The sequence below is a fragment of the Podarcis liolepis genome (assembly GCF_965112155.1).
Source record: "Podarcis liolepis genome assembly, chromosome: 2".
NCBI classification, from domain to species: Eukaryota; Metazoa; Chordata; class Lepidosauria; order Squamata; family Lacertidae; genus Podarcis; species Podarcis liolepis.
In genome coordinates, this window is record NC_139555.1 from 40,463,837 (window position 1) to 40,534,506 (window position 70,670).

General features: G+C 43.5%; 3 protein-coding genes and 3 long non-coding RNA genes across 12 annotated transcripts in view; 3 read left to right on the forward strand and 3 right to left on the reverse strand.

Annotated features, from left to right (window-relative positions):
• Positions 1–12,306: 12,306 nt before the first annotated feature.
• Positions 12,307–22,529, reverse strand: LOC310699577 (Golgi apparatus membrane protein TVP23 homolog B). Of its 6 annotated transcripts, none has more exons than XR_014522128.1 (7): positions 22,440–22,528; positions 20,912–20,994; positions 18,857–19,001; positions 18,114–18,203; positions 16,750–16,881; positions 15,888–16,652; positions 12,307–15,704 (listed from the first exon to the last, which is right to left on the reverse strand). XR_014522128.1 is itself a non-coding variant. In XM_083487704.1 (7 exons), exons 1-7 carry the CDS (start codon positions 22,449–22,451, stop codon positions 14,914–14,916), a joined length of 624 nt encoding a protein of 207 aa, XP_083343830.1. In that variant the 5' UTR covers positions 22,452–22,529; the 3' UTR covers positions 12,307–14,913. The 6 variants fall into 6 exon arrangements, 5 of the variants coding, with proteins under 5 accessions (XP_083343830.1, XP_083343831.1, XP_083343829.1 ...); XM_083487704.1 differs by having other exon boundaries at positions 12,307–14,946; positions 16,524–16,652; positions 22,440–22,529; XM_083487705.1 differs by having other exon boundaries at positions 12,307–14,946; positions 16,524–16,652; positions 22,418–22,488.
• A 2,235-nt stretch (positions 22,530–24,764) lies between these two features.
• Positions 24,765–42,561, reverse strand: FBXW10B (F-box and WD repeat domain containing 10B). The gene is made up of 14 exons (XM_083487479.1): positions 41,837–42,561; positions 41,171–41,314; positions 39,440–39,646; positions 38,780–38,907; positions 38,381–38,500; positions 37,815–37,924; positions 37,016–37,219; positions 35,710–35,831; positions 34,262–34,410; positions 33,287–33,429; positions 31,607–31,765; positions 30,717–30,982; positions 28,502–28,636; positions 24,765–26,911 (listed from the first exon to the last, which is right to left on the reverse strand). The coding sequence occupies exons 1-14, from the start codon at positions 42,378–42,380 to the stop codon at positions 26,037–26,039; spliced, it is 3,306 nt and encodes a 1,101-aa protein (XP_083343605.1). The 5' UTR covers positions 42,381–42,561; the 3' UTR covers positions 24,765–26,036.
• On the forward strand, positions 26,870–37,206 carry LOC310699602. 2 transcript variants are annotated; one of them, XR_014522143.1, is made up of 3 exons: positions 26,870–26,985; positions 29,090–29,187; positions 37,069–37,206. It is a non-coding gene; the product is annotated as an uncharacterized lncRNA (long non-coding RNA). The 2 variants fall into 2 exon arrangements; XR_014522144.1 differs by lacking the exon at positions 26,870–26,985 and adding an exon at positions 27,568–27,618.
• LOC310699634 lies at positions 29,546–31,902 on the forward strand. Its single transcript, XR_014522177.1, has 2 exons — positions 29,546–29,585; positions 31,625–31,902. It is a non-coding gene; the product is annotated as an uncharacterized lncRNA (long non-coding RNA).
• A 3,140-nt stretch (positions 42,562–45,701) lies between the features above and the next one.
• On the reverse strand, positions 45,702–59,344 carry LOC310699542 (cytochrome P450 2B4-like). Its single transcript, XM_083487594.1, has 9 exons — positions 58,974–59,344; positions 57,661–57,823; positions 57,283–57,432; positions 55,289–55,449; positions 53,947–54,123; positions 52,087–52,225; positions 49,722–49,909; positions 48,695–48,836; positions 45,702–46,305 (listed from the first exon to the last, which is right to left on the reverse strand). The coding sequence occupies exons 1-9, from the start codon at positions 59,142–59,144 to the stop codon at positions 46,112–46,114; spliced, it is 1,485 nt and encodes a 494-aa protein (XP_083343720.1). The 5' UTR covers positions 59,145–59,344; the 3' UTR covers positions 45,702–46,111.
• A 10,410-nt stretch (positions 59,345–69,754) lies between these two features.
• LOC310699600 overlaps positions 69,755–70,670 on the forward strand; it is a 2,726-nt gene continuing 1,810 nt past the window's right edge. Inside the window, exon 1 of the long non-coding RNA XR_014522141.1 lies at positions 69,755–70,425. This is a non-coding gene — a long non-coding RNA (uncharacterized lncRNA). The remainder of the gene's footprint in view (positions 70,426–70,670) is intronic.

Sequence of the window (70,670 nt, forward strand, 5' to 3'; positions counted from 1 at the left end):
CGTCTTGTGAAGCAAGCCCATAGGAGATTCATTTTGTGAAGCACCTCCAAAACCGAAAACTCTTTCGTCTAGCGAGTTTTCCATCTTGGGAGGCATTCGTCTTGCGGGGCACCACTGTACAGAACAATACAACACCAGCTGAGTAGCAGAGCAAAAGGAAAGCGTAATAGCTCAGATGGAATGGGGTGGAAGATGGAGAAACCTACTAAATTTTGGGCATGCTGTTTGATGTGCAAACACAGTGAGCAGTTTAACCCAGATTATTCAGTTAATAGTTTGTCTCTCAAAGGGAGCTGGATCAAGCAACACACAGATCGCTACAAGTTATAAAGGAGAATCATATGATGAATTTAGCAGCAAGAGGTCTAGCTGCATGGAGAGTTGGGCTGTTTCCATGCTAGAGTCCTTCTTCTTACCTGGATGAAGCAAAATTAGAAGAGGTAACACACAGATTCGCCTATGAAAGAAGACTCAGAAATATGTCCTATTGAATTCAATGGTGTTTCCTCTCAGGAAAACAGGAGCAGAATATGCAGCCTTAACCTATAGCCATATTATCCAGCAATGACCCTTTCCCATAGTAAAATATCCTCATATAATGCTTACTCAGTAAACTCCATTCAGCAAAGTTCCCCAGCAATGTTAGTTAACAGTTTCTTCTTTGCAGGCTCAACCCACTTTATTGCTTCCCTCAGCTGAGGGCTAAACTAGATCTGTGTAATAAGCATTTTTCTTCTTCAAATGAATAGTTGAGTTCTTCAAGATGAACTGGTTTTGGAGCATTCATCCTGATTTGTTTTCAAAGAGGTTAGATGACATTGCTTCAGAACCAACGTTATCCCACACTTTCCAGCACATTTTCCCATCAATTTCCTTATCATAAAAGGTCTGATCCTCTTGAGAAGTTGGTCAACCCTAATTGCACAGCCTGGATTTGCCAGGAAGTGATTGAAACAGCAGTCTGGAATCAGCCCTGCTCACAAGGTAGGCCCAATGTCAGCTAGTAGAGTTCTGAAGTGGTTCTAGTCATAACTCCAGGGATGGTTCCAGAATGTAGCACTGGTTGGCTAGGATCATGTGGGCATCAGGATGAATTCTTTTTCAAGAAATACCCCCAAAGCATATGTTATCTGTGGAAGTAAAAAGGGCGCAAGCTGGCAGCAAAATAAAAGGAAATGTCTTTTGCTCTCCAAGTCCCCTTTTTGCACCAAAACTGTTCACCTGCAAAACAGTTTGGCATGGCATGAATTGAAATAACCACTCACAACTTGGGCAGATTACATAGCTTTGGAAACCATCTAGTCAAGAACCAAAGAATAGAGAGAGAATCCTTTCCTTTTGGTGCTGGGTGCCCTTTCGGCTAGACATTGGCACTGGAGCTTGGGAGACAATGTGCGCAGAGTCAGACAAAGGGGATTTAGAGAGCAGGCAGCAGAGCTGTTAAGCTTTGGGATCATTCTCCCTGTGTCATCTCTGGGATCCATGTTGGTCCAGTTTAAGCACTAGCATGATGATCGCATGATTTCATTCCTGAAGCTTTTCCAATTTCTGTTTGTTTATGAAAAGAATTCTCTTGACAACACTGTTTCCAAATGAGTGTTCAAGGCTGGGAGTTCCATCACATATGATGACAGCAGCTAGGTGTGTCCCCGTGTGTGCGCCTAGGATTTGTGTGAGGAAGTCTGAGAATCAGGAAACTCAGTGAGGAAACTAGAAGGAATGGTATGTGCTCTCTGGGAAAGGCAAAGTTCGCACTTTGCAAGGCCTCCAGGATTTTTGTTCCTGGACAGGACGAGATAAGCTCATCTCCAGGAAGCATGATTCACCTCTGCGGTGGAAATGTATTTAAAGAGTTTATCTTGATAAATAATGGCTGGTATAAAAATACCTTCCTCCTTAGCCATCTCCAAGCACCACCATGGCTAGCCAAGGAGCAGCAGTCAAGCATCTCTTTCGCTTGTCCAGATCTTTTGCTGAGCAGTTTCCAAATTGCAATTCTCTGCTCTTCAGGGCCTCAAGGCAACTGCTGGGTGGTAGATGTTCTTGAATTGAATGTATTGACACAGAGACGGTGTCACTGGTTTCATTAGGGCACTGAAACAAGACAGAAGCCCCAGGAATCTAATATTCAGCCCTCAAAGTTTCCATGCATGGACTTGAAAATAGCCATCAAACTTCTCTCACACACTCCTTACGTGGGGTTGTGCTGTCAGACTGGAAGACACTGGTCACTCAGATGAACATTCTGGCCAGTGTAGATTTGACATTCATCTTCAGAGAGATGTAGGCAAAAAGGAATCTGCTGGAGGGTTCGCATGTGTAAAAAGCACCACTAGAGTCATGTGGCTCTTGAAACCCGACTGTCCTCGTAAGTGCGCCATTCATAGGAAATGGCTGCAAAACACATGTGGAAGGTCAGAGATAGCCGAACAGCTCTGTTTACATCTGGAATGCCAGAGAGTTCACATGGCTAGAAGGGCTTTTGTGTGGCTTGTCTGTGGTTTCCCAAACAGAAAGAGAGGAGGGCTGGCTGCTGGCAAAGAACCACCACCTTGCTCTTTTACAAAAAAAATGTACACAATCCCTTTTGCTGGGTTGCTGCCTGCAGAGGAGATGCTGGATTTCTTCAGCCAAAGGATGTGTCATTGATGAGAAATGCTGCTAGCAACTTTGAAACCTAATGCCAAACAGAAAGCAATGACCACACCAATCCAGCATAATCCAGAAGTTGTGCAGCCTAAGAAAGCTGCTTTATCCTATGCCACACTATAAGCCCATTGAGCTCAAGATTGTCTACATTGTGTGTGTGTGTGTGTGTGTGTGTGTGTGTGTGTGTAAACTGTGGCCCTCCAGAGGTTGTTAAACTACAACTCCTATCACTCCTGAGCACTGGCCATGCTTGCTTGAGGCTGAGAGGAGTTGCCAGGCATGGACCCTGGGACCTCCTGAAAACAAGGCAGGTGTTCTACCACTAACTTACAGCCCCTTCCTAAAAGGCAAGGGCTAATTACTTAGGCAGCTGGGCAAATGGTTTTTATAATGAATATATCAGGGATGTGGTGTTTTTGCAGTGCAGCTCCCATCATCCCTGAACACTAGCCCTGGTAGCTGGGATTGGTGGAAGCTGGAGCCCAAGAACATTTCACAGAAGCACAGAACTGCAAAGTTGGAAGGGACCACAAGGGTCATCTAATCCAACCCCCTGCAATGCAGGAATCTTTTGTCCAACAAGGGACTCAAACCCTGAAATTAAGAATCTCATGCTCTACTGGCTGAGCTATCTCCTACTATATTGACGAAGCTCAGGTTCCCCATCCTTTAAACATGTATATTATAGCTCTTCCCAGAAAATAGCATAAGATTCAAAATAACTCAAGTGAAATGTTCCACCACTGTTTCCTCCTCCTCCTCCTCCTCCTCCTGCTGCTTCTTCAATTGGCCTTGCTTGAGTAAGAGGCTCCATCCTGAGGCTGCCTTTGATCCTTGCAGCTGTTTCAACTCACTGGGGATATACTGACAGACCACATTCTAAAGCTTGTCTGCTGTTCAAGAATATACCATGATTCGATCCCTCCAGTGATTGGAGGAGGGAAATTATTGCAGAGAACATCTGGGCATGCATATGTAGACAGGATTACCATCACACTCCCCAAAAAGGCCACCAGGGATTGTAAAGGGGTAAAAATGGTCGGAGAGGGAAGCAACAGGGACCATACTGTGGGTGTCTGTTATAGACCTCAAAGCCAGACCAAAGACCTGAATGATGCCTTCCTAGAGCAATTACCAAACATTCAAAAAGGAGAGATATAGTAGTCATGGGAGACTTCAACTATCTGGATGTGTGTTGGAACTGAAACTCTGCCAATAATGCAAGGTCCAAGAAATTCCTCCATTGCCTCGCTGAGGATTTCATTTCCCAGAAGGTGGAAGAAGTGACAAGGGGATGAACTATCTTGGACCTGGTTCTCACCAACAGGGAGGAACTGATCAACAAACTGGAAGTACTGGGAAACCTGGGAGGAAGTGATCATGTCCTCTTGGGTTTCATCACACAGAGGCAAGGAAAAGCTGAGTGTAGTCTGACATGCACACTGGACATTCAGGAGGCTGATTTCAAAAAGCTTAAGGAACTACTGGGTGAGATCCCATGGTCTGGGATACTCAAAGAGAAGGGAGTCCAAGATGGATGCAAATTTCTTAAGGGTGGAATGTAGAGGGCACAAAGGCAGACACACCTGACAAGAAATTAAAGTGGGAGGCATCTAAAGAAACCAGAGTGGCCACATAAGCAGCTTACAGATCATAGAATCATAGAATCATAGAGTTGGAAGAGACCACAAGGGCCATCGAGTCCAACCCCCAGATGAGCTGAGATGTAAGAAATGAATGTACAGTGGTACCTCAGGTTAAGAACTTTTTATTCCTTCTGGAGGTCTGTTCTTAACCTGAAACTGTTCTTAACCTGAAGCACCACTTTAGCTAATGGGGCCTCCTGCTGCCGCTGCACTGCCACTGCACAATTTCTGTTCTCATCCTGAAGCAAAGTTCTTAACCTGAGGTAATATTTCTGGGTTAGCGGAGTCTGTAACCTGAAGCGTATGTAACCTGAAGTGTTTGTAACCTGAGGTACCACTGTATAAGAAATGGAAGAAAGGAGAAATCAGAAAGGAGCACACCCACAACCCAACTTAATGGGCATTGCCATTCAAGTGGGGGGGGTGTGCCATGTCATGTGAGCGATTACGTGGAGCAGGGCTTACCTCCAACCCCCCCCCCAATATTTTATTCAAGTTAGCACGTCTGGCTATACGTAGGAATGCCATGCAAGGCACTTATATTTTCTTGACAGCAGGTTTCCATCTGTTTCTGCTGAGCTAAGTTGGATTTTATGGAACAGCCACTGGAAGGAAACCAAGCATCACTTGGAAATACAGCGGAGTTCAGGTGGGGGTTCGATTTGCAACTTGATCTGTGATGATGAAGGAGGGCTGTGAAATCAGGGCAAACAGGACTGCAGCCTGAAATGCTTAATAAGAGGCGTTCAGTGGGAAGCGAGCCCCGTTTCCCGAAACTGGAGCCTACGAGTCTAAATGGAGTTCAAAACGCCTCCTAAGTGGAGCCAGGCTGTGGGTCTCGGTCCTGCACACTCCTCCTTCACACAACTGCCTGGTTCCAATTTGCTTCTTCCCACTTGGCTCCTTGCTCCAAGAAAGCTCAGCGAAATCATCTTCCTCCCCCCATCCCCCATCACTGCACCGATGACCCAAAGGGAGCAGTGAGCGGGATACGAGAAAGGGTGGAAACAGCGACTCTTGCTCTGTTTTGTCATGAATTTCCTGTCAAGAACCTCTGCTGCAGCAGCCAAGGAATGTAGGCACAGGCCAAGAGTGACCCCGTATTGTGACTCCACCCGGCTCCGAATCTACTTGTACTCTCGTCTCCCCGCTCTGTTCCCTCCTCTTTCCGGGCAAGTGAAGCTCTGGCGGGGAAGGGCTGCCTTATTCTTTTCCACTTCTCGCACTTAAATTGATTCCTGGAGCCATTTCAAAGGAGTTCTTCCAAAAAGGACTCTGTGCCAAAAGTAGCCATTTTCTAGCCTGCTCCTCCTGCCTTTGCAAAGGAAAGAAGGGTTGTGGCTCCCTCTGCTGGTAAGACGAGAACTGGCTGTTTGCAGCATAAGATTCTGTAAACGAAAGTCTATAGAGTACCACTGATAGGAAAAGAGGAGCAAAAAGTCCCCTTGATCTGGCCGGCTTGGACCACTAAATACACATTCTCTCTCCCCTTTTCTCATTACAACCCATTCTCCTCTTCTACTGTCTGTTCATTAAAAAAACAAAACCAGAAGTAGCTAAATACAGAAAAAAAATTATAGAAAAGCTCTGTATGAAATTTGTATTGACGCAAGTATGCATTTACCTGCATACATCCTCATTTTCTAGGCTTTCCTTACTCTTTCTCCTGCTGTGTCTCAACTTGGATACTGCGCAATCTGTGACAACTGGAACATTTTACTTCTTACTATCTATCCGCTTTATGTGATCCCCAAGCTAAGGAGATAAACAACCTTTAGAAGACCTCTGAAGATTTTTTATGTTTAATGTTTTATTATGTTTTTATATATGTTGAAATCTACCCAGAGTGGCTGGGGCAGAGAGAGAAAGAGAGGGAGAAGGAATGGAAATGACTAAATGTTTATTTTCTGTACAAAAAGAGTTGATGGCCTGTGGCCCCCAGGAAAGATCCAGCCCACCAAGCTGCTAGAAATGGCCGGCCATCCCTGACAGCTTTGTCTTTTAAAACCATCTTCCCACTACATAAGGTAGCATTTCTCTTTATCCCAGTATTGGACAGTATACCTGCACAGACTGTATTTCTGAAGTGCCTATATAAATTTGGGAGTGCAGTTGCCTTAAATTGTTTTTCAATGTTAAATGTTAATCTGGATGTTTGTATTTGTATCTGTGGGCTGTTTAGGGGCTTTTGTTGGGGAGTGTATTTTTAATTAGTTTGTATGTATTAGTATCGTTAATTGTTTTAATTACTTTTATTATGTATTTTGTGCTTTTATATTGTGTTGTGAACCACCCTGATACCTTCGGGTATAGGGTGGCATACAGATTATTATTATTATTATTATTATTATTATTATTATTATTATTATTATTATTTCAATCCCACCCATCTGACTGGGTTTCCCCAGCCACTCTGGCGGCTTCCAACAAAATATTAAAATACAACCATTCATCAAATATTAAAAGCATCCCTAAACAAATATTAAAAGCATCCCTAAAATAATGATGATGATGATGATGTAGATACCGCTGCCAAAATCAAAGATTGTTTGTTGGATGTAAGAAAAGCAGAACTAGGAATAAGACTTGCACCCACTGGAAGTGTGTCAAAGTTTCCCTTCTATTTTTGACCCTTGAGCCACTTTGCGAACCCTGCCCCACCCTATTGTTCCTCTAAGAAGTGTAGTGTGAAGGACATGAGGCGAGGCTCCCTCATCACCTTCCTGTCAAACCATGACAGCTTCTATTTCTATTATTACACAGGAAAGCCCGTCTAAGCTTTATTTATTTTTTATTTTTAAGTTCCCACAGCAGCCCAAGTGGAAGTGAGATAAAGGCTATTTAGTTCCGACCCCCTCATAGCATCACAATGGGAAAGTGTGGCTTCCCAACAGCAGGGAGTCTAGATACACAGCAAGGGTATAAAAAGCTGCAGAGGGTGCTATATTTATCTGAGCTTATTAATAGACTTTTTCTGGTCTTGAGGAAATTAATTGCATTTCCAAGAAACAGTAAATGACTTTCAGGAAATAATTCAAACCAGCAAGCAAGCGGAAGAAGAATTCTCCACACCCAATAGGCCTTTGGTCGGCCAAAACTGGGTGGCTTTAAAAGAAAGAAAGAAAAAAGCACTGTACAGTGGTACCTCAGGTTAAGTACTTATTTGTTCCGGAGGGCTGTACTTAACCTGAAACTGTTCTTAACCTGAAGCACCACTTTAGCTAATGGAGCCTCCCACTGCCGTCGCGCCACCGGAGCCTGATGTCTGTTCTCATCCTGAAGCAAAGTTCTTAACCTGAAGCACTATTTCTGGGTTAGCGGAGTCTGTAACTTGAAGCGTATGTAACCTGAAGTGTATGTAACCTGAGGTACCACTGTATTTAGGGGTACTATGTGGTAAAGACAACTCTCTCCAACAGCACACTACACATTGTAATGAAGGCAGGCATTTTGCCCCTCAATATTTGTTGAAAGGGGGCTGGGCCCTCTCAATGTTGAGGGAGCAGAGGAGGCCAAATATGGATCTGAGCGCAGCTCAGCTTCAATGGCTGGCTTCTCCTGAGCGTTCAGCCTCCTCCAGACATCATCACATCATGCACTGGGCCCCCTCAATCTTGGGGCAATTTTGTGCCTCTGCTCCTTGATGCATGGTTGGTAATCAAAATATCCTAGATGGTACTATGCCAGCCACGTGATGCCCAGTTCCTTTAACTGTGCTTGTGAAGCCATCACAATTAAATGGCTATGAAACTAAAACAAGTACAGTGGTACCTTGTTTCTCAAATTTAATCCGTTCCGGAAGTCTGTTCCAAAACCAAAGCGTTCCAAACCAAGGCACGCTTTCCCATAGAAAGTAACGCAAAATGGATTAATCCGTTCCAGATTTTTTACCACTAAAACAGAAATTTAACATGGATTTTACTATCTAACAAGACCATTGATCCATAAAATGAAAGCAATAAACAATGTACTGCAGTCACACAATCAATCAATCAATCAATCAATCAATGGCTGAACTAAAACAAACAAAAAGAGCAGCAAAAATGCAAAATAAATAGCAAAAACAGACAGACCTCAGCGTATCACTCAAAACGGAAGTGTGGCATTCAAATTAGAAGCATAACACTCAAACTTCGGCTTCTGAAGAAAGTTCGCAAAACGGGACACTTACTTCCGGGTTTGCAGTGTTTAGGTTCCAAGTTGTTTGAGTACCAAGGCGTTGGTACAGTGGTACCTTGGTTTTCGAATGTCTCCATTGCTGAACATTTTGGTTTCCGAACGCTGTAAACCCAGAAGTAAATGCTTTGGTTTTCGAACACACCTTGGAAACTGAACATGCAACGAGACTTCTGCACTGAGTTTTCCGTATTGAAGCTTCCGTATTGGGTTTTTGAACATTTAGGAACTTGAACAGTCTTCTGGAATGGATTACATTCGAAAACTGAGGTGCCACTGTATATAGATAGGTAAAAGGGAAAGAGAATGAAAGGGGGAAGATTCCATCATTTTTGAAGCAAGTTGGGAGGCAGCATGAGCCCATGAAGCAGAGAAAGCTACCCACAATTAGTGAAAGGTGTGAGAAACCGCAGGGAGGAAGGAAACAAGGCGGTGGGTGGGAAGCGAGTGCGAGTAAATTGCTCATCCTGCAAAGAACAAGCTGTGCAGTGAGGCAACAATTGCAACCGAAAGGAAAGGAACCCTGGAACGCAACCTCTGCTTCCTGACAGGAAACGAGGAAGCCCACAATATGCAGGGAGTGCTCTGTTACAACATGTACTCACATCACACCACCAAATGGAAGGTGCTTATAACCACACCAAGTCAACTGCAGTGGAAATTTATAGGATATTCTGCTAGGCAGCTTGCATGTGAAGAGATGTAGAAACTGTAAAAGAGAGTGTGAAAGGATGTTAGGAGAATTTGCTTACTCAGGCTGTATTACGAATGGGTCAATAATATTTGTGCAGGAAGAACTCAGCCTTGAGCTAGCCTGATAGAAAGTAGGCACCCTGTCCTTTTCTCTGAATGAGGCATCCAGCTCTGTTAACGCAGGCATGCTTTTCCTCCAAGAATGTGACTGAATTTCTACGCATGTGCCAAGCTAAGGCAAGGGAATGCCTCTATATAAGCCTGTGTAACTTCTAGGCTTGGGGATTCCATTTTTGTGAGTTCCACAGTGGCTGCTGCTATGACCAAGTTTCCTTAAACACCACAGCGGGATGCTTATTGAAGAAATCCACTAAGCAACAAAGGCTTTTTTAATTTGAGGGAGGTTTTATTAGGCCTCTCACTGATCCTACCCACAAGCACCTATACTTACGTGGAAACGTACATCAGCAATAGGACAAGGCTTCACAACAGCAAAGCTGTTTACTGTTGTTGTTGTTGTTGTTTACAACACAACTGTAGAGACGTGGGGGGAGCTGGGTCCCAGGCTGGTCTCAAATCAGACCTAATTGTCTGCCGCCTTGCCTTCAAAATTACTACTGCTTTGTAAGAGTTTTATTTTTTAAAAGTTTACCCTAAGCTGAGATTTCAGGTTTTGTTACAGTTTAAAAATTAAAAGCATCACAACATACACTATAAAGCATCAATACTTCACAACCCCCCCTCCCCAAGTCTAACAAGATTAAATCTCCCAAACATCCTTGCAACCGACTTGGCATTGGAGCCCACCCTCAACAACCAGTAAGTGTTGGATGACACAACACTGTGGGCAATTTTCTCAGAGTACCCCCACCCTGAGGCTAGGCTTCTCATCCACCCCATTTTTCACTGAGATTACCAAATATCCATTGAAGCGCTATCTCATTTCTCTTAAGACACTTTCTAAGTGATCCAATATATTTTTAAATTGTATTTTGGTATTTCGTTCACTGACTAAAAGGGCCCCAGAACTCTATATGAATAAATGAATAAAAGATGCCTAGCTCAGAACAGGATGAGCAAAACCAAATTTCAAAGTGTTTAGAAAGTCAAATGTGTTTCAGTGTGGTGCACTTGTAACAACACACTGCCACCTAGTGGGCTTTCTGATAACTCTACAGTGGTACCTCGGGTTACATACGCTTCAGGTTACAGACTCCGCTAACCCAAAAACATTACCTCAGGTTAAGAACTTTGCTTCAGGATGAGAACAGAAATCGTGCTCCGGCGGCACGGCAGCAGCAGGAGGCCCCATTAGCTAAAGTGGTGCTTCAGGTTAAGAACAGTTTCAGGTTAAGAACGGACCTCCGGAACGAATTAAGTACTCAACCTGAGGTACCACTGTATTCATAACACATTTTTTTACAATTCACTCCTGCTTGCCAAAGAATCCAATACAGTACTTGGGGAAGAGGTGCGTATGCATACAAAGAGAGAGTATATTTGCTTACAGTCTGCTCAGAAATAAGTCAAACCAAGAGTTTCTAATGAAGATATTAATCTGCTCTTCAACAGAGTATTTGCTTATGACTCAGCTACCTAGTACAGTGTTTTAGGTTCCACAATAACATGAAGATATTACAAAGTGTGCTTCAAGATTAGGGCTTCATATCGCAATTGGGTTGCTCCAGTCCGACTTTCCTGTGTGTGCAACTGACATGGTCACAACCACATATTCTGGCCCCGACCCACCTCGCCCCCAGTCATGGCTATTTGTTGCTCTTCCTCAGCTTGTGGAACTCTACCAAATGGCCCCCTTAAAATAGCTTCACTGGTTGCCAATATGTTTCTAGGTCTAATTCAAGGTGCTCACATTACTGTTCAAAGCCCTAAATAACTTGGGGACCCAAACAACTGAAAGACCACCTCCTTTCCTATTGACTCTCTAAGGTGTTAAGATCAGCAAAGGGATCTTAACTGAGTTCCCTCGCTCTATTATGTAGTGAATAGAATGTCCCTATTTTCATGTGGAAGGTTGCAGAGCTATAGCTATGGGGGTGCCAGCAAGGTTTTTTTGCCCTGGGTGAAGCCTCCAGAGGGGTGCCATTGAGGCTCCCAGCCTGTGTGTGCCTGCAAATGCACGTGTGCCAAACTGGGTCTTTGACCCGGATGAAATAAAGCCTAGTTTTGCCCCTGAATGCTTGAGGGTATGTGATCATATGCATTGAATTTGAAATAATATAAAAGATCTATTGGTTGCATGCACTCTGCAATGGCGATTACTATATCTGTAAGTCACTACCTGATGTGGCAACCATTTCGCCAGCGACTCTGGGTCTTAGGATTGTTTTTTGTTGTCCTGCTGTTTCATCATTTTATTCTGCTGGAATTTTAAACAGTATTTTATTTGTTTTAAATGGCACAATGCTTCGTTTCAAATGGTGTTGGAAACAGCTCTATGACATGAAGAGTGGTCTAGAAGCTTGACAAATAAATAAAATGAGCCAGACCTAGCCATAGCCAGCCATGGCCTCATTAATAGCAAACTCAGAGCACTAAATCACACCAGTGCTGTTGCGTCCCAAGCTTAACTCCTCTAGGGCCACTTATACCTTCCCTTGGGAATTCCAGCAACCAATTAGCAGGCTCCTCTTCCTAGACTTCCATTGACCAGCCAATGAGGACAGAACCCTTTCTGATTGGTCATCAAGATTAACAATTAGCAATGGCATTCATATGAACAAAAAGGACTAAGTGATCCTGTGGAACAAGGAGATTGTCAATAACTGTGCCAATATCTCTTGCATGCATGCATGTGTATGTTTATATGTGTATGTGCACACACTCACACTTTGCATGTACAAAGGTAAAAGTCTCATTGGTTGCTCTGGTCACTTTTGCCTCTGGGCCATGCCCATCACTGGCCCACAGAGCAAGGTGATGGTTCTCTGCATAAGACATCAAATGCGGGTCTGTGAAAAATGGGTACTGGCAGCCACACATACTGGCAAGCACAACATAAAAAGAAAGGAGGGCTTTAGGAGGCCAAGTTAAAAATGTAAGCTTGTTAATCGGCCAGACAGACATTACACATCACTGCAGGCAAAGAAATCCAGGACACTAATCAAACCAGTTCAAAGGTACAGAACTTTTAAAAAAATATATTTCTTTTGAAAAACATGTTAATTCAAAAGGCTTCACAAGCGTGCACAAGAATTTTTAAATACATTGCTTTAGTATCCCTCAAAGAAACAATAACCCACAGCTTTACATTACCCAGATATCCAAACACAAACATTTAACTATCAGTATTCAGCACTCCGTTGAATATAATGTTGCCTGATAAATGGATTCTTCTTTTTAACCATTATCAGACAACATTGTATTCTCCTCTTTGTAACAAAGCTTCTTTACCAGTCATACCTCACTACATTTTCTTAACAGTAATTGAATAATACAGCTGCAACTTCCATTTAAACACCTTGACTTATGCAAATCCGTCATATTAAAAGTGTTGCATTTTGATTAGAAAACTGCATCCAGCCAGCGTTAGTAATGCTCGTATGATTTAGAACTGAGTCTGAAAGTAGCCCAGCCAGCCAGCTACATAATATGGTCAATCCAGGAGCCAATTCACATGACTCCAAAGGGAGTGTGGGGAAATGCAGTTTTTAAAGAGGGTTGTTTGATGTAAGGGACCACAATCCTAATCCTGGATGAAATGAGGCTGTGACTTTAACAAGCAGATGACTGGCTCAAGGTAGTTTTTCTAATTCCTCTGGCCATCACAGGTTGTGTGTATGAACGAACCCCCAAGTTTAACACACACACCCTTCTCAAATTGCACCAGTTAAATTACCCTTTTAAAAATGTAATGGTTTGGTGTTCCAGTATCTTAGGGTTCATTCTCATACTGCATTGAGATGCTCTACAAGTGATGCAGCAGAAGTCGTCTCAGGCTTGCATTCTATACCTGTAGAATGTTGTGCATGCACACAGTAACACCCGATACATAGATGGGAAGATTACATGGATGCAGAATACATATGACTGCATGAAAACAAGCTCCAGTTCATATAATACATTTTATGTGCACGGGAGTGTGCATGTATGTGAACACATGCATGCAAGCCCCAGATTCTTTCCTGTCCCACAATGTCTGTAGCATGGACACATTGGGGCAATATGTGCACTGGACTTTTAACTGGCATTGGCTGTGTTTGAACAGAGCGCTAGGTGAACGAGCCTCATTAGGTGAACGAGCCTCAGACTCATGCCCTCACCCATGAAGAAGAGATGGGAAGCCTTGGCTTCTCTTTCCAATTAATCAGAGTATACACATCCAAACTGTGGTTGCTCATACCATGGTTTGTTTATTGAAACAAGCCAATTTCTTAACACACAGTTTGAAATTGACACGCTTCTGTAAACCACAGTTAATACAAACCACACTCTTGTCAAGGTTCAGGCATAACACTGAACTGGGGTTGGTGAAAACAGAAGCAAAAGCTTCTGATCGCCCTATGGGTGCGCTAGAGGAACAGATGGGAGAGAAGCATGCAAGCTTGAGACACCACACTGGAACACAGCTATTACGTATCTGTAAAAGGAGGAAGGGTTCTGAAGTCAGGCTTGCAGATATTATATACGAAAATATGGACTACCACATTAGTTATTTATCTCCTGTGGCAAGAACAGAGATAAAACTCTATAGCAAAGGTCTGTCATAATCACATCAGCATGAATCTTCTCTACTTTCTACTGATTACCTACAGCATGTTTTACCTATATTAACTTATTATCAAGGAAAGGATGGCCAGATACATTAAATACTCTATATAACTTTATTAGGATGCAAATACATTCCTCTTTCTTTTTACCTCTGCTGGCTATTTAGGAAAAAAGCCGAAAACCAAAAAGGGTTGCTCCGATGAAATCCTAGCAGCCTACTTTATAGTTGAACCATGAGAATTTGGTCCTCCCAAGAAAGTAAATAAAATGTTTTATAAAGAAGAGGGAGGGGAAAGAGACCAATCCATGCTAGCCAGGTGCTCTGAAATCCACACTAAAAAGTCTCTGGTCCTACACAAAGGAAAACTTTTGAGCTGAAATCAGTTTTGAAAGTTGAGACATCAAAGTGCTTTTGTTCAACTTTCAAAATTGGTACTCTACCACAATTTTCCCAATTCCTGGTAGCAGAACTTATCAACCTGTTTTTCAAGTTGCCCCCTCCACATTTATGGTAGCAGAACTTATCAACCTGTTTTTCAAGTTGCCCCCTCCACATTTTAAAACTTCCTCGTTTTAAAAGAAAGCAAGAAACCTATAATATTGTAATTATGTAGATAATATCTCAGATTTCATATTAGAGGTCAGATTTTGTAGTTTCCGGGGGATGAGAGATTACTCAAGTCCCTGCTCAAAGGGCTTCTCAGCTTTTGGGACTGCCCCAAATTTCACAAAAATGCTGATGGCAATAAACTATGGTACTTATCATGAACTCTCTGCCATCAATATATTTTACTTATGTATAAGTGGAGCTATTGCACCTAGAGAGCCCAGAATCAAGTGTCAAGAAGGACTCTGCAAAATATAAGCTGTAAGGAATATGAGAGGTAACCTGCATTTCTAGAAGATGCATTTAATTACGAAAAATCCACACACAGATTATAAATCTTCTGTACAGGGGGTCAAGGAAATATTTCTCATTCTCCAGAAGGAATTGAAAACAAAACGGGACTCTTCCTGATCTTCAAGATACTGCTTGCTCCTCTTTGGACACAGTCTATAAAAGAAAAGAAAGCAGCATTAGATCAGGACTTTAAAAGACAGGGAACTGCTTGGGGGAGAAAGATCACCAAGAAGCTGAACTATTCCCAACTTTGAAAAAGTATTCCCTTTAATATCTTTTTAAATGACAGCGGGGGAGAAGGCTAAAGAGCAGCAGAGGGCCACTGGCCAGGATAGATTTCCAAAACAAGAATTAAATGATTAAGTGTGGATATGGGAGGAAGGTATCCTGCTCAGACCTGTGTTATCAGCAGACATGCTGAACTAATTGTTAATCATCTAGTATTGCTTAATGTGTAACTTCTCATTGAGAAACCCTGGATCTCAGGATTCTGAACGTCACTTATGGATAATTAGCTGGGCATCATTTTCACTCCACGAGACCTGGAAACCTATTTTTAAAATGATATAAGTGTGGACAGTAATGTACAGGTCTTATGTTGAAAACCCTGAAGCAGCCTCCTATTATTTTCTGGACCAATTAAAAACTGTCACAAACTTTGCATGGTCAAGGCTTTGAGAAATAAAGCCCTATAGAAAGATCCCAGAAGATGGAAGCCACACATCTTTTCAGAGAAAACAATGCTGTATTAGCATTTATCAACAGGCAAGGCAACATCAGGAATGAGGAGGAAGAAACAGAAGGGAATGACCCAAATTAGAGATGGCTGGATTGCTTTTGTTAATATTTGGACTTTTCTTCTAAGGAATTCAGGGGCTCCAAGGAACTACATGGGGCTTATCCCACTTTATCTTCACAACAACCATGTGAGAGGTAGATTAGACAGAGAGTGGAGAAGTGGCCCCAAGTTTACTCAGGGAACTTCATAGCTGAGCACTCTATGAACTATGCCATACTTTATTTTATATATAGCTACATATCTGAAAGTCTAAGGTTAAGAAGCAGGGAGGATATTCTAATATGAGAAAGGTTACTGTGCTCTGCACCTTGCATCAATCTGATGAGCATACTCTTCCCAGAGCCAATCAGCTGGGTGGCTCAATGGGATGTTGACATGCTGGCAGGAGGGGTTTAAAACTACTCATCCCTACATGCTAAGAGAAGAGAGGGTGAATGAGTGTGGAGAAGGCAGTGTGGCCCCAAACTCACAAGGTCCTAGGGCCCCAAAAGGATGTGCCCTCCTGCCTCACGGAATAGGAAAGGAGGTGTGGGAAAAGTCAAGGAGGAGCACTCGGAGATGTACAGAAAGGCTTGTTGTCTTTCTCAAGGTGGTCATTAAGCCACAGGCCTTGAGGAAACAATTCTCCTTTCTCCACATGGTTCCAGGTGTCCGGCAAACTACAGAACAGGGCACATTAAAGATCCTGTACTTTACTTTCTCAGAAGGATAAGGCAGAGGAACATTTGTGAAGTAATGTACCTTTGAAGCCCAGAACAAACTCTCTTTCCAGTTGTGGAAGAGCCAGATCATACTGTGATTTAGACTGAATTCAAAAAGCCTGCCAATATCTGGGCCACAATGAATTCAAGGAATGCAAAGTCAATTGATAAGCACCAAAATACACTCTGGGAAGCAGGAAAAATGGCCATGCAAACAAAATCTCAAGTACCTGACGCAGGAGCTGCCTGCCTAGGTAAGAGGTCGCCACACTGGTCAGGTTCTTCCTGCTGCCTACTTTGCACCGGATATAGCCATACAGATTGGCCCCTTGCAATGTCACACCCATTATCACTATTGCCTGTGGAGAGAGATGACAAAGACATGTAACGGAATTCAGGTCTCATTACACTCAAAGGAACAAGTTCAGTCAGATATTTGCCAAGCAGGCCACTCACCAGCCACTTAACTTTGAAAGAAAACAGGGCGCTGAAGGCAAAAATCACCCAGAGCAAAGGGCAGCTGATAAGCCCTAACCAGAAGATTCTGGACTCCGCTTCTGATGTTGTTTTCTTCGTCTGAGCAGATGCCTAATAATTTGGAGAGAAATACAGAAGTTTTGTTTTTTAACGTGGCTTACCAAGTGTAATGCTCTGCCCCTGAACCAGCAGGATCTAAAAATTGCAAGTCATGCAGTAAGAACACTTAACTGCATTTTTACAACCATGTTTCCTACTGAGAAAAATATATTTCAGCCTGTTATTTTAGAAGAAAAAAAAGAGCCACCTAATCAGAATACCAAGAAGTTCCACCACCTTAAGCCACAACCATCACCCCAACATTTCCAGGCATGGCACAATGCCGTGACACAATAGCCTCTTTATAAAGCTTCTAAAAATTGGGAGCACTGACCTTGGACATACAATAGCCTGGGGGGGGGGGGGAAGCATTCAGCAAACTGAACTAAAACATTCTAATGAAAAGCAGCTGAGGTATTTTTTAAGTAACAGGATGTGATATTTTAATTGCATACAGCAAAATAAAGGATCAAACCAAAGTAGTTTTTGAGCAGTGCTCCATATACTGAAAATGAGTGTTAGTCGAATAATGATGAGAGGTGTTCCACTACTAGCCAGCTAAAATCAATGAATTCTTCTATAAATAATGGGGAAGGAAAACATGCCACAACTGGAAATAGTATCTCAGAGTAGGCATAGTGAAGGTTATTTTATCTTGGGAATGCTCATTATTCCTATCATTTTAAAGGCCTGTAAAGATGTAAAAGGGCTGAATCCCACATGATTACTGGGTCAAGACCAAGCTGTAGGATGTATGCTTCCTGCCACAAGGCTTCTCCTTTCCCATATGGATTTCCATTGGAAGACTTCACAATAATTAAGAGTTACATTTCAATAATTAAAAGTTACATGTCAACGTTTTAATAGTAACCAGGGTATTCTGCTATCCAGGCTCTGAAACCACTTAATGAAATTTGGTTAGTATAAAACAGTTAACATCGCTGTTCATATAGCTTGTCTAAATATAGTTTGGTCTTTATATGCCTAACTGTAAATACTCTATTCCAAGTTCAGTAATATAATCTGTGTTCTTTCGCTGTGAAATTAATGACATGTCTTTGCAGCATTGTCTCTAAAGCAGAGGATAGGGAAAGCCAGATTTCACACCCACACTCCCACACTAACTGCTCAATCTGTCTTATGTCCCCCAAATGGCATCTTGAATGAAAGATGTCTACAGCCCTGGAAAACAACACCATATACCACCAACCGCAGACTTCCCTCAAGGACTGGGAGATCTTTACCTTCCTGGCTTCAAACACCCAGTGGCTTTTGCCGTCATCATCAACTTGGTTCCACCAGCGAAGGCCGACCATCAACCTCCCTGTGACATTCTAGGGAGAGAAATATGAGATTACTCCATGGGATAAGTGAAGGCAGGAATGAATTGATTCCTCCCATTACATAGCAGCCTGCCTGGTGGCCCTGGATGCTTCTGAATGTGCCTGGGATTTGCAGCACCGTGGGAAACCACAGACATCTCATGCCCTAGAGGGAACTGCAGTCTGAAAAATGGGGTTTATTTATTTTTTTTGTATTCCTCCCCACCAAATGGCTTTACATGGGTGATATGTAGGGTGCAACTCCATCACAGATGCTGAGTTCTACTCAAGAGGGGTCTAGATGCCTCTCTGCATGAGACCAGCCAGTTACAATCATCCCTGGAAATGGCTGGATCTCAATTCATGTTGGCAGCCAGTGTGGTGTAGTCGTTAGTGTGTCACACTAGGACTAGGGATACCCTGGGTTTAATCAATACCCTACCCCCCCACGCTTTCAAAAGGAAGCTTGTTCAGAGGTTAAATGTACTCTGCACATACCTAGAGCTATTAGAGTACATGCAAAAACACTTGCTTACTTTTACTACTGAAGTTAAGGGATTTAGAAGAGAGAATTCTAACTCAAAATCTAAAAACATGGCCAATCTGCCCACTCTCCTTTGAGAACAGCCATTTTATAGCACCGACAAACTCTCAACAGTATTTACCTTCACTGCCCAAAAGTCACATGACAGAAGTAGGATGATCGTCACCATACAGGCAATATAGCTGCTGCTCAACAATTCACAGAGTAAGTAGACGATTATTGCACTGACCCGGAAAAACAAGTGAAAGAAGGAGGCTATCGGATGTCTGTAAAAGGCACATGTAGACAATAATTTAGTAATGCATTTATCTGTTCACTCTGTCCAAATCAAAAGGCCTAACAAGGGTTATAGTTTCAATCGTAATTCCATGTTATTGCACTTCATAAAGACAGAAGTAATTATAAAAACCAACTAATTAATTACCATAGCATAATCAGTGTGGGCAGACAGAAAGCGTCAATCTTTAGCTGGTGAGATAAACCCCTCTAACAGCACTTCCTTGCAAAGTTTGCTAAGAATACAGCGGCAAGTAAACATTGCAGTTCAGAAGAATACATCTATTTCCTTCTAAAATAATAATCTGCATGCACAGGTAAATCGTTCAGATGGAACCTATCCAGAGCTTTGTCAAACACTTTCAGACACCAGAAGACTGGCCTGGAGCAGTTCTGTGCTTAATGATACATTGTGCATTCAATGCTATGCACATGTCAAATCCATTAACTCTGTTTGGATCAATTTTTCTTTGCTCGCTCTGAACTAGGGAATTTCAAAGCCACCTTAGCATGCCAGCATCTGTAAATGCTCCAAACCAGGTTTCTTGCACCTGGATAAGAACATAAACACACCCTATGTGACAGACAGTCTAAATAAACCATAGCGGCAACAATGAATTGGCAAGCAAATGCTGAGTTGTCTGGAAAGCTATCCACCATAGCATTTTGCATTTTATTTTTAGCCTCCAAAAGTCTTTGGTCGATAAGGTTTTATTTATTTGCAAATAATCTGATATACCACCAATGGATATAAATTATAGAGGTGATGCAGAACAATATCTGCGATAAAACTTAAAACAAAGTAGATGGCATGCAACATTGGGGGGGCTGTTCCATGAAGGGAAGGGCCATATCTCAGTAGCAGAGCAGAAGGTCCAAGGTTTCATCATCAGCATCTCCAGGTAGAGCTGAAAGAGACCCCTGTCTGAAATCCCACAGAGCCAGTGTAGACAATAGTGAGCTGAATGGACCATTGGTCTGACCTACTACAAGAGAGCTTCCTATCCAGTGCTGCAGCTACAATTCCCTACCGTGCAAGAGACCCCCAACTGCGATTCCATATGCATCCACAGGTCTTAGTACCTACATGGCAGTTAAGGCAATCAAACTCCTGCTGTGATCCAATTTACATGGTCCCCAGCACAAACATAGGGCATGGGATTGGGTCACAAGATCTCCTCCATTTCATATAATCCTGGTCTATTTCCAGAATACCACCACAGTGCCATTTCCTCAAGGTATATGGGAAGGTTTTCCAGAGCCATTAGAATGGAAGCCCTTGCCCAGCTTGACTGGATTTCTCTATGGTTGATTCCTTACCAAAATATATAAAAAATACTTCTTACTAGATACAGTATGGTTGATTCCTTACCAAAATATATCAAAATAAAAAAGTTCCTTCTAGTAGCACCTTAAAGACCAACTAAGTTAGTTCTTGGTATGAGCTTTCGTGTGCATGCACACTTCTTCAGATACTGTATCTGAAGAAGTGTGCATGCACACGAAAGCTCATACCAAGAACTAACTTAGTTGGTCTTTAAGGTGCTACTGGAAGGAACTTTTTTATTTTGACTATGGCAGACCAACACGGCTACCTATCTGTAACTCAAAATATATCAAAAATACTTCTTATTAGATACAGACTCTCTCTCTATATATATCTGATGTGACTTATTTTGACCCATACAGAACTAGAATATAAAGCAGGTAAAATTTAAATATATGTATCATATGATATTCAAGACAGAAATCCTACAAGAAAGCTCTTCAATAAAGCATATAAGAAAGCCAGTGCCAGAGCTTTTATTTTCCCCAAGCTCACTCCAACAGACAGACACAAGAAATGGCAGGTCTTGTACCAAAGAGACGGCAGCCCAAGACAATTCTGTCAATTACTTACTTTATCTTTGATTTCTTCGGCCTCCTGGAGGTTTCATCATCAGCATCAAAGAGTGACACATCTTCTGTGTCATCACTACTGTCCTGGACAAGCACATGGGCAAGGGTTAGAAAAGACAGCATCAGTGGTGAGATTACATAAAATCGTAGAATTGTAGAGTTGGAAGGGTCATCTAGTTTAACCCCCTGCAATGCAGGAATCCTGCCACAGCCATCCCTTGGTAGGCTTGAACCCCCAACCTTCTGGCTAACAGTCAGACGCACTGACCACAGGAGGGCAGCTTATACAGTCAGACAATACATTCTGAACACTTTATCTGATCTCTGTTTTCTTGAGACATTATAGAGCATAACAAATTATTTCAGAGAACAGTAATGACTTCAACTGCATAAACACCCCTTTCCTTAGATAATGTGTCAGTTATCTATTTTTTTCTGGCCACTTGTTCCAGATCCAAAATACTGTATGTGGTTTTTAAAAATGCATTTTTAAAACCTTCAGCATTTTGTAAATTTCTGCAAATACCTGAAAAAGTCAAATGATATTTTAATATTTTCACATCTTAAAGGACCATTCAAAGTGGTATTTCATATAGTTACATTTTCAGGGGTATTAATTATTATGAAAAGGCATTTGCACAGCAAGAACCCAATCGATTGGGAGAACGCCAAGACAATTAATTGGAAAGAAAATTTGCCACTTAATATGTTTGCTGCCTTCGAGTCCCTGTCAGGGAAAAAGGTGGGGTATGAATAAATAAATAATAAAAATATACAAATAAAAATATGCTTACTCAGAAATAAGTAGCACAAAGGTAAATGAAACTGACTCCTATGTGTGCACAAGGAATACAGCAGTCAAAGTGTGTTGTGGTGGCAACTTGTTTGTTTGTTTGTTTGTTTGTTTGTTGATTGAATTGATATACTGCCCTAAACTCGAAGGTCTCTGGGCGGTTCACGGAACAGAATTAGAATATACAACCACAAAATACATAACAAAAATAAAAGCAACAATCCAATACTCCCCCCTCCATAACTTAGAATCATGTTAGTTTACTGCGGCCGAAAAAACTTCACAGCCACCGCTACTCTTCATTTTGACACAGAGTGTTTCCTTCTAATGATGCCTAACTTCTAGGGTTTGGGAAATCCTAAAGAACTGTGATGCGTATAAAGCAAATGCAAAAGAAACGAAGAGGGAGAAAAGAAAACCAAGTGCGAAGAAAGCATCATTCCACCCCACCCCCCCCAAACAAACAAGCCCTTAGCTTTGCGCATAGAGGAAAGGAGGTCGGTGGGGAGGCTCATCCCGCTGCCCGCCCCTTCCTCCTCTGTAAGCAAAGCAGCCCCCCAAGTCGAGCAGCCCCAGACAGCGACCCCACCTGCGACCCACTTTCCCCCGCGGGCCCCCAGCCATCTAGCCCCTCCCCCGGACCCTCCCCCAATTCGCGCCCCCTCAAGGGCTCCCTCTGACCCGCCCCGCTCGCAAGGAAACCGTGTCACCCACCCGCTGTCCCCCACATCCCCACCTGCCGCAACATCGCTTCCGCCTTCTGCCACGTCACAATACCGCCCAGCGGGTGAAACCCGACACGCCGTCGCTCTGCGACCGACGCGCGCGATTAGATAGAACTAGAAAAAAGGCAAGAGCGACCCGCTTCTTGAACTTCCGGGAGTAAAAAACAGCAACGAAGAGCATCCGTTTTGGCCGACAGATAAAATAAAAGAGAGACACATCTCAGAATACGTACCAGTATTTCCGCATTTTCACCGGCAGCTGTTTTACATGTGTCCTAGGGCGTAGTGGAGAATATCAGGTGTCTTCGCCGGCGTATTGGGGGCTGAGCTGCTACAGCGAGTTGTCCACCCAAAACGAAAGGAATCGGCAGGAGGGACGGGAGACTGTGCTTTTCCAGGCTCACGGCTTATTTCGTGTGTTTTAATGCCATTGCATGTGAATCCGTATGGCAAATATATATCGCCGCTTATTGCAAAGGGAAGCAATGGTGCTGAGAGAATGGCTCACAATATTTTCCATCCACCACCACTCCACTCCTCCTAAGATACTGTTCATATATACAAGGAGAGACCAATCACCCTATATTGCCCCCTCAGGACCCCTCCAAACCCATATCCAGGTGTCAGTTGCATGCAGAAGCCTTGCCCTTCCAGGACTTGCATGGCTTCAAATGTTGACAAGCTTGTTCTTTATTGCTACCTGCCTGTTCATCCACTGTGAGCAACATTAAAATCTTGAATTTCTCAGTTGATTTCTACAGGCTGCAGTCAGTTCTACCTCAGTCAGTGCTGGATGTATGTATAAGCTAAACAAGCTATAGCTTAGGGCTCCACTCTCTTGGGGGGCCCCAAAAAAATTAAAGGGGAAAAACTGGATGTACATTCCCAAAATATAAGTTAAAAACAAATAAAATAAAACCTACATACAGCAACAGTGGCAAATTGCTTTAGATACCTATTAGGTCCATAAATGACCACATTCAACACAAAAACCAGCGACAATTTGTTGTTGACAAAGGACAGATGGACATATAAAGTGCCCCATTACCTTCAGTAGCTTAGGGCCTCATCAAACCTAAATCCAGCCCTGGCCTCAGTGGAGATCTCCCCTGTCCTTCCCTGTTTGTTGCTGTTTCCGTATCATTCAGTTTCATGCTTCTTCTGCAGGTGGTTTCAGCCTTTCCAAAAGGCTTTAACTATTCAATGCAGCTATTTGAGGCTGTTCCCATCGAAGCTTTGAGGAGGAGTATAGCCAAAATCAACTGTACATGTGCAACAGCAGCAAGGTTAAAATGCTGCTGGGCCCAAGAAACTCATGCAATGTGATGCAGATTCTTTGCAGGCATGGCCAAAGTTGGCCCTCCAGATGTTTTGGGACTACAACTCCCATCATCTGTAGCTAACAGGACCAGTGGTTAGGGATGATGGGAATTGTAGTTCCAAAATATCTGGAGGGCCAACTTTGGCCATGCCTGCTTTACAGGCAGTAAGCACCCCTGGACTCTGTGAGAGTGAGGCTATGTACACGTTAGTGATTTCAAATGTGGCGAGGTCTCCCTCCTACCCCCCCATATTTCAAGTTGCTGTTCCCACCAGAGAGGGGGCAGGGAGGTCTTAATATGATGTTAATTGCCTAATCCGCCCTCTGTGCAAGTGCTGTCACCCGTGAGTGCACAATGCTGCCCAAAATGTACACACCTCAGCTTAACTGTGGCTTCTGTTTTCTAATCAGATTAAAGCTGGTTTGAGGGAAAACACATCAAACAGAAGTGTTTCTCAAGAAGTCACAGGATACCTATGGATTATGGCTATTGTCATGTCTACTCAGCTTCAAACACCAGTGGTGGGAAGGTGCTGGAGGCAAGCAGTAATGTGCACACAGCTTTAGGTTGCAATCTGCGAATCAGTCACATCGAACTGGAGGGTACATAGTAGAAATGACTAGGATAGCACTGTAATTTCAGAGTAAATCTTTAAAGGAACAGGCCAAAAGGCAGATAATTTCAGCATGGCAAAAGCTGTTAAATGTGAACAGTTTGTAGGTTTGTGTCTCTGCTAGGAACCTCCATACCAAATATGGTATTTAATGTCAATAAGAAGAACTAAATACTGATAGTAACTCAGTGGCCAGAGTCAGGAAAAACTAGATGGTGGTTTATACTATCTTTGCAAACATATGAGATGGTTAGCTGTTGCTAAAACTGCTTATAAACGGTAAAAAGAAGTCTAAAGGACAGAAAGTCCAGCACCAACTCGACTGCAATTTCCATAGAAAATTACATTTACTCATTATATTTTCCCTTTGCCCCATCCCCAAAAACAGGACTAAGGACAAATTTATTTATTTTGTTTATTAATTTATCTGCAATATTAACACAAAGCCTGTAAACTGTCAGGAACTTTGGGTGGCTTAAAATGTTTAAATTAAAACAACAACAGTAAAACCAACCACAAAATAATAATTTAATAACACACAATTTAAACAACATTTCAGTTTCAGCTGGTCTCACCAAGTTAGATTTACAGCTCTTTGCCAAGTTGGGGATCATCTGGTTGGACTTCTTTTAAATGGGATTAGTTATCCCCTTGTCTTCCCCCTTGTATAATTTGTGAACCACACAAAGCAGGTGTCAAAGATGAATCAATGCCAAAACCACACCAGCATCTGGGACAAAATGGATCTGCTCAACTTCTTCCTGTGAAGGAGATGCTAAGCATACTCTCAGACCTGTCACTCTAAGGTAGTTTCAGTGTTAGAGGAACAATATTGTCCTAGATACTTCGAAGTTTAATAAATAAACTTAATAAATATACAAAAAACACCAACCAATACAAATAACATTTAAAAACACTAAATAAAACCACACTAATAACTAAAAAGTTACCCCAAACTATTAGCCAGCCCAGCATAAACTCAACATATTAACAATTTGGAATATTGTATAGTATTAGCAGTCTAATTTATTTCAACTAGTGAAGGCTGCAGAGAGAAAAATTTGTCTTTAAGGCCCACTTAAACATGAAGTGGGATAGAGACGGTCTGATATTGCGGGGAATTTAATATGCTGCTCCTTCCACCCTGTTTGGAAGGTGGGAACAAGACCCACATGAAAAGCAACAAGTAAGGAAACAAGTTCATTACAAAGCAGGTACCGCTGTAAGAGCTGTTGTAGCCAGGTTTCTTTATTTTTTGAACATATATTAATTGATGGTGACTCTTGGACACCTGGAGGATGTCCTCAATAAGACTGCAAAGTTTAGAACATTTTCATTAAGATTTGGGCTATATGGTGAGCTTTGAGAAGTGTACACACAGTCTTAGAAACAAAGCTTACAAACAGAATCATTGTAGAGTCATGTTAATAAACCTTTCTCTAGAAACCAGGAGTTTCCCCATCATATCCAGCCCACCCCACCCCCAGTGCAGCCCAGAGTCCCACCTTCTCAGCTATGTGAAAATCTGGATAATTCAATAGAGTTTGTTAGCATTTTCTGAAAGGTAGCTTCAAGATGAGGGTAAAAATTCAGCCCAAAGCTCTCCAGTGCCAGCTGTTTGGTTTGTAGACAGTTGTTTGGAAGGACTAGCAGGCTGCTTTGAAAAGCAAAGTTCAGATGAAAACATTCTCTCCAAGCTCAGGAGCTGCAACTTTGCCCTCCTTGTTGAAATCATCGATGGGGAGACCTTTAATTTTCCTTAGCCAGGCATTTTTACACTCCTTTTCTCTGTTTGCTATAACCTTGGTCTTCTGTGCCTGATACTCGTGCGCCTTAGCTTCTTCATACTCTTTCATCTGTTGGGTTGTCAAAAGCCGGAACCCAGAATTGAGCCGGTATGGGTTTGGAGTGTGGGTGAAGAAGAGTTTGGGTCGCCGTGGTATCATGTCTCTATCGGGTTGGGCAATCTTCATTCGGGGCACTTTGATGGATTCGACAGAGCTTGTAAAGTGACCAACGACGTGCCCTATGGCAGGTGGAGATGGTATCTTTGCCTGGCGAGAAATCTTTCCCCCTCTGGCCAAGTTGCTGCATGATTGGGAACGTGTAATAGTGGGGGGTGGGATGAAGGATTTCACCCTGCTTCCAAGCAAGGAGTTCTTTAAGCTTAACTGCAGTGTTTTGGTTTCATAAGGTGTGGAAACCCTTTCCATGCCGATCATGCAACGGGCAGCCTTCAGTCGTTTCAGCTGGCTTGATGGATCCATTTTCAGTTGCTCTGGACTTTGGGCAGCAGGGGTCTTTTGGGGCAAATTTTTCTGGAGAAAGGCAGGCCCCCAGGCATCTTTGATTTTCATATTGTATGCCATGTTGGCACTGACTTGGTCTGTCTGGTAGGCATGCTGCATTGTGCTAACAGTGAGAAGTATCTGGTCACCAGACAGGGGACCATGGAAACGCCTCTTCTTTATGTGCTTTATGAAAGCATCAGCATCCTGGCCCGATGCAAAGTTGCTGGCTAAGGGCTTGTTTTCCTCTAACTCATCTCCTGTTTTCAAAAATAAAAGTGAGATGAGTGAAGATTAGCACCTGGGGGAAGGCAGGGCAGAACTTGGAGCACAGGTCTGGGCCCCTACTTGGTAGATCAGAAGACCCCCCCCCCCCAAATGAAGTCTTTTAAAAATCCATGGATTGAAAGAGGAACCTATGGGGATCAGGAGCTCCACTGTCAGAAGAGCTAGAAGAAGAGTAGCTAGCTTCCTGCTGAATGCTTCCCCTCTCCTCTCTCTGTGAGACTGGGGGCTGTGGTTTGCGCAGGATAGGGGGGGCTGAATGACTGAATCTGGGTAGGTGGGTAGGGGCCTGCAAAGCCTGATGAGTAGAGCAGGATGGGGAGAAGGCTTGGGTGTTTGTTTGAGGTGGGGAGGAATAAATCATGTTGGATGGCACTTTAGTTTTAAAGGCGGAAGTCCAAAGAGGGAAGGGATATGACTAGGAGGAAGGAGTGGTGCCAGATGATAAGCTTGTTGCTCAATGGCTCACAAAAATGTGGAGCTCACTCTGCACATTACCATGTAAAGGAGGGCCCGAAGTCTTCAACTCACCTAACTGCAGCATTGGGCTTACTGTGAGATGAATTCATTGTTGCTGATGATGTCAAAGTGGTTGCCATGGTGCGCCAAGACAAGCACAGTTCCAGGCTACTATTATGTCATGCAGGAGTGTGAGGTGGATGTTATGGAGACGAAGGGTAGAGTACGTGTTTGACATTTGTACGATCTAAAATGTATATTGGCTCTGTTTCTCTTTCTAATTTAACATCCCTTAACCTGCTGCTTTGTGGTGCTTTGTTTATCCCATTTCCCACCTGCGTCTTTACTATTTCACTTTAACATGTAGTAAAGGATATTCCCATGCCCTGACCCACATTTTACTTTCCTCACCCTCACCTTCCGTCAGTCTGTTTTAAAATCTACATTCCCCCCTCCTGTTTCGCCAAGTCAATAGGTTTTTAATGGATCTCTGATGGACCATAGAGCGCTTAGTGGGGGGAAAGATTTTTATTTGAACAAAATAGGCTTCTCGTGTAAAACCTCCCCAGATAATCTTTGATCCACCCTTTTACACAAAGAAACAATCACAAAGAAGCAATCCCCACAATACCTTCACTCAGACAACCCACATATAGCACCAGATCACCAAATCCCTTGTTCCAGCCATGGGGGGGGGGGGAGGCAGCCTCAGGAACAGCAGCGTCCAGTCTGTGATGCAGCAACGTTGACTATGTTGCCCCGCACCCAGACTCTCTGCATCAAATGCCTCCACGGCCGCCACCTGTGGTGATTAGGGCTCCTCCCAGTCCCATAATCTGGGCAATCGAGCCCGAGCTGGGCCACCCTCAAGGGCAGGAGTGCTCCTGCGAGGACATGCGGCCTTCAAGGAATGGTTGATTGCGCAAGGCCAATCCTAAGCCTGCTCGATCCTTCTTTGGCGTTTCCACTACACCTCCCAAATCTACAATTTGCATACTGTTTATTTTGAGTATGCCAATCAGCTCTAGTGGCCTAAAGCTGGACTACAGGAACAAATGGCACCTTTAAATGCAGCTGCACATTTTCAATACACCATAGTTCCTTACCTACTAGAGTTGTTACAGATTTTGAACGCGCGGCAATAGAAAAGAGTTTAGTCTGCTCATCTGGCTTCATTTCCAGGGTTACTACATTTTCGCGCATCCTGGGAAGAGGTTCCTTCAAAATTTGATAACTAAGAGCTAGAAAAGAAGGGAATAATTTCGGCTGCTGTCCAAAGCACACTTATTGTGAAGGAAGTCCTACTGAACGCAGTCAGACTTTCTTCCAAGTATATGAGAATATGGCTATATGGCTGCAATCTTCAAATGGCTTAACTCCAGAGTTGTGTCTTGTGGATTAGTGGGACTGTGCATGCCAGTGAGCTTGGGCTTATCAGTTTTGTGTCAGCTACAAACATCCTGAACATATATGAACAATGTATCACTTGATATCTGTTTCCTCTCTCCAGAAATTCTAGTTAATTGGAATATTGTGAAATCAGAAAAATGTGAAAAGTAGTCTGATAGGACTTCTTCACCAAAGGGATTATCTAACTACTGTGCAGTTGGTCTTGTATAATTCTTAAGAACTTATTAGAACACATTCAAAAGGAGTACTTCAGTAGAAACCCGTCTTACTCTTCATTATTCCAGAGAACCAAGATCAAGCCTATCTTGCAAAACTACACAAAGATTTCTGATGAATATTCCTAGGAACCCAGAAATATCCAGCCTTTCTTTCTGTAATGGAGGTAGGTTTTATAATTTTTTAATGTTGCTTTTAATATATGTGTTATGTGTTTATTGCTGTTAAGTTGCTTTGAGTATCTTGTATATGAAAAAAAAGTGACTAATAAGTCTAATCAATAATAACCTAGGAGAATGTCATCAAGCAGAATATGACGCCATCTGATGAAGGGAAGGTGGCCCTAGATTGTATATTTTCTAGTCTAAAAGCCACATTTCCTCATGGAGAACCTTTTAAGGGTCACGTGACAGTCTTGGGTGTGGCCCAAGTGGGTGAACAATGGATGTAACTTTTATCTTCCTTCAGTAGCTGAGACACAAAAGGGCTAGGTTTCTGCATGTGCGCCCACGCACACACACACACACACACACAGCCACGTGTCTCCATCCTTCATCCAGGCAAGTAAGAGGTGTTATCTTATTGTAAGGATGCATTGCAGTCAGGGCTGGATTTGGTCTCTGGGCATAAGCCCCCCAATCCTGCTCACAAATCCATGATTATATTACATGAGTTCCGCTTTTTACCTATCCAAAAAACAGTATAAAGCAGGACATTGCAGATCGCTTGTGTATTAAAACCTACAGATAATTCATTCTATCTTCAAACAGCCACCAATGACCTGAAATATCCCCGCACAGCCATCTGTTTTGCATATGTACCCAGAACTGGTTCATATACTCAGATTTTGGTTGTGCTTGCTTTACCCTGCAGCAAACTGAGTGGGCAAAAGGAGTCTGATTTCTCGGCATTTGCACAACTCAATGGCTGCATTGGGGTGTCATGCTAAAGCATAGTTTGATGAACAAGCTGGAGTGAGCCGCCGCAAGCCTCAGGTTTGAAAGGTCACCCATCTTGTCTGGTACAGCCATGAAGAGGCACTTGGAAGCTCTCACTTCTGCTTAGCCACAGCTTGTTGAGTTCTCCAAACCAATAAGCTGTGCTTAATGTCAATGTAGTTCAAAGCTAGCTTGTGTCAAATAAACCATCGCTAATGTCAACCATGGTTTTGCAGTTGGGGCAAAACAAGCAAGCTGTGGTTGAGCAAAACCTTCCAAACTCTTCTTTGTAGCCACAGCAGAGTGGCAGGGGCAGTTGTGTGAGCCCAAGGCTCACTGCAGCTTGCTCACATAATCCTAAATGATGATATATCCTTCAAACTGAGGTCCCCGGATGTTGCTTGACAGCAGTTATCATCTCTAATCATTGGCTAAACTGGCTGCATATGATATGAGTTATAGTCCAACAACATTTGGAGTACAGAAAGACTTTTCATTCCTCTTTGTGAGTGATAAAAGGAGGATCAGACCACCCTTTTACTGCATGTCAAATGCAACATAGATCAAATGTGATGCTTATCATCACAGGGTATTAGAATTTAAAGGAGAGATGACCGAGGCTGTATACAAGCCATCTAAACACCCTGGAAGAATTTGTAAAAGGGTGAAGAAGTCCCTCCCTTCTTGACGCCTACCAACACTTGCAGGATTTCACCTGCCATTTAACTTAATACTTGATGGGCATCAGGAGCAGTACCTGGAGTAGAATTTCTGAAGTATTTCGTCGACTTCCGAGTAATGTCATAGGAAAATACTGTTCTGGTGTTGTAAAGCTTCCATTTATTCCTGTGGGACCGTTTCTTCCGCCCAGAAAGTAAATGTGGCGGCATTATTTGCAATGCTTTGTCGTCAAATTTGCTCTTTTCTTTCCTTTTAGTTAGTTGTTCGGAAGCTAGTGTGTGGTCCCACACTACTTCCTCAAACTGGAACATAACCACACTGCCCAGTGCATTGACCAGTAGCCTAAAAGAAAGGCAAAGGTAGTGAGAAAACACCATGGCCAACTGTCAGAAAGTACCAAACATGTAGTGCTATAAAGTGAGGAGTGAGGCATTATTAGAACCTTCAATCTGCAAGGAAGGAAAGGTGGTATGGATGTAGCTTACTGCCACACTGCCTTTTCCTGCAACTAGTGACATGATTTTATTTTTTTTCAAATGCAAATAGCAATCACGTGGTGGGGTGGAAGACTGAGAATTATAGAATTGTAGCAAATGGGGGAGGAGAAATTTTAAACTCTCGTTCCCTTGGTGCAGTCCTAATGAAAATTGCTCCTCTAAAGCTGTCATTTGCATGGGAATGGTTCCGTTGGTTTCATGTAGTTGTTAAACAGCCATAGGGGATAACATCAAATCCCGAGGAACCCTGCACTGAAGACTCCACAGGGCTGAAGAACACTCCCCAAGCGTCACTCTCTAGAAACATCCATCCAAACAGGACCAGAACGGCAATGCCGTCCACCAGCAATTCGGACAATCACTCCGGAAGCAATCCAAGGCCCTTCACATGCCAGCCCACACATTTCCTCAGAAATGTATATGACAACCTTTATTATTTAAGAACTGGGAAATAATGTCTGCAACCTACGTGTTTTCCACTATACAGAAGGACACCACGGGGTCACCTCTGCTATTGGCTCTCAAAACTCTCAGGCAGGTCCCTGTCAGGAAGTTGAATATGCGTATCTTCCCATCCGCACAGCCACTGATGACTCTGAGATAGAGAAATCCCAGGGACAGAACCTCCCTACAAACAAGGAAAGTTGTTGAAATACAGCACTTGCTCTTATGAGGACAACATTGAGACTGTAAGGGTGTCTTGGTGTAGAATGATGAATTAACACTCCTCAAAGTAAACAAATGGAGGATGTGTTTTACAAGGAATATTCATGACTGAGGTGAAATTGGGGGGGATTATTACTAGTACAACTTTGTCTATTTGCACACACACGTAGAATGCACATAATACAGTCAATGTTCATTAATTAGTCTATTCTGAGTAGAACTTAGTGGAATACCACCCCTAGTTCCTACCCTTCCCTCATGTGTTACTCTGAGCAGAAAATATGTCAAGCAAGTGCTGTTTACTAGGAAAATGACAAATTGAGGTTTAAACAGGCTGCCACCTGAAGTGAAAAGTTACTGCAAGAACGCACCCGGATCAGCAGAGCGCTAAACGTAAGCAAACAAAATGTGTGCCAATTTACTTTTAGGCAGTTGAGGGAGAAAGAAAGTCAACACCGTGTTGAAGGATTGTATGCTGACATAAGGGGCTGGGTGGAGAACCGCCTGAACCGAGAACTGGCATTGGCTCGAGCCCAGAAATGCTAGAGGCACCTTCTTCTATGTGCCAAGGCAGGCCAGCAGGAACCTGGGAGAAGTGAGACAAACTTAGAGAAGAGGACCACAGAGAGTACAGCAAGGGTAGGTGACTCTTCAACTGTTGTTGGACTCGAACCTTCATCAGCCCCAGCCAGCAAGATCACCATCCCTGGAGTACAGCCTAGTGAATGAAGAGGCACAACTTACAGCCTTTCTGGAGTAAAGTAGTCTGATGGGGATGGAAAGTGAAAAATGGCCACCATCTTTCAGAGGCCTGTAACCACATGCCAGTGTGGTGTAGTGGTTAAGAGCGGTAGACTCGTAATCTGGGGAACCGTGTTTGCGTCTCCGCTCCTCCACATGCAGCTGCTGGGTGACCTTGGGCCAGTCACACTTCTTTGAAGTCTCTCAGCCCCACTCACCTCACAGAGTGTTTATTTTGGGGAAGGAAGGGAAAGGAGAATGTTAGCCGCTTTGAGACTCCTTTGGGTAGTGATAAAGCGGGATATCAAATCCAAACTCTTCTCCTTCTTCTTCTTCTTTCTTGCTGTATCCTTTCATCATTACCAGCTCACAACACACACACTTTTGAGATGTGATATAGACTAAATATTAACTGAAGTGGTAAATCCCATGAACAGCTTTAACGTAGAGGACCTTTGAAGGTGGAGACAAGCCATTCATAGTAGAGTCATGCTAGGTTCTGTGGTCTTAGGTTTGCCATCTTGGAGGTGGGTGGGAGTTAAAAGAAAAGATAAACCTTGTATGGTTCAAAAGCAGAGAGCTATCTCATCTCGTACAGAAGGGGTTTTGGCAATGGGGAAGATTCACAGTTCCAGTTAGCTTTGTCCTTTATAAAAACTACTCCAAACACATAAGGATCAAGAGTCATTGCTAAGGACATCACAAAGTCTGCAGCTTTTTGACTGCAATAAACAATACCTACATGGGGTGTCTGAAAGCCCCCAGGCATCTCTTGTGATTTCCGTGCATGCTCCATCCCAGGATATAGCCGTCATTGCTTCCTGTCACAAGATGCCACTCATCAAACGACAGGCATGTCACAGGGCCCAGATGCCCTTGTAAAGTCTGGAAAATGAAACGTACTTAGTTTTGCATGTTCTTTAGAGGCTTCCAGCAACCAAAGGATTATGATGCCATTGTTTACTTTGTTGGTGGTAAAGATGTGACTAACCTCCACTGGCCGCCTGTTGCTGAGTGCTAAGCATCTAACCTATCAGAAATGTCAGCTTTCTTACTGGAGTTGAAGGAGATCAATATAACCCCTTTAAAAGGGAGCAAGGAATCATTCAGACTGATTAGGCTAACTTCAACCCCAGGAAAAATTTTAGAAAGCATAATTAAAACTTTACCTGTGATTAAACATATAGACGAACAAGCCCTGCTGAAGAAAGACCTGCAAGACTTTCTCACAGAGAAGGTTTGCCTCACCAAACATTCAGAATTCTATGAGTGTGTCACAGACATGATGTATTGCAATTAGCAACCACTTTTGGTGAAGTTGTACACTAAATTCCTATTGCTGCCTACCTAGGAAACCCCTGCTGCCAGGGGCAGTTCCCATATTTCACTCTGAATGAGTGGTCACTGTAAGCCAGCTCTCTTCTGATTGTTTGACGCTTGCCTGGGTTAGTCCCTTTGCTATCCCTGTATTCATGAAATGCCAAAGAAGCTTGAAAGGTCTCGGTGACCTTTCTCTGTGTTCCCAAGGAAGATAGAGCCCCATTGTTTGCATACAAACTTTTGGCAAGAGCAGTAGAGAAGTATGGAGGGCCATGTTACCCTCCCGCCCGCCCACCCCGGCCTGAGTTTCCCCACCACTGCTCTTAAATGTGTTGCTTGGTGCCACATACTGAGCTGACAGCATTTTCAGAGTCAGCCACTGCGTTTTAAGTCTTACCTTTATCAGTATACATGTCTCAGCATGCCACACTTTCACTATGCCCTTATCGCAGGCACTCACAATGTGTGTTTCATTCATCTTAGCAGCCCAAACAATAGCTTTGTGTGCGAAAGTCTTAACGCACTTTCCAGTTTCTATATCCCACACTGTGAAAAACACAAAAAGATGCTGTTAATTCATTTTCAGCACAACCCTGAGCAGTCTCCTGGTGCCATTAAGCTGAGTGCAGGATCTCAGAGACCTTGCCAAAGACACAGACAGGCTGGGAGATGGACAGTACTCTCTTGCAAAAAAATCTCTACAGGTGGCAGCATATTTAGCAGCAGCATCTGCTCCAAAGAGTCACTCAGTCCCCTTCCTTCTGATGACCAAGCAACCCCCAGCACTTGCTCTGGAAGCAGAAAAGAAAATCCCAATGAGGACTGAGCAGCCTTAGTGGCCTTCAGCCAAAATAGAATGCTGAGTGTCTACCGGAGAGGAAAAATGGGAAACAGTGTGCATGAACAGTCTTGCTTGACCCCTTGCAACTTATGGAGGAAGGCATATTGGCACCTTGAACTGGAACACTCCTGTTAGATACAGTGCTGCACTGATTCTTGAACTTAATCTGTCCCGGGAGTCGATTTGACTCCCAAAACTGTTCAGAAACCAAGGCGCAGCTTCTGATTGACTGTAAGAGTCTCCTGCACTCAAGCAGAAGCTGTGTCAGACATTCAGCTTCTGAAAAACACTCGCAAACTGGAAAACTTACTTCTGGGTTTGCGGCATTCGGGAGCCGATTTGTTTGGCAACTAAGCTATTTGAGAACTAAGGTACCACTGTATTGAGGATGCACTGCAACATGTTATTCTGCAATAAAAGGTAAAGGTAAAGGACCCCTGACAGTTAAGTCCAGTCACATACGACTCTGGGGTTGCGGCGCTCATCTTGCTTTACAGGCCGAAGCAGCTGGCGTTTTTCCGCAGACAGTTTTTCCGGGTCATGTGGCCAGCATAACTAAGCCGCTTCTGGTGCAATGGAACATCGAAACCAGAGCAGCACACAGAAACGCCGTTTACCTTCCAGCCAGAGCGGTACCTATTTATCTACTTGCACTTTTTGGCATGCTTTCAAACTGCTAGGTTGGCAGGAGCTGGGACCAAGCAACAGGAGCTCACCCCATCGCGGGGATTCGAACCGCTGACCTTCTGATCAGCAAGCCCAAGAGGCTCAGTGGTTTAGACCACAGTGCCAATAGGAGCCTTCTAATGACTACAGTTCCCAAGATTCTTTGGAGGAAGCCATGTTTGTTTAAAGTGGTATGATTCTGCTTTAAAAGTATCTTGACGATGTGGTCATAGTTCTGCATTACAATTGTTTACCCTTTAGTTCTGCAAAGTTTAAATTTAACTATAGTATGTAGATTTTCCCGTATTTCCCTGGGAGACAGGCAACGTTTTGCTCACATTTTGCTGTGCAGTCTTTGGATCCAGACACAAACTTGCTCTTGTAGAAATCCAGGCAAGTGATGCTTCCTGTGTGGCCGTTAAAAATTTTCACACATGCCCCAGTGAGGATATTCCACATTCTAAAAGATACGGATCAAGAGCATGAAAAGAAATAAACACTGAAGTTGCATGTATGTTACCAGCTTAAAACATTGCTAGGGTGTTTCCCCCATCAATTTGGATCAAAGCGGGTTTAGGGAAAATTGCATCAAAATGCAGTATTTCTCAAGAAACAACAGAATTGATACGCATTGTGGCCAACATGGTGTATACATTGCTTTCCAAACTAGTAGCGGCAGTGCATGAGATGCTGAGTAAACAGAAGAGTGTACACAGCCAGAATATAACAAGTTATTGAAATTTCAAGCATATCTAGATAGGGGTACAACCAAACAAATGGGAATAAATATCTGGAAGCAATATGCTTTGCACGGTCTTTCTCTGTTTGGATTATGATACTGGGGTTAATGCTTCATTTCCCCTTTTCTACTATGTAGCCTACTAAATTAGTATGGGGACTGGCAATGTGTGGCAATTGGTAGATATGTGCATGAAAATTGCTTTAAGTTCTGACATTCCATTCACCTATCTTCTTGTCCGATCTGTTGGTACCAGGTTTTATAGCTTCTCTAGTATATACTAAAGTTTAAATAATTTGATGATATGGGTATGATATATTATGGAATACAATGTAACACATGGCACTATACTGTTGTTGTTTTTAATGTGCTTTCTGGGTTTCAATAAACAACGTTCAGAAGCTGACACTCCCTAAAGAACTGGAGCCACCAACAAATTAGTCCACCAACAATTTATTTGAAATTCTGTTAGTAAGTTGCAAGTGCATTGCTGTTTCATTTGCTGTTGTGTTCTGTGGTCTGTGGCTCTGTATTTCATTACTGTGTGAAGTGCCCTGGAATTGGAGAATGAAGGATGGTATATAATAATTATTTTTAAAAAATAACACGGTAGCTAATTCTGGAGCTCTCTGGCTCCAACCATCATTTGCTATGGCTCCACCCAGCACTGGAATGTACCTCTGCTCAGATTACTCCTGAGCCCTCATCCTTGTTGTGGGAGTACATAACTTATTTTAGACTCAAGGAGCATAATAATACAATGTGAAGTATTTGTAAGCCCCACTAGCAACGAAGCACTCAAGGGACGTTGAATTAAATGGGCCGTAAGTACCCTTAACATCTTCCATATTTTGCCTCCCCCCCCCCCAAATCAATGTAAAGATGTTAGGATCAGCACAGCTCACCTGATGCTGAGATCATAGCTGCCACTCAAAAGCAATCCTTTCTGTTCATTGAGGTACACAGCCCGGATGCTACCAGCATGTCCCAGAAAGGCAGGAGGGACATAGCGCATCTCATCCACATCCATCAAACGGACTTTCCGGTCCACAGAACCAGTGGCCATCAGCTTCCCACCACCATAGTGAATCACTCTGTTTGGATCCAAACTGAAGAGGAAACGAAAGTTGTAGGGAGAACCTGGTTTTATTTGATAGACTTATTTCTTTCATACCCTGCCTTTATTCCATGGTGGAATTCATCATGACAACTAATATAGTATTCCCAGGAGGTCCCCCATCCAAGCAGCAAACAGATCCAGACCTGCTTAGCTTCATATGCCCTCACACCACATCCCTGTTTGTAGCAAGAGATGCAACACTAACCAAACATTCATCCTTGCAGTCATTCTTACTATTTCCCAAAGTCTAAGCCAGGCCGCCCAGATCTGGTTTCCTCCAAGTGTTGTTGGCCTCTATGAAAGAACTGAACTGGACTACTTGCATGTATTATGGGAATGTATGTTCTACTTGTACCACTTGTGGCAACTTATTCAGTGGCAGGAGGCAGATAAAAGACACAGAGAGGTTTCCCTTAGTGTGCTGCTCCTGTGTTCACTATTTTGAAAATATCACCAGAGGTTCATGGGTTTACAAAATGCCCCATATGTTGTGGAAGATTGGTTGTTGTGAGGCACATGTAGAGATTTTGGGGGGGAAGGAGGGTGGAATGAGGCAAAACACACTTCTTGCCAGGTACACATACCTGTCTATTAGAATCCGGACATTATACCCACTGCAGAAGACATTCCGTTCTTCCAACTTGACAATGTCTACCTCTTGTCCATGATAAGCTTTGCGCAGGTATTCATTCTCCTTAAAGCAGAATGAGGAGCAATGATGGCTGGTGATATGAGAGAATGACAAACGAGGAAGTAGGTGGCCTTCTGCTTCAACTGGCAGAAATGGGCTTTGTCTCCACCACCACTTCCATCATCAGAAGCCCCCTCTACCCAGTATAGAGAATGTGCTAGGGCAAGACAGGTACACAGACTCCCACCGCAAGTTGTGCACACATATGGGCTGTTATTCCTTTCTTTGGGAAAGAAGGAGCATAGCTTCAGGTTGACACAACTTCACACTTCCATACTCTAGGCATGGTTTCTCTCTGCGGTTTCTCTCTCTCTCTCTCTCTCTCTCTCTCTCTCTCTCTCTCTTTCTCAACAGAGAGATCAACCAATGGCAGAGAACTGAATAGGGCCCAAGAATTTCCCATCACCTACTCAAACCCAATCCAAGAAAATCCAGGAATGCAGAACACCCACAATGCACCTTTATAGTTACGATTAACTTGGCCTTGCTTCGGATGATGTCACCTTCAGAGTTTATGCGAGGAATGGCAACATTGACAACTTTGGCATAGTTGGAAATTGCTCCTTTAGGGCATGACCCCTGCAACAGAAAGAAGACAAAATCATTTAGTTAAATATGTCAACACTGAAATGTTAGACCAAAAATGGCTGCAGTTGGTACAAGATAATGCTTGGCCTCTGCATGGGAGGGCAGGTCCATCCTTACTGACTGCACTCCACACACTATGACTGCAGATACGCAATACATTGAAAGCACATGATTTCCCCCAAAGAATCATGGGAACCGTAGTTTGCCCCTCAAAGAGCTACAATGCCCAGTACCCTTAACAAACCACAAGGGTTGAGAATCCCACAGTACCTGCAGGAATGCAATCTCACTTTGGAGAGCACGATTTGCTATCATATCCCTCTTGATTAGTTTGACCAGGAAGTCCCAGTGTGCACTCACGAGAGCACATCTGTTCAAGGATTTCATGTCCAGCATTCCTAGAGAATCACAAAGAGAAGCTTGTTGCTCTGTTGCTTCCTAAGAGCGAAGCATTAGAAAGCTGTTTCAGGGACTTATTAAGACATGCTGAAACTTTGTCAAGCTTTGTCAAGTTTAAGAGGCCGGAAAATATTTTTTTTAAAAGAAACAAAAAACAGAAAAGGCAATGGGCATAGAAATAACGAAGTTTAATATTGGTATATATGGTGGTGGCACAGGTAAGGATATAACAAAAAACTAACCATCTAACTATGGACACCTTATAAAATACAGCTATTTCTGCACAAATTAATGAACTCAGTATGACAAATGTGTAGCCATTAAGTATATTGTTGTCATATCAGAGCAATATTGTATGTTTTAGAGTCTGCTTTCCCTCTTCTCCTTTTTAACCCATTATGTAAAACATTAAATTTAGTTTTTAAAAGAATGTATTTAGAGATTCCTCATAATCTGAAGCCCTTGAATGTAGCTTAATTTAGCTTGTGTATAAGTAAATCTGGCACTGTGAGGAAGGCAAGAGGTTCTTACGCAATATGAACTTGGACAAGTGGATGGGCAGACAGCGAATGAAGTCTTTGAACTTGTTGACTTTGGAGGGCTTTGTGGGATGGGTGGGTACAGGCTCCGCGACATTCAGTATGATAGAGCTGCTGGCGGCTTCATCCATGTACTCTGACAATACTTCAGACATCTGACCTGACTCTTTGCTCCAAAGCCTTTGCAAACGTAGATGACCTGTGGAGTGGATGAGAAAATCAACCAAGGGAGTATTACAGAGTGGCCATAAAAAGAATGAGCAGGATAAGAAGCTTAAGTTACCCTCTATAGCCCTGCAGTGAACACGCAGCCTGTGCCTTTGAGCAATTGGACCTCCTCATACACATGTTATATATGGACCATGGCTTTGTAAGTGACATAGCCAATGTCTCATACAGTCCCACATCTCAAGAGGGGCTATGCAACACCAGATTTCCATTATGCTAACTGGGTAGTATATTGCGATTATTTACCAACAAGATGTGCCTCCTGGAGAAAACCCAGGAACAATGAAAAGTCATGGATTGACATAGAAGTGGTAGAGCTGCTGCTTCACAGGCAGAAGGTCCCAGGCTCAATCTGCAGCATCTCCAAGTAGAGACCTTGGAAGAGACCCTGGTGTGAAATCATGGGGAGATGCTGCTGGTTGCTGGGAACAACACTGAGATAAACAGACCAATGGTCTGCCTTGCTGATCACTGATCTCATCAAAACATCCACTACTGTGATTCTGGCTGTTATCTATAATTACAACTGGTGGACTGGATTGCTGGAAGGGGAATTAAGTGGAATGAGAAGAAGAGCAGAGCAGGATGGCCCGCCAGAGCTACAGGGTGGTGCAGCTCAGGAGTATCAACAAGCCTTGACATAACTTGAGTGGAGGAGGCTGATCTTAACTTTCTGATTGAGAGTTTCCCAACCATGACCTTGGGATGGCCAGCATGGCCACAGAAGCTATGCTGGAGAGCCAAGACTGCCACCAGAGTTGAAATCACAAGGAGGCAGTTAAGTAATGCCATAGCATGTTTTGTTCAGGCTAACAGTGGCATTGCCATCTGTTCCCCACCCACCCACCCACCTGCTCATACTGGGTGGACCTCTTTTGCTCCACTGGGGTGCCACTGTTAGAAGCAGATATTGACATTTGGCTGGAAGACAAAGTCTAGTCTATTGGATCAGCTGCAGAGGTTGGTGGGGTTGACAGCATGAGCTTTGTTGTACACTGCTCTTGTGATAAGGGATGGCATTGGTTAGGGTAATTTGATAAAAGGGAGATGTGACCACCTCCCAGCCCCACCACAAGTTTAACTTCTAGCCTAAGGAAGAACTCTGGAGCACCTGAAAGCTTGCTCACTATTCTGTGACATTTTGGCTGACCCAAAAATAACTATGGATTTTGCATATTAAAAGTGGCATATATATATATATATACAGTGGTACCTCTGCTTACGGACGTGATGCATTCCAGGGTGCCATTCGTACCCCAAAAAGTCCGTAAGTAAAGCGCCACTTCTGTGCGTGTGCGTGACGTGATAGAGCACTCCTGCACATGCGCAAAGCACGCAGATCACTTATGCACAAAGTGGCGAACCTGGAAGTAAACACTTACGCGTTTGCTGTGTTAATACCCAGAAAAAACGCAACGTGAACCTAACACAACTAGAGGTATGACTGTATTAGGAATGGGAAATGGATGGATGGATAAACAGAATTAAATAATACCAAATAAGTCACTCTTCTCTGAAGCAACCCCCGAGGTAAAACCAGAGGTGTGAGATGTGAGGTGGCTCCGAACCTGGGAGATAGATTTCTCCTGCTTCTTAAGAGGAATCACATCCTTGCTTGTTTGATCTTCATCTGGCACAGCTGGAAAGATTTAAATCACACAGGAGATAGAAAAAAATGAAAAAACAAAACAGTAAGAGACAAACGTTTCACAGGAAATGATTCTATATCTAGGTTCTTTGCTCACTGGTCTGCAACCAAAGGAAGAGCAGTTACAAGCTACACTTAACGTGGTCCTCTCTGAAGTCAGGTATGGGGAAGTTATGGCCCTCCAGATGTTATTGGACTCCCACTCCCATCAGACCCACCCAGAGGTGATGGCAATTGAAGTCCAGCAGCATCTGGAGGTCCCCCACCACACCCACCTCTTCACGTGAACTTCTGAATGTAACTAGATCCTTGGCTAATGTAAGCTGGGACAGTTCATTCAGTTTTGCTGGTTGACCACAAGCAACTACGATGCTGGCTGCCCCACACATATCTATGCAATGAGGATTAGCACAATAGTAAAGGATACTGTCCATTTCCCCCTCCACACATTACTGGGATGTCTGGTTGAGAGTCAGAGATAGCACCTTCAGCTTCCTAATGCATTAGTATTACCTGTTTTGTTGTCCGCCGATTTGCAAGTGGCCTCATCTTGGCTCAAGAGGATGCTAACCAGGTTGGCAGCCATCAGCAACAACTGTGAATCACACATCTGCAGCAGAAGCAAGAGGTAGTTTGCTTTGCTCCAGAAACTGGCATTTAAGAACCACTTCCAGAGGTCTTCCATGGCATGCTCCAGTTTCTTCGGATTAAGTGCCCGGTCCAAGGTGGAAGATGCTGCGAAGCTGGAGCTGACGCAGGAACGGCTGTAGGTGAAATCCTTGCTATTGGTGGACTGCAGGAGGTTCCAGGCATACTTCAAGAGGTCTTGGCTTTGGAACCGTTTTATGATCCCCTTCAAGAATTGCCCCTTAGAAATATGGCTGGCCCGCACAAACCACTCTCGGGTGGAGAGAGCCTTCCAGGACAAGATGCAGGATTTGCAATGATAGCAAACAGGCACCAAGTCTGTTTGCTTGTCACACCGCAGATCTGGAGAGTACTCTAGTTTATATTCCAGGAGCTGTGGAACCACTTCCACCACCGGGTGGGTCTTCATTGTATTAGCCTGTGTTACACACACACACACACACACACACACACTAACAGACACAAGGGCCACCAGCCAAAGGCAAGCAAGCAGCTTCCTAAGAGTCTCCCTCCATGACCCTAAATCTCTGTCTAGCAGCAACAGTTTTCTGTTTGTGGAACTCGTTATTTTTCAGAACTCCTAGGAGACACAGTTAGTACCATAATTCTCCTAGAACTTGCCAGGGCAAAACTGTCTGCAGCTAACATACCTTATAGACTCTAATAGATGGAGAGTGCTGCTTCTGTATCAATATAGACACAGAAAGATCAAACATGGCTCAGATTTTGCCCACAAAATACAGTGGTGGTGGGGGGATGTACATTCCCCCCAATAAACCCACAACCTTTTGAAATCCTAAATTCCTGGGTGCCAAGCCCTGGAGAGTAAAAAGCTGCTGCCATCTCTCTGAAAAACTTGGGAGGATATTGGTGGGTCTTGAAGGGGAGGTCTGTTTGAAACAACCATGTTTTGTTTTGTTTTGTTTTGTTTTGTTTTGTTTTGTTTTGTTTTGGTCTCCCAAGTGCTTATGCTTGTGTGCGTTTACCAGAAGTGCGTTTACCAAAAGTCCATCCAAAGTTACCATTCGTTTAACACATGTTGAGTTTACTCAAAAGTAAGTCTCATTATATTCAACTGGCCTCCCAGAAATTCTGTCTATTTGTTTCACTGTGCATCTTGGCCTACATTTTCCACTTAACTCATTGAACAGCAAGTCTCTCTCCTAATAGACTTATCAGACTCGTTATAATTGAGCACACAGTCTTCTGTGCTGTTTTTGTCTCCATGAGGGAGCACTTTGAATTCACACAGAATCTCATCTCTCTCTGCTTTCAGTTTGGGGAATTCCTTTTGGCCCTCTTCCTAGTCTTCTTGGGATTTTACCATTCTAAAGGTGTTTGGCATCATCTGACTTTAAATCATTTTATGAATTATTTCAATAGCAATAATTGCAAAGGAGAGCTCTGGTACATCACACTCTTGTTTACATCCCTTACACTGTGAAATCCATTAATTCCTTCCAACTGTCCACTTCGTGTTCAGTTTTGAAACCAGTCACTAATCTGTAATAAGGTCTGTGTGCTTATTGCATTACTACTACATTTCCATCATATCTGGTTTGCTTCCAGGTGGTCAATATTCTGTGGGAGGGATTCGATCATATATTAGCACATTTAGGTTTGGGCTTCAAAAGTGAAGTGTTATTCTGCAGCAAGCTCACTTTTTTAAAAAAGGAACCCGCTCAGATTTTTTGCAGTAAGAAGAGTGCAGACCCTCCAAGCTTCCCAGAGTGGCTGGGGCAACCTAGTCAAATGGGAGAGGTATTGGTATTATTATTATTATTATTATTATTATTATTATTATTATTATTTAGGACACCCTATTTTCATCAGAGGAATGTTGGAAGGTGTGAAAGTGTAGGGTAATGATGAACTGATGAAAGCTCATATAATGCTCAATAAATAGTGGACGTTGCATAATCTCTGTGCAAACAAATCTAAATGAATGCTCAACAAACAGTGGGTACTGTGCAGGTTCCAAGCAATCTTTGTGCAAACAAATCAGTGTGAATGTTCAATAAACAGGTTGCCTAGAAGTGGTGGAGACTTTTTCCTAGACCAATAGCTTCAGAGGTATGTGGAGCCACTCTTCAGCAGGAAACAGTAGCTGGCTACTACGACAGAGAACTCAGTCTAAAGCTGTCTGCCTTTTGTAGGCAGATGCAAGATTGCTGTGGTATCTGGCTTGCAGTACCCACAGGAACATGGCTGAGCACCTGAAGACTGATGCAAAGAGTTGGCTTACTTTTTGAAAGAATTTATTTCTGCCTCCCTTAAGCTCTCTTTATCACACGTTTGTCAACTAAAGGACGTACTGCTTCTCTGGAAGGTTTTAAACACTGTATTTATATATTTTAAAACCTGTGTTCTACTTTATTGTAAAGCCTTGAGGTGGGTAAAACCATGCTACTATTACTTACTAGTGTTTATTCTTAAATCTCTTAACTGGCTTTCCTTACAATCAACTAGTGGGGACTGCTGTCATTACATGGGAATTCTAAGAAACCAACAGCAACCCTTTACTGGCAATCAGTGCAGTTTTGAAAGGTTCCATCCACCATTTTGATTCAAAATGGCATCCAGTGATAGACCAAAACCTGCTGCTTCTGAAGAGCCACTGTACCAATTTTTGTTAAAATATCTTAATAGTTGTCCTAATCAGTGCATTTTTGAAAGACCTAGCTTGTTATTTAGTTTCAAAATGGTGTTCAAATATAGTCAGGAAACTGCTCCTTGACCTCAGGGACGATTGTGCCAAATTTGGTTACAATATATCTTAAGCAGTGTTTAAATAAATGCAGTTTTTTATTTTTTTAAAAGATTCAGGTTGTGTACCTTTTGATGTTGTGTTTATTGTTCATGACTACTTTTGTTATGTTCATATTTATGTATTTTTTGTACTTTGTAAGCCGCCTGGAGCATGGTTTTAACTTTGGGAAAGCGGCATACAAATGAAACGATTTATTTATTTATTTATTTATTTATTTAGGCCAAGTTTTTCCACATCTTCTTGTTTCTTATTCAGCCACGCTGGCATTTTTTCATGGGTTTATGCCTTTTCCTAGCCCGTACTACATATTTCATTTGTGTCTTTGTGAAAATGACTTTAAATTATGTTCACACTTTCTGAAGGAATCTGGTCCTCCTACAGTAGTCTCAGTTTCCTCTAATTCCAATGAAATTTTCCCCTTGACCACTTGTCACTTACCTGTCTGTGAGATATATATATATATATATATATATATATATATATATATATATATATATATAATTGTCCAGTAGCACCTTAGAGACCAACTAAGTTTGTTCTGGGTATAAGCTTTCGTGTGCATGCACACTTCTTCAGATACACTGAAACAGAGAGAGTTATTTTCTTCTTCTTCAGAGATTTAAATAGACAGAATTAAGGAATTTGGGGGGTACTGCCTCTTGAGCAGGTGCAGAGGAGAGAGATAAGAGATATTTATTTGACACGTCTATTCACAGACTTTCTTTGCTTTCAGTTGGGTTCTAATTGTGGGATCAGTGTTCCTCATGCATTCAAGTGTTTGTTTGTTTGTTTTTGTTTTGCACACAACAAATGCCACCCATATTCCCCCTCAATCCAGGGTAAATCCAATAAGATTAAAAAACAATAATCTGTTGCCAATGACTCATTTGAAATATCTCAACAACCTGTATGCAGTTTTAAGCCTCCAGCTGAAACCAGACAAACAAGATTAGCATTCACTTTGTTAACTCAGTATAAAGCGTTTATTTGCTCACAGATAACGGTTAGCCAGAAGCTACTCTATGGTTACATTTGAGAGAGGCAGCAAAGAAAATTAGGCATGGGTTCTTGTATGAAGCCTACTGTATATTCCAAATGCATTGTCCGGGTTGTGGTTTTGGAATGGTCCACTAGAGGCAAGGGAAGAGTGATAGGACTCTCAGCGGGAGCTATGTGACATCAGAACCTCAAGTTTAGAATAACCATAATGCCGTGTGTCACACTTGGTGACTCTCAGCAGATTCCACATCCTCCACTTTTCTACTCTGGCACAGGCCTGAAGCTTTTGGACAGAGAAACAAATAGACACACAGAGACAGAGAGACATTGTTCTGGATTTCTGAGTATTTCTGGAATCATGAATTTCCTTCTCATTTCACATTTTTACGTCTGATGGCTCGTAACAGGCGGTGCTTCCTCTCTCCTCTGCAAGCAGAAAACAGGGTATGCATGTCCATCTCATTGGGGTTTGCAACCAGTTGAAAGGTGAAGTTCTGGAGCAGGGTGGCAATGAAGAGGAAAAGCTCCATCTTGGCCAAACCCTCTCCTGGGCAGGCCCTCTTCCCTAGAAGACGGAAAGGGAAAGAGAACTAGTTCATCACCTGAGACATTTATGGTACCCAGTAAACACTTGACTCCTGAGGAGTCACCTCAAATTATTATGTGTGTGTAGAGACATTTTCCCAGAAGCAAGATAATGTGATAGCCCCACAATATGAATGCAGAGGTATTTCATTAACCATTAAATGTATGTTAGACTATAAAGGTTACCATCTGTAAGAGCTCTGTTATTCCTCTGCCTACTTAGATCAACATTTCACTGAGCAGCCTAGGCAACAGGATTAAATTTCAATTTTCATCACTCTAAGAAGTAGGAGTGGAAGGATCTGTCAATTTCGATCCTCTCATTTTTCCATTTTCCCACTCTTAAAATCAGTTGCCCATATTTTGCTACAATTTGTCATTAAAAAATATATTTGTCAAACCTCATCAGCATTTTAGGCAGAATTTACCCTAATAAACTAATTTCTATATGTAGTTTTGACTAATATTCACATTTTCGCAATCAGTTTTCCCTACTATAATGCATCTTTGTATGTTATATTTGCAAATATATTCATTTTTAGGCGCACTTTCCTCCAATATATGCTTTTTGGTAAACATTGTTTGGTTGCAGAACTGTTGCATATTATTATAATTTTCACTTTTAGAAGCAGCACGGGGGCAGCTGCAGCATGGGGAGGGGGGTAACCATCCACTCTTGCACTATAAAAACTCCCACCCCACCCCCATGAGCTGTGGTTTGTCCCAGAGGGATTGTTTGTGTACTCTTAAATGCACTTGGGGAGATTTACTAAGATCAAGTATGTGTTGAGAACGTCTGACTTATGGCCCAAAAAGATGTGTTATCAGGTGATATGTGACCAGATCACCTGCGCTCCCTTCTCCGCAAAAGTAAAAGACAGCCACTCTGGGGAATACAGGTGAATCACACTGGGACTGCAAAGTTAACCATCTCCCTATGCTGTTTTCCCAATGCAAGAGGACAATGCACATTCCTTCCATCACTCCCATGGTTGCTTGTACCTTTGCCCCACCCCACTCTGAGAGATTTAGTCATGGATATCTCCCTCCCACCATATTTATACAGTTTGACACCAAGATAAATAGCATTCTGCTTCAAGGCTCAGATCTGAAGCTCCTGTTCCCAATGCACAATAGTGTTCATGGCTGCTACTTTTACATGCTGAGACGTGGCTGGTGCTGTGGTCTAAACCACTGAGCCTCTCGGGCTTCCCAATCAGAAGGTCAGTGGTTCGAACCCCCGTAACGGGCTGCGCTCCCGTTGCTCGGTCCCTGCTCCTGCCAACGTAGCATTTCGAAAGCACACCAGTGCAGGTAGATAAATAGGTACTGCTCCAGCGGGAAGGTAAATGGCATTTCCATGCACTCTGGTTTCCATCACGGTGTTCTGTTGCACCAGAAGCAGTCTAGTCATGCTGGCCACATGACCCGGAAAAGCTGTCTATGGACAAACGCCAGCTCCCTCAGCCTGAAAGTGAGATGAGTTCCACAACCCCATAGTCGCTTTTGACTGGACTTAACCGTCCAGGGGCCCTTTACCTTTTACCTACTTTTACATGCGGATTTGCATGTGCTTGAGGTGTTAATATCAAAAACAAGACAGTCAATAGCAATGGCAGGGAGCAAGTCCAACACATGTGGATGAAGCAGGAATTTCAGCAGCAGCCATGATAGCAGAAGACCAGACTCCAAGAAGCAATGCCGGATTACCAAATTGGCAGAGTAGGCACCAAACTATGGGCCCCATGCCTTTTACGGTCCCCACAACAACGGACCAAAATAATATTGATTAGATCTTGAAATAAAATTCCAGTCGAGCTTTCTTAGTTCAATGTTATCTCGCGGGAGTGCACGCACTAGGGAGGTCCCAAGATTTCAACTGCCTAGGGGCCTCCACAGGGTTTAATCCAGCACTGCCATGAAGGACTCTCTATGCCAGGAGCGGGAAACCTTTTCACATGATCTGGGCGGGCAGGACCAAAGGCAATAGTGTGTAGAGCAATGGAGCATCCTTTTGCACAGTAGGCTCTATCCAGCCTTGCAAAAGTCAGAGGATTATTTCTGCACCTGCCCTTGCCAGCCAGCCAGCCAGCTAAGCAGGAAGCACTGTCACAGTTCAAGGACATATTCCAGTCAGCCAGAGCACTCAGGGTGGGCATAAAGCAGGGGTAGTGGTGGGTGCAGCCTGGGAGAAAGGGGTGTGGTCTGGGGACTGGGGTGTTTGTTCGAGGAGAGTCCTGTGGGCCAAATAAAGAGGCCTGGAGGGCCACATTCAGCTTCCTGATGTCCCTCAGTCCTGCTCCAGGCTTTTGTAGGATCTTAGGTACCTAAATGCGACTGCGAGCCCCGTGAACAGCTCTTACTCTTACCTGCAGAGAAAGGCATAAAGGCATCATTCTTCCTGAATTCACCCTCTGCATCCAAGAAGTGACCTGGGTCAAACTTTTCAGGAGTCTCCCAGTAGGCTTGGTCGAAAAGCGCAGAAATGAGCAGTGGAATAATAAAGGTGCCCTTTAGGGAGACAAGAAGATGCATAATCAAGACTGTCGGCTCAATTTAACAGAGAGCAAATAAAAAGTATTGTCTTTGACAGAGAGTTGAATGGAATAAATCTCCTTAGTGGTTCATAGAAGGATAGTAGCAGAAAGATGATGGGAGCTAAGGGTGGATGGACTGATTCGAATTTTCCATTTTCATGTTGTTTCCATTATCATGTTGTTTTGAAAAGTGTGGTTCTGATAGATTCAACTAAGTAGTTGTGTGCATGGAATGAGGTCCGTTGGCACAACAAGACTCTCCCCACTTTCCTCCCACCACATGCCTTTCACCCCCTAAATCTCTTCTGGAGGGTTGGGGGAAATGCAAGGTTTAAAGAACGGATCGGTGGGGAGGATAGGTGGGGAAGTTCTGCTGCCCAAGCAGGCCTCATTCCCCATATGCATACCCCATTTGGCACTATGTTAAGCCCCACCCCAAATCTTTATGCGATTTACGATCAATTGTATCAAGATGTGTGGGGGAAAGTGTGTGTAGTGTTTTACCAACAATTCAAAATCTGCACTTCTCCCAGTTTTGCAGTGCAATTCTCTGGCCATGTGTACAAAAACACACATACTAAGATAAAGTGTGCATAAAATTCATATACTGATGAAAATAACATACAAGCTGCGTTGTAATAAGCTAAAATGTATATATTAGGAGAAATTCACACTGCAATGCTAATGAAATTTCATAAATACTTTTTAAAACATGCAAAGTGATGTGGAAAAGTGGAGAACTAGAATTTATGACTGGAGAAATGAAAAACAAAAAACTGAAATTGCCATATCTGACCATCCTTTGCACAATACATTTGCCCTTCACCAAATACCCTGTTTATTTTCTGACTTGTCACACCTGAGGGATGGTGTAGCCCTTGAAATCCACATCCTTAGTTGTCAAACGTGGAAAAGCCTCACTACTCCCTAGCTGATAACGCAGTATCTCATGGGTAAATGCATTGGTGTAGTTCATCTTCACCCTGTCCTCCATGCCAGGAGCACGGTTGACTCCAACAACCTCATCAATCTCTTGGTGGACTTTGGCTGCAAAGAATGAGATTTTATTGCAGTGAATAATATTATTGCATGTTATTCTGGAACCCATTAACCCCATATTGACAATACAGCCTCAGACTGCCTGCACCATACAGTGTGTAGAACCAAGGATATACAGCCGATTTTCGCTTTCCAATTTCAACCCTATTTGAGAGATCAATTTGAAGTGATGGCCCAATGATCCACAGTCACTTGCTGCATGACAGATCCATTGCTTGATCCAGGCCAGTAATCTAAAATGCTTAGGGTTAATCACAGGTTTGTCTGACCCAGAACGAGGGCTTTTTTTTCAACTGGAACTCAGTTCCAGCACCTCTCAGGTGGGCGTTATTGCCATTATAAGAGAACAAGGGAGGCATTCATGGTGAGTTCCAGTACCTCTTTTTCTAGAAAAATAGCACTGCCAAGGACTTGCATTCGACTGAAGGGACCAGTGGAATTCTAGAAACAATAAAAGGAACCTGCTCCTGCTAAAACCAGAACAGGAGCATGAACATGAAATTTTGCATCTGTCAAGCTTTATTCTGCACCTAGTTTCTTATTCCTAAAAGTCCAAGGCCCACTACTCTAGCAGTTTCCCATAATCAATCCATCAAGTCTGAGCCATCTTAAAAGAATAATTAGGAGGTCTGTTCCTGCTCGCTCCACCCTCCACTCTGCCTCCCCATTTGCCAACTACCTTCTCCCCACAGCTGGCCAACCCTCTTCCTTTACACCTCACCTACTCTGGGGGTGCTTCCCAGAGTGGTTTGCTAAACTGCTCTATGAAAGTCCGTCTCCGCTTGTGTTAAACCTCATTGCAGCCATGCTTAATGGAGGGTTAACGCTTCGTAGAGCAGCTTGCTAAACCACTCTGTGAAATGCCTCATCCCTTTCTATTAAACAGCTCCCCTGGGCCCCCTGCCACCAGTGCTGCTTCCTCAACTCTCCTGCCTGCTGCTCATAGTGCTAGAGTTGGCTTGGTCACCTGTTGGCAGCCACTTGAATTGCAGAGTGTGATGATAGCCTTACATTTCTATGTAAGAAAGAAGATATAATGTGTGAAATCATTCTAGAGTGGGTGAAAGATTACTGTATAGAGAGACTAGCTGCTTTATCGGCCTGTTTGCCTCAGAACAGGACCGGCCCACCCAAGAGGCTTGGTGAAGCATTCACCTCAGGCAGCAGCCCAGGGACAGTGGAGGAGGCAGCAGATCCAGGCCCCTGAGGAGCCATCTCCTCTGCCTGTCAGCCACTGCCTCCTCAGCCCCCACCTTCCCCCACCATTCTTCCTTGCCACCTGCTGCTCTCTGGTCCTTCCCCCCCTCCGCCACTGCCTTCAACAGGTGTGGGATTCTCCAGGCTGCCTCCCATTGCCTCAGGAGGTTGCCGTGGCAGAGGTGATGGTGATGGCGCCATTTTCTGTTTTGCCTCAGGAAGCAAAATGCGCTAGGCTGGCCCTGCCTCAGGAGGTTAGAAGAAGAAGAGTTTGGATTTGATATCCCGCTTTATCACTACCCGAAGGAGTCTCAAAGCGGCTAACATTCTCCTTTCCCTTCCTCCCCCACAACAAACACTCTGTGAGGTGAGTGGGTCTGAGAGACTTCAAAGAAGTGTGACTGGCCCAAGGTCACCCAGCAGCTGCATGTGGAGGAGCGGAGACGCGAACCCGGTTCCCCAGATTACGAGACTACCGCTCTTAACCACTACACCACACTGGCTCTCCAGTGGTTATACATCTAGTGCACATTTAAAATATGAAATGTATTTTCAAACATGGTTAAACTGTTAATTTCAAATACTGAGGTGGTTGTGGGATTGTGGTGGTCAGAGAAATCTCTTGGGGTTTCTTTCAACTTGGCCATTCTTGATTCTAAGAGCATGTGGGCCAAGAAATGGACAGGCAGGTTTAGGCTCATTGTTAAGTAAACTCCAGAAATAAGTTGCTCAGGGTGTCCCAGGTGTTAAGTAGAGGAGTTTAGCAACAGCTCGGGAAGCAGAGACGCCTACTAGAGGGTGGTGGGCATGGCTTCCTTCACTTTCTCTAAGGGTGGTGCTTGTGGAGAGAGAAACAGCCTTTAGTTTTGTGGGAGAGACACCACAGACTGGGGGTGGGGGTGGTGAGAGAGCTAAGCTGGAGCTCTGAAATATCTGGAAGTGTCTGTTGGGGTGCTAAAGCTGTGTACCTTGTATGTCTGGGAACTTTGCCAACAACAGGAGGCCAAAGAAGATGCTATTGCTTGAGGTCTCTGTACCAGCAATAAAGAGAAGAAACGCAGTCATCACTAGGTCTTCAACACAGATATTCTGAGCAGAGCTTTGTTCCTGTAAATTAATGCAGAAAGAAAAGGAAGAGGTGGAAGGGAAATACCTGCTTAAAATAAAGGACCAGAATTTGTGCAACACCAGACAGCTGTGCATCAGTAAGCCGTCAATATGGTTTTCTCGGCTTTAGCTCCATTCTAGATTAAGGTTACCAGATTTTTTTCAATGACTCCGGGGACTAAATAAATAAATAAATAAATAAATAAATACTACATGTTGATGCTGCAGCGATGCCGGTTGCAGAGGGGTGGCCACTGCCTTGACCTCAACCACCACGTTTCCCCTTCCTCCGAGGCTCCTATCTCCTTTCTCCATGAGCCTGGGCAGCCCCTGAGTTGTTGGTTCTTCAGTGGTGGTTCAGGCAGGGAAGGCGGAGAAGGAGTGCCAAGAGCAGTGGCGGTGGTGAGGCTCGGGCAGTGCAATTCCCATTGGAGCAGCCCCAATTCCATCCCTACTTGCGTGCAAGCAGGAGGTGGTGGGGATCCCTCAGCTGGGAAGGGAGGCTTCCTGTTGCCTAACTGGGAGATCCCTGCCCCCTCCTGCTTGCACACAAGCTCTGATAGACAGGGTGAAGCCTCCCTTCACAGCTGAGAGATCCCTGCCCATCCCTGCTTGCATGGAAGTAGGAGTTGGGAGGCTGCTCCGATAGGCAGCGTGAAGCCTCCCTTCATAGCTTAGTTGCTGGGGTCAGGGAAGGTGGAGGCAGCCTGGAAGCTGCATCTTAGAGCCCCTGCCCCACCATCATATGGGGACTTCCGAGCAGCTCCTGAAGCCAGCCAGAGCCAACAGCTCCAGGCTGCTGAGACTGCCGCTGCTGTGTTTCCCGGGGACATTAGATGAAATCTGGGGACATTCCAGGGATGGAATTTGTCCAGGGACTGTCCCCGGGAAACGGGGACGTCTGATAACCCTATTCTAGATCAAGCTATAGGAAGGGGCCACCAAAAGCGGCAATCCTATGTAATACACTACACATTAATTTGGATGTCCCATGGAACTTACTGAGACTGTCCCACCCATCTGGATAGAGGTAGCAGCTTAGGTTCATGGCTGAATGGAAAAGAAAAGGGACTGAGGTGAAGGTGAAGCAGATCCAGTTCCTTCTCCTATGGCCTTTGTACAAGCAAACTCCTAATATCTGATGTGTCTTACTCCCTTGCCTTCACCACCTACCCCTCTGTGGGACCCTGCCACAGATAACCTTTGTGGCTCGGCATTTCCCTCTGTGCAAAGGAAGGCCATCTGCCTTACACGCCTCTCAGCCAGAGCCTCCTCCTCTCCTCTTCTGGACCCTGCTTTCTAGGTTCCTTTGGAGCTCTAGACTGATGCACTTGGTGTCTTCCTCTCACTGCCTTCCACTTCAAGGGGCCCTCAAAATTTTCATGTTCCCCCATTACCTGATAAGCATCTCCAACTGATATGTGTACTGCTGGCTATGGCCAAGCAAGGTGGACATGTTGATGCACCCAGGTGAGTGAATTTGGATCACAGGGACTCACTACTGAATTTACAGGCAAAGAATTGTAGCAGACTTGACAATATATGCCACATACGTATAAAGCTTTCTGGAGAGCATAGCCAATTTCCAATCAAAATAGTCTGCCCTAAGCTTTTGGGGTGGGGGGGCGGGAATCCCCAGGCTGAAAAGATACAAGTTTTGTAGTTACACGCAACAAGCCACTTCCCTTAGCTTCTCTCCCGCCAACAAACTTCTCATCTACCTTATTCAACCTGAGCAGGAAGCAGTCAATAAAATCACCAGGATTTTGTGGATCTAGGTTCAATTTGTGAGATTCCACGCTATCTCGGATAAACTGGAAGAGCTTGGAAGAGTCAGTGAAGGCAGTCTTGTGTGGTCCAGGTACGAAGTCCATAATCCTTGGGATAGCATTGTATGCCTGGGACAAGGCAATGCAGTGCATTAGAGACAGTGATTCCCTCCCCCCACGCCCCCATCTTCAGTGGCTTACTTTCCCACCTTTGGCCCAATTCACACGTTAATATATGCACCCATGTATTAGAGAAGGGTTGCCACATTCTTTCTGACAAAATACAGGACAGGTCAAGGGGGGGTGGGGTCATTTTTATTTTTAAAATCTGGTGCTGAAATGACTTCAAAACAATCAATTACAATCTATTACAGTCTAACAGAATGGCCCCTCTGGAATTTGACATACACACATACATGCACACACACACAAATTTGTAAATCTGTCTGTGCTTTCCTACCCAGAAATTAAATACATAACCGTTCACACCCCTTTTCACACACAAGCATTTGGAGAGGATCTCTAACTTGGCAGGGGGGGGGGGAGGGAGAGGAAGAGAGTTGACCTGAAATACAGGACAAACTGCATTCTGCATTGAATCAATATAGGACACAGCATTTTACATTGAAATATAAGACTCAGTGGTGTAGGGTGTGTGGTGAGTGCGGACCGCCCTGGGTGTCACCACTAAGGGGTGTGTGTGACAAAATGGCAAAATTTGTGTTTTTAAAATAAATAAATAAAAATTGGGCTCACGATACTTTTCTCTTTTTTTGGAAAAAATAATTCCTGCACCCACCACAGCTCCTTTCCTACGCCACTGATAGCTAGGTGAGGCGGCGGATACTGCAGCGTGCCTGAGCCATGTGTCTCTCTTGAGGGGGAGGCGGTGGGCTGACTGCCTGCAAGCTCCATGCTGCTTTTTTGAGCAACATGAGACTTGTGTCTGCCCACCACCTCAGCCGCCCTACAGCTGAGGGGGAGGCTGCGGAGAGGCTCCATGCAGCGCTCCCTGCCTTGGCTCGCCCCGCCCCCATGGGTAGTTTCCCCCACCCCCAGCTGCAGGACATGCGCGCTGCACCAGGCACCCAAGCAGCTAGCAACACCGCTGACAGGACTATCCTGTATTATACAGGATAGGCGTCAACCCTTGTTCTCACTAACATGGAAAACCTATGTCCAAGTTGTTCTCCTTTGGAATGCAGGAGAATGTTTGCTCATAAAAGGAGATAAATGAACACTTTCAATGACTGGGAGAAGTCCCCAGTTTTCCTAGTGCATGAGGGTGACGTACCACTCCGGAGACATGGAAAAAGAGGCTCACAAATTTCTTGATCACATCCGTGAGCTCCTGTAATTGGGGGTCTTCATAGCTGAATCGGGTCCCAAAGATAACAGAGCAGAGCACATTAGAAGCAGCAGTTGTGATGTCTGGCAATGCATCAACGGCCTGCCCTACAACCGCAAAGAGAGGGTTAAAAAGGTGACTGGCGTTTGTATCCTCTGCCCTTCATCCGTCAAGGCTTTGTGAACTTTCTCACTGTTCTCTGTGTGTTCTGAAATTAAAGCTCAAGGTTGGCACATTCAAATAAGTGAAGGTGATGTACCAAAGTGATGAACTTGTTTAAAAAGAAGAAGAAGAAGTGAATTTCATCTGAATTCATCATGAAATCATTTTTTCCACACAGAATTTATATGGAAAGTACAGCAGCTCTAGCAAGACACATTTCTGAAAAAATTGTAACATGAAGAGGCTGATTAAAACAAGCATTATGAAAAGCATGGGAGCAATCAATTTTGTTCCCTAAAGAAAGCTACCAAAAGAGAGATGTGTTAGTCACTGTGTTCAGTGGGGCTTACTCCCAGGTAAATGGCCATAGGATCGCTGCCTTAATGCCTCCACAGACATACACACCTAAGATATTGGCAAGGACAAAAGGTGAAATGAATGCCAGAATTCACTACCACAATCCAGCCAGTCATTAACCTATGAGAAATGTACTTCCAACACATTAGAGATATTGCCAATGTATGTGTTATGAGCAGGGAAACGGGTTCTTCATGCCAAAGTGTAGAATCTTGCATTGAATTTCATTGTATTAGTTTGGGCCCAGGTCTCCAATCTGTTAAGACCATTTTGAATCCCAATTCTGTATTCTGCATCATTAGCCAGCCCTCCCAGTTTGATATCATTTGCAAATTTGATTAGCATTCCCTCAGTACCTTCATCCAAGACATCACCAAGTCATATATTTATAAATATAAAGATGCTGAACAACAACAGGCCCAGGACAGAACACTGGGGCACCCCACTTCTGGGCCGTGTCCAAAAAGTGCTGTTGGGGGATGAGTGTTCAGACCCCTGGGGGTTTGGGCTGGGTGTTCACCAGTATGCAGATGATATCCAGCTCTACCTCTCATTTAAATTGGAACCAGGGAAGGTGGTGAATGTCCTTGTGTGAGTGTCTGTAGGTGGTTGGAGGATGGATGGCAGCCAACGGATTGAGTTGAATCCTGACAAGGCAGAAGTATTGTTTCTGGGGGACAGAGGGCAGGCAGGTGTGGGGGATTCCCTGGTGCTGAATGGCATAACTGTGCCCCTAAAGGACCAGGTGCACAGCCTGGGAGTCATTTTGGACTCACAGCTCTCCATGGAGTCACAGGTTAATTCTGTGTTCAGGGCGGCTGTCTACCAGCTCCATCTGGTACGCTGGCTGAGACCCTACCTGCCTGTGCACTGTCTCACCAGAGTGATACATGTGTTGGTTATCTCCCACTTAGACTACTACAATGCACTCTATGTGGGGCTACCTTTGGAGGTGATTTGGAAACTCCTCCTCCTCCTCCTACTTTTTTCCAGGTTGATGAGAAACCATTAGTGAGCACAACAACTCTTCAGCTACAAATGCACATAACAGTTATCTCATCCAGCCCACATATTACCAACCTCTCTGCAATACTATCATGGGGGGCTTTGTCAAAAGCTTTACTGAAATCAAGATACACTACGTTCACAGCATTCCCCTGCTCCTGGTCACACGTCTATATGCCCCAGCATACTCTTCTTTACTTCCACTTTAACTGTTCCCACCCTAAAGGAAGGGCTCCTCTGTGTTCCCTATACCAGGAATGGGAATCTAGCATGTTCCAAATATTTTGGAACCCTGCTTCCATTAACCCTGGCCATTGGTTATGCTGACTGCGGCTGAAGGGAACTGGGGTCCAACAATATGTGGAATGCCACAGGTTCCCCATCTCTGTACTAGACCAGGAAGGGGCCTAGAGAACCTTGTTTGGCTGCCAGCACTTCCACCAAGCAGTTTGCCTCCTCTTGCATCCGCTCAGCCATCGGTTTCCTCCCCATGCCAAAGTTCCTCAGTGTGGTGAGAGTGAAGCGGCGCAGTTCCCTCCATTTTGCATTGTCTGGGTTGATGAGCCCTGAAAAATACAATTGGCACTGTTGTATTTATGTTTAATCAGACGACACTGAAGTCTGCAGCATGTTTTGTCCAGAGGCAAGGATCTTCTCCCAAAGGATTTAGATGGCTCGTTGTCCCCAAGATTTGTAAGAAGATTGACAGCCATCAATTCCTGGGAAAGATTGCCATGCCTCTTGGCAACTGCATCTCAAATTAAGGGGAAGATAAGATCGTTAAGAGCACCCACCGTAGCCAGCAGTCACTTTTTCAATGAGAGGTATGGGTGGCCGCCCACCAAATGCTTCAGCGTGATCCACCAATGCACCTTTGACCGCATCATATCCACAAAGCACAACCACAGGCTTTGGCCCCAGCCAGATGGTGAAGACTGAGCCATACTTCTCAAAAAGCTGAGGACAGAATCCAAGAAAAGCACGAGTCATTGAGCTGTAAGATATCATTCTTGGAAATCTACTCCAATTTGCTGCCCACACCATACCATTGCTTACTGCAGATCAGTTGCATTGATCATCCTTTATTTTTGTTTTTTTTAAAAAAATAGAGTTCAAAGAATGTGTGCATGGGGAGTGGAGATCCTCACCTGACCTACGTAAGTACCTTGAATGGGCTCTGCAGCTGTACTTATCTCAGTTCTTGCACTGGGGAGAACATGATAAGTTCACCTCAAATAAAGGAAACAGCCTAGTGTAAGACTGAGATTGCATTCACATTAGAACTTCACCTCTGAGTCACAGCTATCGCCCAAAGCACATTAATACTTCACTTCGCATTTAGCATGCTGAGTTCAATTCAATCATTTCTTCAAGATGCAGGGAAACCTTGAAGCGTTCCAAAAATGCTAGCATTAAAGAGACGGCATGGGTGGTTCTGAGCATAGGAACGCAGCAATGTGCCTCATGCAGAGTCAGACCATCGGCCCATTTACTCCAGTAATGCCTACACTGACTGGCAGCAGCTCTCCAGGTGCTCTCCAGGGATTGAGCATGTGACCCTCTCTTTGCAAAATGATGTACCCTTCCTGACCCCACTCTGCTGCTTTAAAGGGGAAAACACACACATCTGGACTCATCAGATCATGGATCTTTCATGCCAATGTTGCTTTGAGTGGAAAGATCACAAGGCAATTGGAACACCATGAGTCATGGTGTGAGGAGAGCTAAATGAATTTACCTTGAGAGTAGAAGCAAAGAGCAGAATAAAGGGGGGGGTGTTAAATACACTCTTCCAAATGCAATCAAAGGAAGGTGGCAGGGGAGAGAACTTCAATCATGCCAGCTGGATGAGTTAAAGTGAAATAAATCTCACCCATCCGATCTTAATGGATCTTGAAAATGCTTCCCAATTATGGGGTAGTTATGAGAATAGAACCAAGGAGCATTTGGATTAGGTGGTGGCACAAGAGGATTGGTATTCCTGGAAATCTCACATATGCATTCACCTCCTGCCTTTATTTCTGCCTTTGCTTCTTGAGCCATTTCTTATTCTCTGCCTTTTAAAAGAAAGGATTCCAGGGGAAGCCTTGCAAGAGAGAGCACTTACCTTGGGGTAGGTATTGTGTAGAGGCAGGACCTCTTTCTGCAGGAGGTTCCCCAGAAAGAGCCAGGGAGTGGGTCCTGGAGGTAGCTGGCCTCTAGCTTTGTGAAGTTTGAAGGACAAGGCCGTGAGCAGAAAGAGAAGGAGGAGCACTCCTGCCCCAGTTACCAGCTCCATCTGTATCCTTGCTCTGTCCACTCCAAAGGCAAAGGGGCAGAAGCTTTTTAAGAGGTGCTGAGCTAGAAGAAAGTGACAAAGTTTGAGACACGCCCAGAACGCCAGCGAGAGACATTTTTTCTACCTTCCTGGATTCCAATCCCCCTGGTATCTTCCACTGTTGCTAACACAGCTGCAGGCTAGTCAATTACACCAGTGATTAGGGACGCAACAGAACTTTTCGCAAAACTCTTGTTTAGTTACTGTTTTGATTTCAAATAAAAATAAATGGCACAATCCCTGTTATTTTTTTTCTGTAAAGGTTCATTTGCCGTTATCATCATAAAGATAGGTTCAAGATTCCAGTAAGTAGGAGTTTGAAAGGGATATAGATTTAGGTCAGTTTATCCCCATGGGGATTTTTGTCAGGGAATGGACAATGGGTGTTTATTAAGTTTGGAATTAACTACTAGTCACAATGGCTATGGTCTCTCTCCATGGTCAGAGGCAGTAATGCTTCTGAATAGCAGTTGCTGGAAATGAAAGGAGGTGAGAGGGCTCTTGTGTTCAGCTCCTTTTTTGATTTCCCCCCAGGTGTCTGGGTGGCCCCTCTGAGAGCAGGATGCCAGGCTATTTGGGCCATTGGCCTGATCTTGCAGACCATTCTTAGTTCTTTGTAGAAGCCTTCTTTTATAACTGAAACTAGAATTTAACTGGTTTTGTGCTTTGAAAATGCATTGATCCTGTTTGCCCCATGGAGCAGTGGTCAGCCGTTCCTGACGCTCTGGTATTTTAAAGACATGGGCTGATATTCAACACTAAATTAGGCCAATTAATTTTCACTCAGAACAGACACGTTGAAATAAATTGGCCTAATTTAGTCATATTCCTTCATTTCAGTGGCGTTACTCTGAACAAAACTGAACACCACTCCTGGCAGATGTGATCTCAGAACCACTGGCAGTCATCTTTGAGAATTCCTGGAGAACAGGCGAAGTCCCGGCAGACTGGAGGAGGGCAAATGTTGTCCCTATTTTCAAAAAGGGGGAAAGAGAGGACCCAAATAATTACCGCCCAGTCAGTCTGACATCAATACCAGGGAAGATTCTGGAGCAGATCATTAAGCAAACAGTCTGTGAGCACCTAGAAAGGAATGCTGTGATCACCAATAGTCAGCATGGATATCTGAAAAATAAGTCATGTCAGACTAACCTGATCTCGTTTTTTGACAGAATTACAAGCCTGGTAGATGAAGGGAACGCAGTGGATGTAGCCTACCTTGATTTCAGCAAGGCATTTGACAAGGTGCCCCATGATATTCTTGTAAAGAAGCTGGTAAAATGCGGTCTTGACTATGCTACCACTCAGTGGATTTGTAACTGGCTGACTGACCAAACCCAAAGGGTGCTCATCAATGGTTCCTCTTCATCCTGGAGAAGAGTGACTAGTGGGGTGCCACAGATTTCTGTCTTGGGCCCGGTCTTATTCAACATCTTTATCAACGACTTGGATGATGGACTCAAGGGCATCCTGATCAAATTTGCAGATGACAACAAACTGGGAGGGATGGCTAACACCCCAGAGGATAGGATCACACTTCAAAACGACCTTGACAGATTAGAGAACTGGGCCAAAACAAACAAGATGAATTTTAACAGGGAGAAATGTAAAGTATTGCACTTGGGCAAAAAAAATGAGAGGCACAAATACAAGATGGGTGACACCAGGCTTGAGAGCAGTACATGTGAAAAGGATCTAGGAGTCTTGGTTGACCACAAACTTGACATGAGCCAACAGTGTGACGCGGCAGCTAAAAAAGCCAATGCAATTCTGGGCCTCATCAATAGGAGTATAGCATCTAGATCAAGGGAAGTAATAGTGCCACTGTATTCTGCTCTGGTCAGACCTCACCTGGAGTACTGTGTCCAGTTCTGGGCACCACAGTTCAAGAAGGACACTGACAAACTGGAACGTGTCCAGAGGAGGGCAACCGAAATGGTCAAAGGCCTGGAAACAATGCCTTATGAGGAACGGCTAAGGGAGCTGGGCATGTTTAGCCTGGAGAAGAGGAGGTTAAGGGGTGATATGATAGCCATGTTCAAATATATAAAAGGATGTCACATAGAGGAGGGAGAAAGGTTGTTTTCTGCTGCTCCAGAGAAGCAGACATGGAGCAATGGATCCAAACTACAAGAAAGAAGATTCCACCTAAACATTAGGAAGAACTTCCTGACAGTAAGAGCTGTTCGACAGTGGAATTTGCTGCCAAGGAGTGTGGTGGAGTCTCCTTGTTTGGAGGTCTTTAAGCAGAGGCTTGACAACCATATGTCAGGAGTGCTCTGATGGTGTTTCCTGCTTGGCAGGGGGTTGGACTCGATGGCCCTTGTGGTCTCTTCCAACTCTATGATTCTATGATTCCTGCAGATTTATTGTGACATGAGATGAATATATATGATGATAAATAAAATGGGCTTCTGTCTACAAAAGCTTGTGCCATAACAAATTTGGTTAGGCTCAAAGTTGTTGTTGACCTTTCTGCTATATTGTTGAAAGTGGCTCAAATTGTTAACCTTCTGCACTTTCCCCTACCTGCAGTTTCAGTTCCTGTTCTTTGCATTGCTGCTTATTTTAACTCAATGACACTGCAACTTTGCAGTTTTTCTTGTCCTGTTTCCCCATTCTGCTGCCAGCATCATTCCCCTTCTTCCTCCTGCCAGAGGAACAGTTTGCACTAGAAGAATTCAGCACTAATTATAAACTACAATGCCCCTTTTGCTCATTACTATGTACTGTGTAGCTGCACTACACAGGGAAAGGACTAAGAAGCTGATGCACAATCACACAAGCATGGGAGTGCTACATCAGGATCCAACATGGGTTGATGGTTAGGATGTTGTACTGGGAAGACCCAGGTTCAAATCCCAACTCATCCATAAAGCCATCTAGATGACCATGGTCTCGGCACCGTGTCTCAGCCTAATTGGCTGTCCAGAGGAAAACAAAGGGCTTGCCTGACAAGCCACAGTTGCTGAAATGATCTCATTGATAGTGCAGAATGCAGGTCAAAGATATTTTTCTAGCTGAAAAGAACATAGTGGTAAATGTAGACTCCTGCTATAGTCTCCCCCTCTTGTGTATACTTCTTAATGTACAGAGTTTCTTACCTGCTGGCCTTCTTCCTCCATTAGCTTTCCTTCCACTTGCAAGGAACCAACCATATCCTCCCCTTAGTATCTAATTTTATTAGGTACAATTTTATTGCTTTGAACACGTCTTGAAGTTGAGGACTTTATACAAAATGCAGTAGGCTTTTAATATTTACATATGCATCGGGATAATAATATTGAATTTATATAATAATGTATGGGTTAGAGTTTTCTTTGTATATTTTATATATTCATATATTGTTTCTTTCTACACAGTTTTGTACCTTTTTCTTTTCCTTTCCTTTCCTTGCATCACTTTATTTATAATTGAAACGTTTTCAATAAAAATACCAAAAAAAAAAAAGTCGGGAAGAAAAGAGCAAATGTGAAACACTGTTTAGGATTGGACAGATTGGGACAAAGTGGTGTGTATAAAATGGCTGTGCAGGTTAAAGACTACTTGTGCAAATGATCTTTCTTCTCAGCTTCTCCCTCTGCCAGGTCCCCTGAAAAAAGCCTGGTGGGCCTTCCTTTTGAGGGTTCTGCAGTGGAGGGGGGAATTGCAAATGTTGGATATAACCCATGTGTAGGCAAACTAAAAGGCTGGGGGCCGGATCCGGCCCAATCGCCTTCTAAATCTGGCCTTCGGAGGGGGCCACCAGGGGGCGCATTGGAAGATGGCCGACAATAACATCTCTCCGACCCACATGAGGTAATTAAGAGGCTGATATGGGAGTATGCAGCCTCCCTTCATTGCCTCAAGGGAATAAGGAACGCTGCCTTGCCTGCTGTGTCCATAATTCACCCCCGGATTCGAAAGAATCAAGTGAAGAACAGGAGTGAAGAGTGCTAACTGAAGTGACCTCTGTGAAACGAGAGCAACAGGTTGGATTTAACGGAATACAACATGAAGAAAATACACCAGCTTCAGTATGCCGGAGCGGGACTGGATGGGGGGGGGGACACTTTTTTTTCTTTTCTTCTATGTGATTAACCAATAACTCCTCCTCAAAATAACCATCGCATAACCGACCTAAGCAGGATGATTAAAAACTGTGTGGAAATGATTTACTACCAAAAGTTTGGCTTGTGAGATTGAGAAAAAGAACAAGGGCTTTTGATGGCGCAGCAACAAAAAGGGAGTCGCCATTTTGACAGGTCCTGTCGAAAGATTCATGATCGGGAGGAGGAAGCTTTGTTTTCATATTGGATTCCTCGTAGAACCTCCTCAAGGACTGAGAAAGAGGGACAGACCTGTGAAAAGTGAATGAGTAGACAGCAAGAATGTTTTTCTTTATGGAAGCGATGAAATATGGCTCTTCAGCTGTCTGAAATATGACTCTTGGACGAATGGAAAAATCCACACAGGGATACAAATTTGTTTCAACCCGCTTATGGAGACAATCAGAGGCCACAAAGACAAAGAGAAAGGAAAAATATATGAAAACAACTAGAAGAGATGTGGAAAACAGCAAGAAAGGGTTGGACAGAATTCTGAACATTATTTGGACAGATTTGTGGACTTTTAAAGCAGGAGCAACAAGAGGATTGGATCCCTTTCGGAACTTGAAATATGGGTACCCCCAACAAAAATTTAAAATTAGGCTCTGTAATTCGGAACTTATGTGATTTGATATGATTGGTCTGATAATAAAAATTATTAAAAAATAAATAAATCCGGCCTTCGGAAGGTCTGGGAATCAGCATGTTTTTACATGAGTAGAATGTGTCCTTTTATTTAAAGTGCATCTCTGGGTTATTTGTGGGGCCTCCCTGGTGTTTTTACATAAGTAGAATGTGTGCTTTTATTTAAAATGCAACATTTATTTAAAATGTTATTTGTGCAGCATAGGAATTCGTTCATTTTTTTAAAAAAAAATAGTCCACCCCCCCCCCACACACACACAAGGTCTGAGGGACAGTGGACCAGCCCCCTGCTGATAAAGTTTGCTGACCCCTGAATTCCAACCCAATGTAATTGGGTGTCAGATATTTTCACAATTTAACAGCCATTTTAGAAGTGTGGGTCGTAGTACTCATCCCAAAACATAGCAGCCTTAAAAATGTGTTATGTGGAAAACGGGGTTCATAAACATCTATATCCATTCAAAATGGAGGGTTTTAAAATAAATCATTCCAACTTAATAGAAAACAAAATTATGAAAGCTGGGTAAATTAAATTAAATGGGAAGTTTTTGCTAAGCTTAAAGACCACACTTCCCTAGCCAAACAGTCATTTTTTGTGATTTGAATATTCTGGATCTGCTACATACAATCTTCTTTATGTGTTTGAAGTCTAGGGCTACTGTACCTTTCTAATATCACACAGATGGATGAGCAAGGGGTCAAAAGGAGCAATATTTTATGAAGTCTTTTTTTTTACATTAAACTTATAGCTATTTTTTTTTACAAAGTAATAATCATAAATAAATAAGAATAAAAATGTGCACCCCACCACTGAGATCATTCCGTTGTAACTATCCAACCTCCCCAAATTTCAACACCTCTTGCGATGGTTTGACCCCTTTCTGTTTTAACAGTACAAATTCTACAAACACCTTCTATATCTCCTCAAAATCATTTCTCCTGCATATTCCCTGTCTTACCTGCAATTATGCATAACTTCTTTTATCTTTATCATTAATATTTTGATTTTCCAGTGTCCTAATTTCTTCCTCTAACTTTTTAATGTCTTGTTGTTGTTTTTTCAATTTACTAGATTCCCAAATACTAATTCCCCTCATCATTGCTTTCATTGTATCCCATATTATTGCTTGAGTAATTTGCCCCTTCTCATTAATCTCCCATATGTCTAATAATTATTTCCCTATCTTATTTACTGTTTGACTGTTATTGAAGATCCTCGTGTCTAGCCTCCGTTTCTGGCTTCCTTATAATTTTTCTTTATTTTTAATACCATATTAACTAATGCGTGCTCGGTTATCTTTATTATTCCAATTTCAGTACTCATTATTTTAGATATTAAGTTTTTTGAAGCGAAGATGTAATTGATTGTTGAGTAGGACTTATGCATTGGTGAGAAGAATGAATAATAATAATAATAATAATAATAATAATAATAATAATTTATTATTTATACCCCACCCATCTGGCTGGGCTTCCCCAGCCACACTGGGCGGCTTCCAAAAAAATATTAAAATACTGTAATACATCAAACATTAAAAGCTTCCCTAAACAGGGCTGCCTTCAGATGTCTTCTAAAAGTTTGATAGTTGTTCTCTTTGACGTCTGGTGGGAGGGCATTCCACAGGGAGGGCGTCATTACCGAGAAGGCCCTGTAACTTGGCTTCTCGCAGTGAGGGAACTGCCAGAAGGCCCTTGGTGCTGGACCTCAGTGTCCAGGTAGAATGATGGGGGTGGAGACGCTCCTTCAGATATCCTGGACTGAGGCCGTTTAAGGCTTTAAAGGTCAGCACCAACACTTTGAATTGTGTTCAGAAACGTACTGGGAGCCAATGTAGGTCTTTCAAGACCAGTGTTATGTGGTTTCGGCGGCCGCTCCCAGTCACCAGTCTAGCTGCCACGTTCTGGATTAGTTGTAGTTTCCGGGTCACCTTCAAAGGTAGCCCCACATAGAGCTCATTGCAGTAGTCCAAGCGGGAGATAACCAGAGCATGCACCACTCTGGCGAGGCAGTCTGCAGGCAGATAGGGTCTCAGCCTGCGTACCAGATGGAGCTGGTAAACAGCTGCCCTGGACACAGATTTGATCTGTGCCTCCATGGACAGCTGTGAGTCCCAAATTACTCCCAGGCTGCGCACCTGGTCCTTCAGGGCACAGTTACCCCCATTCATGACCAGGCAATCCTCCACACCTGCCCGCCTCCTGTCCCCCAAAAACAGTACTTCTGTCTTGTCAGGATTCAACCTCAATCTGTTAGCCTCCATCCATCCTCCAACCGCCTCCAGACACTCACACAGGCCCTTCACCGCCTTCACTGGTTCTGATTTGAAAGAGAGGTAGAGCTGGGTATCATCTGCATACTGATGAACACCCAGCCCAAACCCCCTGATGATCTCTCCCAGCAGCTGCATGTAGATGTTGAAAAGCATGGGGGAGAGGACAGAACCCTGAGGCACCCCACAAGTGAGAGCCCAGGGGTCTCAACACTCATCCCCCCCCACCACTTTCTGAACATGGCCCAGGAGGAAGGGGTGTATGACAGTGCCCCCAGCTCCCAGGCCCTCAAGACGGTTTCTTCTCTCCTCCCCTCATCACTCTCCAAACATCTTTCGTATCTTTCCATTTCATAATTTTAGCTAACCCTGTAATGTTATTACATCTTTCCTCTGGGGTAGGATTGGACTTATCCAATCGTTTATCTAATACTATATTGAAATCTCCTGCCATAATCATATAGCCCTTTTGAATATCCTCCAATTCCTTAAACACTTTTGTGGGTTTTCAGAAAATTTAAGTCCATTCCAGTGCTTAACCATGTGGTGTGTTTAGGTGTCAGTGAAGCTCAGATGCTGACAGGAAGAGAAGAAGCAGGTAGAGAGAGAGAGAACAGTTAACAGCAGAAGACAGAGAGAAAGGGGAGAGCAGCTGTAATCTGAGCTCTGAACAAAGGGGAGATGAAAGACAGGGCCAGAGTGACAGTTGGCTGGGTGAGAGCTCCAATAGTGAGTCAGATGTTGGAGTGCACGAAGCAAATCTCGTAGGATCTCAAAAGTGGCCGAGATGCGTGAAAGATGCTGGAAAAGAAGGTGGGGGCTTCTGTGATGGAGAAGGGGGAGGAGCTCAGTCCAGGCAACTCCATCTTCTGGGGAGGACGATGAGTAGAGGAGCTCCACCCTAGTTCGTTGTTTTAGCAATAAATCTGAAATAATTAACAGCCAGAGTAGTCTTGCATTTGTGGGAGGGACAAAGCCATAACATTAGGTGAGTGCTGAAATGCTATGAGTAAACTACAGATTGTTTAATTGCTATTGCAGGATTAGATTTGACGCTTAATGGCTTGTATTGGAGGAAAGACCCCTTTCAGGCTAAACTCATTCCATGCAGAATGTCCATGCCTCCCATCTGAAACTCCAGCCTCTTGGAAGGTGAACTTCTGGAGCAGAATGCTGAAGAACAAGAAGAGCGCCATTCGAGCCAAGGCCTCCCCTGGGCATGCCTGTTTTCCTGGAAACGGAGAAAGTCATAATTATTCACATGACAGTTGAACACTGTCTAGAACTGAACAAATATATCCCACACAATTCTCCTCAAAATGGCCCTCAGTGGATTTTGATGGTACAGTGGTACCTCGGGTTAAGTACTTAATTCATTCCGGAGGTCCTTTCTTAACCTGAAACTGTTCTTAACCTGAACAACCACTTTAGCTAATGGGCCCTCCTGCTGCCGCTGAGCTGCCGGAGCACGATTTCTGTTCTCATCCTGAAGCAAAGTTCTTAACCCGAGGTACTATTTTTGGGTTAGCAGAGTCTATAACCTGAAACGTCTGTAACCTGAAGCATATGTAATCCGAGGTACCACTGTAAATATGCACATATCTTTGATAGTCATCATCAGTATTTGACACTGAAATTCAACATTTGATAGTACCTGCAAAATAGCTAGTACTCAGAAGTGTTTTACTTTCAACTGTGGGTTCTTCCAGATGGATCTATATTGAGGTACTGATGGTGTCCACATTAGGTCATGGGCATCAAACTGCCAACCTGTATTTCCTCCGATTTCATCCATATTTACCCTTTCTGAGAAAAAAATAGATAAGTTTTTTTAAAAAAAATCATGTTGCCAACAATCTGTGATAGCTCAGTGACCCATGGGCATCCGTTAATGTCTATTAAGCAACATTTGACAAATTTACCAGGTAGCATAAAATATAAGTTAGTATTTGACAACATCGCACATGTAGACATTTAAGCACTACACTAAAGCATGATTTACTATTGTGAGAATGACTCTCAGCAAGCCTTGGATTTCTGTACTTCTCTGTTATCAGGTGTGGCTTTGAGGAAGAGATGGGAAGGTGAACCATAGCTCAACATGATGTTCAAATCTAAACCAAGTGTACTTTGGCAAAGTTTGCTGGAAGCTGCCCAGAGTGGCTAGGGACTCCCAGCCAGATGGATGGGATATAATAAATAATAATAATAACAAGACAACTACATATGTCAGTTTATGAAGCAAATCAGTTTCGACAAATCATAGTTAAGATTGCCCATAGTTTAGGGTTCTATAAACTGTAGTTGCTTCCCGTTATATGAAAAAAAATAGCCAATATAAGACAGGTCAGGTTCTGCAAGATTTCAATATATCAGACATCATATCATCATTGAGTAGACTCTGACAGCAGACATACAGTATCAATTAGAAAATAAATAAATCTGACTACCCCAGAGCCTAGGGCTTGCCAATCAGAAGGTTGGCAGTTCAAATCCCCGCAATGGGGTGAGCTCCCGTTGCTCGGTCCCTGCTCCTGCCAAACTTGCAGTTCGAAAGCACGTCAAAGTGCAAGTAGATAGATAGGTACCACTCCATGGGAAGGTAAACAGCATTTCCATGTGCTGCTCTGGTTCACCAGAAGCGGCTTAGTCATGCTGCCCACATGACCCAGAAGCTGTATGCAGGCTCCCTCGGCCAATAAAGCAAGATGAGCACCGCAACCCCAGAGTCGTTCGCGGCTGGACCTAACGGTCAAGGGTCCCTTTACCTTTACCTTTTAACTGCTTGATTGGCGAGAAAAAAATCATTCATACCCCTGCATACCCGCAGTATGCATACCCCTGCATACCCGCAGAGAAAAGCACTGGAGACAGGTATAATCTAGGCCCTAAGACAATTTGAATGGGACACTTCCTTTGAAACAGAAGGGAGAAATCATCATAATTAAGATCAACAAAAACAACAAAAACACTCATCTAAATTTTTGGTTGGCTACTTTGCCCACCAAACTCTTCAGCATAACTAACCAGAGCATCTTTCACAACTTCATATCCACAGTGCACCACCATAGGCTTTGGTCCTATCCAGATGGTGAATATCTGGCCGTACTGCTTGGTGAGCTGAGGAAAGTATTACGGAGGTGTATGATTCATTAGGCAGCTGCCTTAAAAGACTACTACTAAAAATGTTTGTGATCTTAGCATGCTTTAATGGGAGGTATAGGCAGCACACCTGCATGCTGCTTCTTACGAGTAAGCAAAGTGAACTAAGTGGGACTTCCTTTTGGATAGGCATGCATATGCACAGTTAGGCTGCAATATTGTGCTCTACCATGCATGTTTTCTTGAGAGTGAGCACCAATGAACTCTGCGAGAAAACATGTATGGAATCAGAATGTATATCGCCTCACAGAGCTCAGATTCCCAGAGTTCCCTGGGAAGAGGGACTGATTGTTAAACTACTCAGGGTATGGTAGTTGTGTAACAGGAATAGGAATAGGAATAGGAATATCCAAACAACTCTCAACACCCAAACAACTCTCAACTGTAGTTCCCCAGGAGTTTTAGGGGAAACCATGACTGTTTAAAGCATCATAATAATGCTTTAAACGTATAGTGCAGATGGAGCCTGATAGTTGAAGGGGCTTACTTGGTACCCCAGTTATAACTGCTCACCTTAATACAGGAAGACTCTTTAACCCAATACTGTAACAAATAGATACTGTCACAATAACTCAGTTTTTCAAGTGACCTATGGGGTGTCAGTACGCTCCAGAAGACCTACGGTTCTCATTATTCTATTTGAGAAGAGTTAAACCACTTGCAAATTCACTCATGCACTAAGTGGCAAGAAAATGGAACGTTAAGGTGCCTCAGGTTAATTTCCATGCCACATATAAGCAATACACACTGTATACTGTATGCTGCTCGTATACAGTAAAGAAAGGAAGAAGTCAGCAGGTGTATATAAATATGTTTACTGAGCCCAATTTTTTTTTTTAAAAAAAAAACTCATGTAAAAAATAAAATAAAGCAAACCTATAGCAAACAATTTACATGAAATCTGATGAGGACTCCCCGAATATCACTTTCATTGAAACCCTACAAAACATTATATTGCCAATGTTTTATTTTAATTTAACAAGAAGAGGAAACCCAGCAACACTCCATACCAACAAACAATTGTATGATCCAAAATAAAAATAGGGAATAGTGAGAGAATGCCAGGAAGTTGTGTATGTGTGTGTCTTACTGTCAGGGGTTTAGGAGCAGAGGCAAGGGCAAGGGAGGAAACAGAGAGCGAAGGGGAGGAGGCAGAAGAAAAGATGAGTGATGACGACGACCCGAGATCTCCGAGTCTTTCCAGTGAATCAGAGGATTCACAGAAAGGAGCACCAGTGGCCAGGGCAAGGGGGGAGTCTAGGGGGGCACCCCAGGAAGATAGAGCCAGAGGGGACTCAGAGGAGAGTAGTTGGAAATCGGGA

Coding starts and splice junctions, on each gene's coding strand:
- LOC310699577 (XM_083487703.1), bottom strand. CDS start 22,218: ATGAGCCTCCCCACCGACCTCCTTTCCTCTATGCGCAAAGCTAAGGGC. Junction 19,002..20,911: donor CCGAAGAAATCAAAGATAAA/GTAAGTAATTGA, acceptor TGCCTTTTACAG/ACATCCGATAGCCTCCTTCT. Junction 14,947..16,523: donor GCAGGCAGCTCCTGCGTCAG/GTACTTGAGATT, acceptor TTTCTTTTATAG/ACTGTGTCCAAAGAGGAGCA.
- FBXW10B (XM_083487479.1), bottom strand. CDS start 42,380: ATGAAGACCCACCCGGTGGTGGAAGTGGTTCCACAGCTCCTGGAATAT. Junction 41,315..41,836: donor ATCGGCGGACAACAAAACAG/GTAATACTAATG, acceptor AAATCTTTCCAG/CTGTGCCAGATGAAGATCAA. Junction 34,411..35,709: donor CAAAGACTGCACAGCAAAAT/GTGAGCAAAACG, acceptor TGTTTTTCACAG/TGTGGGATATAGAAACTGGA.
- LOC310699542 (XM_083487594.1), bottom strand. CDS start 59,144: ATGGAGCTGGTAACTGGGGCAGGAGTGCTCCTCCTTCTCTTTCTGCTC. Junction 54,124..55,288: donor TTTTCCATGTCTCCGGAGTG/GTACGTCACCCT, acceptor GCCTTGTCCCAG/GCATACAATGCTATCCCAAG. Junction 49,910..52,086: donor AAAGTTCCCAGACATACAAG/GTACACAGCTTT, acceptor CATTCTTTGCAG/CCAAAGTCCACCAAGAGATT.